Below are 72,089 nucleotides of genomic sequence, written 5' to 3'. Positions count from 1 at the left end.
AATTGTGGATTGGATTTGGAAACCCCAATCTAGAAATCCTGCGTTTGCCACTGCCATAGAATCTTTTTCAAGAAACAAAGCAGTAAAACAAAACACAGCTGGAAACAAACAACCCCAAAACAGCATTCTGTATACTCAGTGGTGGAACTTGTGAGTGGTGAGCCCAGGTGCAAAACTATACTTTGGGCCCCCCTCGTCCATCCCACCCCAAGTTAACAATATGCCACAAGACAGTGGGTGAGGTACAAGGTGACGGGGATGAGGCAGAGGATGATGGGAATGAGGCAGAGGATGACAGGGAGAGGGAGAGTTGGTGAAAGGGAGAGACAATGGTTGATAGGAAAAAAGTGAGAGGGAGAAGCAGTGGGTGCCAGGGAGAGGCATTGGAAGATGGAGAGGGTGACTGGGAGAAGGTGAAGAGGAGAAGCAGAGGGTATGAGATGTCTCTGTAGGAGGGATTAAAGGGAGTAAACTGGGCTGAAAGGGTTCACTGGGACATGAAGGGAAAGTGTCAGTGGGGGAGATAGGCAGAAAAAAAAACAAGTGGCTTTAACATGAGAGCTGATGAAAGACAATGCTACTGTAGTGTAAGAATTTACTAAAGGGATAGAATAAGAATTATATTAGGGAAGAGAAGAGATAGGGAGAGGGAGGGACAGGGAAAGAGAGAGGGGTGAAGAGGAAGGAAGAGGTGTACTGAAACAGAGAGAGAGACAGGAGATGGATGGAGGGAGAGAGAGGAGTGGAGATGGAAAGAGAGGGAGACAGAAGGGGGGCTGAGACAGAGGAGCAGAGACGAAGAGAGAGACAGAGAGGGGGAGATGGAGAGAGAGAGAGAGATGGAGAGAATGGGAGAGAGAGGTGAAGAGGAAGGAAGAGAGGTGCAGGGGGACAGAGAGAGAGAGAGATGCAGGGAGAGAGTGGGGGGCGGGCGGAGATGGAAATAGAGAGGGGTGGAGATGGAGAGAGGGAGGTGAAGACAGAGAGAATGGAGAAGACAGAGATAAAGGGGCAGATATGGAGAGAGATGCAGAGAGGGGGGAGACGGGGAGAGGAGATAAAGAGGGGTGATGGAGAGAGAGGGATAGAAGAGGAATTATATTAGGGAAGAGGAGAGAGTGAGGGAGAGATGGAGGGAGAGAGAGTGAGGTGAAGAGGACAGAAGAGAGGGGCTGAGACAGAGAGAGATGGGCGGAGACAGAGAAAGGGGGAGAGAGGGGCAGAGATGGAGTGCGAGACATAGGGCAGAGATGGAGAGAAGGGAGGAGACGGAGAGAGAGAGCGGAGGTGGAGAAAGAGATAGGGAAGGGGGAGATGGAGGGGGGTGGAGTGAGAGAGAGGGTGGGTGGAGAAAGAGACAGATAGAGGGGGGCTGAGGGAGAGAGAGTGTGCAAGAGAGAGGGTAGAGGGAGGGAGATAGAAGGGGCATGAGGGAAAGGGTGCCGAGTGGAGATAGAAAGCGAGAGAGAGGGGGCCGAGGGAGAGAGAGAGAGAGGCTGAGTAGCACTTGCCACTTATAGAACTCTTGGATTGTGTTTCTCCTACCTGGTCTCTGTTGCTTGGACAGTCAGGTGCTGCTGCACTTGGAGATGGCCAGGCCCATTGCTTTCCTCCCATGGATGGACTTTTGGTGCCTGGGATGTTGGGGAACGGGGAGAAGTATAAAAGTGGAGGAGCTGGGAGAGGGGCCGTTCCTCCTCCCTCCAGTCAGCAGCTCCTCCCCCCTCCAGTAGGGAAGTCCCACACAGGCAGGCAGTAGCATCACAGAGTATGGGGAGAGGAGCTGAGAGAGGGGGACTCTTTCCCCTTCTAGTCAGCAGCTCCTCCCCCCTCCAGTAGGGTAGTCCCACACAGGCAGGCAGCAGCGTCACGGAGTATGGGGGGAGGAGCTGAGAGAGGGGGCCTCTCCTCCCCCTTCCAGTCAGCAGCTCCTCCCCCCTCCAGTAGGGCAGTCCCACACAGGCAGGCAGAAGCGTCACGGAGTATGGAGGGAGGAGCTGAGAGTGACACTCTCCTCCCCCTTCCAGTCGGAAGCTACTCCCCCCTCCAGTAGGGCAGGTCCACACAGGCAGGCAGCAGCATTACAGAGTATGGAGGGAGGAGCTGAGATAGGGGTCCCTCCTCCCCTTTCCAGTCAGCAGCTCCTCCTCCTCCAGTAGGGCAGTCCCACACAGGCAGACAGCAGCATTTCGGAGTATGGGGGGAGGACCTGAGAGAGGGGCCTCTCCTACCCCCTCTGGCCTCTGTCCAGCCAGTCCCACACAGGAAGAATTATTGACTCTGGGGGGTAGGAGCTGAGACGCGGCTTCTCCTCCCCCTCCCGGCCGGGATCCCAACACTGCAGTGGCCGCCGCCGCATTACCGCAGACTCTGGTGCACTAGCAGCGAACAGTGCAGCGCTGGCAGCGGCATAACATGAGTCAGTGTGACTAATTTTAATGATGGCGCTGTGGGACCCTTTACTACAGTGGGCCCCGGTGCTATGCACCAGCTGCACTGCTGCTAGTTCCGCCACTGTGTATACTGTATATACACACATACTCATAAATCATAAACATACTGTACTTACAATTATTACAGTATTAGACAGTGGGGTAAACAGGACACACTTCCTCACCTTACCAGAACAGAAATGCATTTAACAAAAATATATATTATAGATTCTATTTAATGTAGTATTGTTTTAAAATACATATAGTTATTTGTATATAAAAAGGAGAGTTACACCAGCATTGCACACAGCTTTTTTAACTTCAACAGCTGTTTACAAAAACATGGCTCACTTACTGAAATCAGTAAATAAATTCTAGGCAACATACGTAAGATTGGAAAACAGCAGAAGAGGAAGCAGAAGTAACAGAGAAGTACTGTCAGTTTCCATGTAATAAAAAGAAAATGTAAAATGCATTTACTTAAGTTTAATTTGAGCATTAAAAAATAAATACAAAAATACAAAAATAAAATACATTTTATATGTGATATATGATATACAGTATATTCTAAATATTCTCCATCTGAAAGGATTTTCTTTAATTCTAGAAAGCAATAATATATTTATAATAATATTATACAGAAATACTGTATATGCACTTACCTAACTCAAAAAGTAATATCTTCTGTCTTCTCTCTTTTGAAATTTTGCAATTGGATCTGGTGGCATAATGATGGCAAGTCTCGTTAGGTTCTTTAATACTAACTGAGAATATTTATTAACAATTTTTTTTACTAAAATAGTAAGAAAAAGGGTATGTCCACACACTTTTCACATTATTTTAGTGTCACCTACATGTATTAAAGGGCTTTTGGAGCAGTTTTCATGAAAAACTGCTCCAAACTCTTCAATTGTCATTTTTTATTTGTAATCAGGGGCAAACACTACTAAAGTTCAATTTTGGTGATTTAAGGGATTTTGCATTCTGTTTCAATTAGATTTCCATTAGATTTGGGTTGAACAGATTTACTAAAGCCCAAAGAAAATGTCAAATCGATTCTATGGTCAAATTCAACTCACATCCCAACAGAAATCAAATTTCTGAAAAACATCAATGTTTTCCCATAGACCAACATGAAATCCCCTAATTTACTACAGTTTGATTTGAAATGGACCTTAAAATCGAACTTCAAATCGAACCTCAAATCTCCAAATGTTTAGAATGATCTTAGACATTTGATTTTGGCTTCTATATAGAAAATTGATTGTGATTACTTTTTAAGTACCCCAAAATGCATAGGGAAGTGTGGAAGTAGCAAACATGGATGCCCCAGGCTATGGTATGTTGTGCACCCACCTACACAATGCAAAACATCAGCTGACTGAGAAAAACCTGGAGGACCAATCTGAGCACCATCAACAGCTTCAAGAGTTGAATAGAGCACATATTTATATTTAGAGACATAAAAATAATAATTTTATGCAATAGATTGCACCAGAGCACAATATTGGGCAATGTTGCTGAAAAATACATTGACATTTTCCAAAAACATCAGTGGAGTAACTGCCTATCCTGATTCATCCCATGATGCCTATATTCTCAGCAATTCTTCCCTGTCTGTCAAAAATCTTGTTGGATAAATGACAGAGGGATGGTTGTTGTGTAAGATACCAGTATGTGTTAATAAAGCATCTAATAAAGAGGCACATATAGCTACCCAATCATGACAGAATGCATATTTTTTTTAAAATGTAATCAAAATGCATATTTTTATATAATTTTGCAAAAACGTTTGACGTTGTGCTCTACTGCCGTCAATTGCATAATCGCTAAAAAAAGCACAAAATAATTAAAACAGTGTAAAGAGAGAGCTTCCCCTTTAATATGTGTGCATGTGATACATTTGGACCAATAGGAAGCAATGAGGATTTTGCATTCGATTTTGCTGTGGATTTCAATGGGGATTTGAGGTTCTATTTAGGAAGGGATTTCATACATTCAATTCTAAATGCCCTCCAAACATGAATCCACATTGAATTCAATTGAAAATCTAATGCAAAATAGATTTTTAGTAAATAAGGCAAATTTCAAATAGTTTAATAACACCGAAAGGATTCGATTTCAATTGATTTGGAAGATTTATAAAGTCCTTTTCAAAATCGAATTTTAGTAAATATATTCCCTGATCACATTTCCCATACTTATAATGGGAATTGTAAAGTGGCCGAATTTACAAAAAAAATATGTAAAAAAACACTGCAGTGAGCTATGTTAAAATTACGCAAGCTCAGGCTGGCGTAATCACAGGGCTCACTGCGTATACTGCACTCCTGCACAGTTTTACCTGCCCCAAGCTGATCATAGTAAAAAAAAAATTATACTCGCCTACTCATTTATACACACTACTTATTCTTCTAGATCTCTCTGCTGCTTTTGACACTGTTGACCACTCTCTTCTCATACAAACACTACAATCCCTAGGTCTTCAGGACACAGCCCTTTCTTGGTTCTCATCCTACCTATCTAATCGCTCTTTCAGTGTTCACTTGTCTGATTCTACCTCCTCTTCTCTACCTCTATCAGTTGGAGTGCCGCAAGGCTCAGTCTTAGGTCCTCTGCTTTTCTCAATCTATACCTCCTCTCTTGGTAAACTAATCAGCTCCTTTGGATTTCAGTATCATTTGTACGCTGATGATACTCAAATCTACCTATCCTCCCCAGATTTGTCACCACCAGTATTGGCTCGTGTCACTAGATGCCTGTCTGCCATTTCATCTTGGATGTCATCTCGCCAACTAAAACTCAACATTTCCAAAACCGAATTAATTATTTTCCCACCAGCTAAGAGTAGTTACCAACCTGATATCTCTATAACTGTTGACAATGCAACTATCCACCCCACCCCACAAGCTCGTTGCCTAGGTGTCACCCTTGACTCTGAACTGTCCTTTATTCCACACATTCAATCTGTCTCTAAATCATGTTACATGCACCTTAAAAACATATCCAAAATACGCCCTTATCTTACACAAGACACTGCAAAAACTCTAATCCATGCACTCATCATCTCCCGCATTGATTATTGTAATAGTCTCCTTACTGGTCTTCCCAAACATAGGCTATCACCACTTCAATCCATTTTAAATGCAGCTGCGAGGCTAATCTTCCTCGCCAGACGTTCTTCATCTGCTGATCCGCTCTGTCAGTCCCTCCATTGGTTACCGGTTTTCTACCGTGTCAAATATAAAATACTTTTACTTACATACAAGGCTATTAACCAAACTGCACCATCATACATCTCCTCACTCATCTCAAAATATCTCCCTACCAGACCTCTCCGCTCTGCACAAGATCTGCGTCTCTCATCCACATGTATTACCTGTTCCCACTCAAAATTACAGGACTTTACCCGGGCTTCACCCACTCTGTGGAATGCACTCCCACGCACAATAAGACTCTCCTCTAGTCTCCAAACCTTTAAACGTTCTCTGAAAACTCATCTCTTCAGACAAGCCTACCAAATTTCAGACCCACACACATAACCTTAACAGCTTCCCTATCAAGTTACATCCCCTCTGTACAGTCCACATAAACTCACATTTTGTCTTCCAACATTGCTAGGTGATCATATCATATACAACCCATTAAGAACCTAGCAACCTTGCGAGCAGGGCCTTCCTACCTCTGTCTGTCTGTCTTTGCCCAGTTTTGTTCTATAATTGTTGTTCTAATTGTAAAGCGCAACGGAATATGCTGCGCTATATAAGAAACTGCTAATAAATAAATAAATAAAAATAATACTCAGGGACCAGTGATCGTGCTGCCGGACATAGGGGCTCTCTGCTCTTCTGTGACCCCCGGTACAGTAAAGTGATGCTTCAAAGTGACAGCTCACTTACAGCAGCAGGGAGCCCCAATGACCGGCAGCCCTTCAGGAGCTCTGACCACCGATCCCCAGATGTTAGTGAGTATGATCATGTTGGGGGAGGTCGCGGCATGGGTCATCGTGATGGGGAGGAGGTGTGCTGTCTGCAGTGGCAGCAGCAGCAATGTTGGGCGGCGGAGCATGCGCAGCACTCAATTAGGGTATTTTTGTAAAAAATATCCCTATTTGGCTGTGGAGTGGCTTCGCAGGGACAGAGCTTTCTTGCAAGCTGTTTCCCTGAATGCAATAATTGATACATCCCTGCAATATAATCAATTATTGTGTTGCGGATTGGGTTGATATTATCACAGCACATCCGCATCCTCAGATGCAGATGGTGATAAATTGGCCCTTAAATCTGTTTTTAAGTGTAAGAACATGGAGGGAATGAGATATGACAGTAGTGTCATAAACCTCCAGGCTTGTACAACACTGAGTGGTTAAGGTTTTTGTGAGGCGGCTTTAGTTTTAGATGGCAGGAATTGTTGATTGGTCCATTAGTTGGGAGCTGTCATGGGCATTTGTTGGCTAGTTTGTAAGGGGAAGGCTCTCTTCTATTCTGGACAATTACCCTCCCTGTTGTGTTCATATTGTGGAGTTCAGTTTGTGGTTGCTTTGTTGGGTGGCCAGTGTCAGAACGGCTGTGATAGTTTTGGTATAATTTCTGGTTATTTCCATGGTCCACGGTGAAGGTTTTAGGCTTTCAGTTCGGGCAGGGGCCACCACTGGCTCAGGTGGGGCCCTTTCTTTCGCCGTGGATGGGTGGTCGCCTCAAGTCGATGATGATGTGGGCGCATGGCCTCATCACTTGGTGGTTATGCCCCGCAAGGGTTGGGCAGTAGGTCCTTCTCTTGTGAGTCATTGGGGCAAGGATGGTGGCAGAAGGCATAATTTTGCTGAGGTGGGCAGTTGGCCCTTGTTTCAATGTCAGTTTGAGTTATTTGCTTGCCGCTAGGCCGTTCATTCCCCCCGCCACCATACTTTAGTTCTTTAAATTTAATCAAAAGCTAAAATCGCTCTAAATAAAATGCTGACCCCTTTCACTGCCAATTGAAGTTGTCCATGTCATTATTTTATTTGGTTAAGATCGTGTGAATGGAGTATGAGTGTTTTGGCCGATAAAGAGTTTATAATAGTGATCAGGGGCACTGAGAGGGAGGGTGGGGGTGTTACTGATTACCATAAAAAATAGAGGGATATATAATATAAAGAATTGGAAAATTTAAATATAGTATTAATATGGGACATGGCTGTGTTATGTGGATAATGGTGACTATGGGGTCAGAAAAAGTCTGCAGTCTGATAATTTATATGATTAAGGATAATCATGTATGGCTAATGTTGAATTATGGGAGTGGTTGTGTAATGGTAAAGACGGGGCTTAGGAAAACTGTTTTATATATATATCTGTGGGTAGAAAGGATTGTGTAATGAGGAATCACGGGGCGGGGGTGGGGTAGCTTTGTTATGGCAAATACAGAGTGTAGGGAAAGTCTGGGTGACAGGACAGTGTCTAATGAATTAAATGTATGTCTGGTGGGATAGTAAACTTTAGTAAAGGCTGGACACTGTTACAGATAAGGGAAAGTCAAGGTGAAAGCATGAGTGTTGCTGTACAATGGTGATAATGGTAAATAATGGGGGATAGTAAAGGCCTCTGTTATTTGGGGGGGTGACTGTGTAATGAGGAATCAGGTGCAAGTAGCTGCATAATTGTGAATATACAGTAGGGGTTAGTAAAAGTCTGGAACAAAGGTAAATATGCTAAAGATGTGCACCAACCCGCATGTTTTGGTTTTGGTGTTAGATCTGTATTAATTTCATGTTTTGGTTCTAATTTTAATAAATACCACCCTTACGTGTTTTGGTTTTGGTTTTGTATTTATTTTTTAATGCAAAAATCATAAAATGTGGGCCTGTTTTTCTGTACCTACATTATTATCTACCTCAATAACATGGGGCTGGGTAACAGTGTAATATGTATGGATAGATAGATAGATAGATAGATAGATAGATAGATAGATAGATAGATAGATAGATAGATAGATAGATAGATAGATAGATATGATGTGCTGCAATCTTTGGATCTGGATTCCCGCTCGTGTTTTGGATCTGGATTGGTTTTGCCAAAACCACCCTTTCGGGTTTTGGTTTTGGATCTTGATGATTTTTGGGGAAAAAAAATAAAAACAATTAAAATCCCAGAATTTGTGGGTAATTTTGATCCTGCGGTATTATTACTAGAGATGAGCGGGTTCGGTTCCTCGGAATCCGAACCCGCCCGAACTTCAGCTTTTTTTACACGGATCCGAGCGACTCGGATCTTCCCGCCTTGCTCGGTTAACCCGAGCGCGCCCGAACGTCATCATGACGCTGTCGGATTCTCGCGAGGCTCGGATTCTATCGCGAGACTCGGATTCTATATAAGGAGCCGCGCGCCGCCGCCATTTTCACACGTGCATTGAGATTGATAGGGAGAGGACGTGGCTGGCGTCCTCTCCATTTAGATTAGAAGAGAGAGAGTGAGATTGAGACAGAGACACTTGATTTACTGGAGCTTAGGAGTACTAGAGAGTGCAGAGTTTACTAGTGACTGACCACTGACCAGTGACCACCAGTGCAGTTTTATTTAATATAATCCGTTCTCTGCCTGAAAAAAACGATACACAGTGACTCAGTCACATACCATATCTGTGCTCAGCCCAGTGTGCTGCATCATCTATGTATAATATCTGACTGTGCTCACACAGCTTAATTGTGGGGGAGACTGGGGAGCAGTTATAGGTTATAGCAGGAGCCAGGAGTACATATTATTAAAATTAAACAGTGCACACTTTTGCTGCAGGAGTGCCACTGCCAGTGTGACTGACCAGTGACCTGACCACACTGACCACCAGTATAGTATACTATATTGTGATTGCCTGAAAAAGTTAAACACTCGTCGTGTGACTTGTGTGGTGTTTTTTTATTCTATAAAAAACTCATTCTGCTGACAGACAGTGTCCAGCAGGTCCGTCATTATATAATATATACCTGTCCGGCTGCAGTAGTGATATATATATATTTTTTATATCATTATTTATCATCCAGTCGCAGCAGACACAGTACGGTAGTTCACGGCTGTAGCTACCTCTGTGTCGGCACTCGGCAGTCCATCCATAATTGTATACCACCTACCCGTGTTTTTTCTTTTCTTTCTTCTTTATACATACTACATCTCATTATCAACCAGTCTATATTAGCAGCAGACACAGTACAGTACGGTAGTCCACGGCTATAGCTACCTCTGTGTCGGCACTCGGCAGTCCGTCCATAATTGTATACCACCTACCCGTGGTTTTTTTCTTCTTCTTTATACATACTACATCTCATTATCATCCAGTCTATATTAGCAGCAGACACAGTACAGTACGGTAGTCCATGGCTGTAGCTACCTCTGTGTCGGCACTCGGCAGTCCATCCATAATTGTATACCACCTACCCGTGGTTTTTTTTTCTTTCTTCTTTATACATACTACATCTCATTATCAACCAGTCTATATTAGCAGCAGACACAGTACAGTACGGTAGTCCACGGCTATAGCTACCTCTGTGTCGGCACTCGGCAGTCCGTCCATAATTGTATACCACCTACCCGTGGTTTTTTTTCTTTCTTCTTTATACATACTACATCTCATTATCATCCAGTCTATATTAGCAGCAGACACAGTACAGTACGGTAGTCCACGGCTGTAGCTACCTCTGTGTCGGCACTCGGCAGTCCATCCATAATTGTATACCACCTACCCGTGGTTTTTTTTTCTTCTTTATACATACTACATCTCATTATCATCCAGTCTATATTAGCAGCAGACACAGTACAGTACGGTAGTCCACGGCTGTAGCTACCTCTGTGTCGGCACTCGGCAGTCCGTCCATAATTGTATACCACCTACCCGTGGTTTTTTTTTCTTTCTTCTTTATACATACTACATCTCATTATCATCCAGTCTATATTAGCAGCAGACACAGTACAGTACGGTAGTCCACGGCTGTAGCTACCTCTGTGTCGGCACTCGGCAGTCCATCCATAATTGTATACCACCTACCCGTGGTTTTTTTTTTCTTCTTTATACATACTACATCTCATTATCATCCAGTCTATATTAGCAGCAGACACAGTACAGTACGGTAGTCCACGGCTGTAGCTACCTCTGTGTCGGCACTCGGCAGTCCATCCATAATTGTATACCACCTACCCGTGGTTTTTTCTTCTTCTTTATACATAATACATCTCATTATCATCCAGTCTATATTAGCAGCAGACACAGTACAGTACGGTAGCCCACGGCTGTAGCTACCTCTGTGTCGGCACTCGGCAGTCCGTCCATAATTGTATACCACCTACCCGTGGTTTTTTTTTCTTTCTTCTTTATACATACATACTACATCTCTTTATCAACCAGTCTATATTAGCAGCAGACACAGTACGGTAGTCCACGGCTGTAGCTACCTCTGTGTCGGCACTCGGCAGTCCGTCCATAATTGTATACCACCTACCCGTGGTTTTTTTTTCTTTCTTCTTTATACATACATACTACATCTCTTTATCAACCAGTCTATATTAGCAGCAGACACAGTACGGTAGTCCACGGCTGTAGCTACCTCTGTGTCGGCACTCTGCAGTACGTCCATAATTGTATACCACCTACCCGTGGTTTTTTTTTTCTTTCTTCTTTATACATACATACTACATCTCTTTATCAACCAGTCTATATTAGCAGCAGACACAGTACAGTACGGTAGTCCACGGCTGTAGCTACCTCTGTGTCGGCACTCGGCAGTCCATCCATAATTGTATACTAGTATCCATCCATCTCCATTGTTTACCTGAGGTGCCTTTTAGTTGTGCCTATTAAAATATGGAGAACAAAAATGTTGAGGTTCCAAAATTAGGGAAAGATCAAGATCCACTTCCACCTCGTGCTGAAGCTGCTGCCACTAGTCATGGCCGAGACGATGAAATGCCAGCAACGTCGTCTGCCAAGGCCGATGCCCAATGTCATAGTACAGAGCATGTCAAATCCAAAACACCAAATATCAGTAAAAAAAGGACTCCAAAACCTAAAATAAACTTGTCGGAGGAGAAGCGTAAACTTGCCAATATGCCATTTACCACACGGAGTGGCAAGGAACGGCTGAGGCCCTGGCCTATGTTCATGGCTAGTGGTTCAGCTTCACATGAGGATGGAAGCACTCAGCCTCTCGCTAGAAAAATGAAAAGACTGAAGCTGGAAAAAGCACAGCAAAGAACTGTGCGTTCTTCGAAATCACAAATCCACAAGGAGAGTCCAATTGTGTCGTTTGCAATGCCTGACCTTCCCAACACTGGACGTGAAGAGCATGCGCCTTCCACCATTTGCACGCCCCCTGCAAGTGCTGGAAGGAGCACCCGCAGTCCAGTTCCTGATAGTCAGATTGAAGATGTCAGTGTTGAAGTACACCAGGATGAGGAGGATATGGGTGTTGCTGGCGCTGGGGAGGAAATTGACCAGGAGGATTCTGATGGTGAGGTGGTTTGTTTAAGTCAGGCACCCGGGGAGACACCTGTTGTCCGTGGGAGGAATATGGCCGTTGACATGCCTGGTGAAAATACCAAAAAAATCAGCTCTTCGGTGTGGAAGTATTTCACCAGAAATGCGGACAACATTTGTCAAGCCGTGTGTTCCCTTTGTCAAGCTGTAATAAGTAGGGGTAAGGACGTTAACCACCTCGGAACATCCTCCCTTATACGTCACCTGCAGCGCATTCATAATAAGTCAGTGACAAGTTCAAAAACTTTGGCCGACAGCGGAAGCAGTCCACTGACCAGTAAATCCCTTCCTCTTGTAACCAAGCTCACGCAAACCACCCCACCAACTCCCTCAGTGTCAATTTCCTCCTTCCCCAGGAATGCCAATAGTCCTGCAGGCCATGTCACTGGCAATTCTGATGATTCCTCTCCTGCCTGGGATTCCTCCGATGCATCCTTGCGTGTAACGCCTACTGCTGCTGGCGCTGCTGTTGTTGCTGCTGGGAGTCGATGGTCATCCCAGAGGGGAAGTCGTAAGCCCACTTGTACTACTTCCAGTAAGCAATTGACTGTTCAACAGTCCTTTGCGAGGAAGATGAAATATCACAGCAGTCATCCTGCTGCAAAGCGGATAACTGAGGCCTTGACAACTATGTTGGTGTTAGACGTGCGTCCGGTATCCGCCGTTAGTTCACAGGGAACTAGACAATTTATTGAGGCAGTGTGCCCCCGTTACCAAATACCATCTAGGTTCCACTTCTCTAGGCAGGCGATACCGAGAATGTACACGGACGTCAGAAAAAGACTCACCAGTGTCCTAAAAAATGCAGTTGTACCCAATGTCCACTTAACCACGGACATGTGGACAAGTGGAGCAGGGCAGGGTCAGGACTATATGACTGTGACAGCCCACTGGGTAGATGTATGGACTCCCGCCGCAAGAACAGCAGCGGCGGCACCAGTAGCAGCATCTCGCAAACGCCAACTCTTTCCTAGGCAGGCTACGCTTTGTATCACCGGTTTCCAGAATACGCACACAGCTGAAAACCTCTTACGGCAACTGAGGAAGATCATCGCGGAATGGCTTACCCCAATTGGACTCTCCTGTGGATTTGTGGCATCGGACAACGCCAGCAATATTGTGTGTGCATTAAATATGGGCAAATTCCAGCACGTCCCATGTTTTGCACATACCTTGAATTTGGTGGTGCAGAATTTTTTTAAAAACGACAGGGACGTGCAAGAGATGCTGTCGGTGGCTAGAAGAATTGAGGGACACTTTCGGCGTACAGGCACCATGTACAGAAGACTGGAGCACCACCAAAAACTACTGAACCTGCCCTGCCATCATCTGAAGCAAGAAGTGGTAACGAGGTGGAATTCAACCCTCTATATGCTTCAGAGGTTGGAGGAGCAGCAAAAGGCCATTCAAGCCTATACAATTGAGCACGATATAGGAGGTGGAATGCACCTGTCTCAAGCGCAGTGGAGAATGATTTCAACGTTGTGCAAGGTTCTGATGCCCTTTGAACTTGCCACACGTGAAGTCAGTTCAGACACTGCCAGCCTGAGTCAGGTCATTCCCCTCATCAGGCTTTTGCAGAAGAAGCTGGAGACATTGAAGGAGGAGCTAACACGGAGCGATTCCGCTAGGCATGTGGGACTTGTGGATGGAGCCCTTAATTCGCTTAACAAGGATTCACGGGTGGTCAATCTGTTGAAATCAGAGCACTACATTTTGGCCACCATGCTCGATCCTAGATTTAAAGCCTACCTTGGATCTCTCTTTCCGGCAGACACAAGTCTGCTGGGGTTGAAAGACCTGCTGGTGAGAAAATTGTCAAGTCAAGCGGAACGCGACCTGTCAACATCTCCTCCTTCACATTCTCCCGCAACTGGGGGTGCGAGGAAAAGGCTCAGAATTCCGAGCCCACCCGCTGGCGGTGATGCAGGGCAGTCTGGAGCGACTGCTGATGCTGACATCTGGTCCGGACTGAAGGACCTGACAACGATTACGGACATGTCGTCTACTGTCACTGCATATGATTCTCTCAACATTGAAAGAATGGTGGAGGATTATATGAGTGACCGCATCCAAGTAGGCACGTCACACAGTCCGTACTTATACTGGCAGGATAAAGAGGCAATTTGGAGGCCCTTGCACAAACTGGCTTTATTCTACCTAAGTTGCCCTCCCACAAGTGTGTACTCCGAAAGAGTGTTTAGTGCCGCCGCTCACCTTGTCAGCAATCGGCGTACGAGGTTACATCCAGAAAATGTGGAGAAGATGATGTTCATTAAAATGAATTATAATCAATTCCTCCGCGGAGACATTGACCAGCAGCAATTGCCTCCACAAAGTACACAGGGAGCTGAGATGGTGGATTCCAGTGGGGACGAATTGATAATCTGTGAGGAGGGGGATGTACACGGTGATATATCGGAGGATGATGATGAGGTGGACATCTTGCCTCTGTAGAGCCAGTTTGTGCAAGGAGAGATTAATTGCTTCTTTTTTGGGGGGGGTCCAAACCAACCCGTCATATCAGTCACAGTCGTGTGGCAGACCCTGTCACTGAAATGATGGGTTGGTTAAAGTGTGCATGTCCTGTTTTGTTTATACAACATAAGGGTGGGTGGGAGGGCCCAAGGACAATTCCATCTTGCACCTCATTTTTCTTTTATTTTTCTTTGCGTCATGTGCTGTTTGGGGAGGGTTTTTTGGAAGGGCCATCCTGCGTGACACTGCAGTGCCACTCCTAGATGGGCCCGGTGTTTGTGTCGGCCACTAGGGTCGCTTATCTTACTCACACAGTCAGCTACCTCATTGCGCCTCTTTTTTTCTTTGCGTCATGTGCTGTTTGGGGAGGGTTTTTTGGAAGGGACATCCTGCGTGACACTGCAGTGCCACTCCTAGAATGGCCCGGTGTTTGTGTCGGCCACTAGGGTCGCTTATCTTACTCACACAGTCAGCTACCTCATTGCGCCTCTTTTTTTCTTTGCGTCATGTGCTGTTTGGGGAGGGTTTTTTGGAAGGGACATCCTGCGTGACACTGCAGTGCCACTCCTAGATGGGCCCGGTGTTTGTGTCGGCCACTAGGGTCGCTTATCTTACTCACACAGCTACCTCATTGCGCCTCTTTTTTTCTTTGCGTCATGTGCTGTTTGGGGAGGGTTTTTTGGAAGGGACATCCTGCGTGACACTGCAGTGCCACTCCTAGATGGGCCCGGTGTTTGTGTCGGCCACTAGGGTCGCTTATCTTACTCACACAGCGACCTCGGTGCAAATTTTAGGACTAAAAATAATATTGTGAGGTGTGAGGTATTCAGAATAGACTGAAAATGAGTGGAAATTATGGTTTTTGAGGTTAATAATACTTTGGGATCAAAATGACCCCCAAATTCTATGATTTAAGCTGTTTTTTAGGGTTTTTTGAAAAAAACACCCGAATCCAAAACACACCCGAATCCGACAAAAAAAATTCGGTGAGGTTTTGCCAAAACGCGGTCGAACCCAAAACACGGCCGCGGAACCGAACCCAAAACCAAAACACAAAACCCGAAAAATTTCCGGCGCTCATCTCTAATTATTACCCTCAAAAACATTCATTTCCAGTCTATTCTGAACACCTCAAACCTCACAATATTGTTTTTAGCCCAAAAGGTTGCACCGAGGTCGCTGGATGACTAAGCTAAGCGACACAAGTGGGCAGTACAAATACCTGGCCCATCTAGGAGTGGCACTGCAGTGTCAGCTAGGATGGCACTTTTAAAAACTAGGACCCAAAGAGCACATAATGCAAAGAAGAAAAAGAGGGGCAATGAGGTAGCTGGACGACTAAGCCAAGTGACCCAAGTGGGCGGCACAACACAAACACCTGGCCCATCTAGGAGTGGCACTGCAGTGCCAGACAGGATGGCACTTTTAAAAACTTAGCCCCTAAAGAGCACATAATGCAAAAAGAAAATGAGGTGCAAGATGGAATTGTCCTTGGGCCCTCCCACCTACCCTTATGTTGTATAAACAGGACATGCACACTTTAGCAAACCAATCATTTCAGCGAGAGGGTCTGCCACACGACTGAGGCAAAAATTATTGGTTTGTTTGGGCCCCCACCAAAAAAGAAGCAAATAATCTCTCCTTGCACAAACTGGCTCTACAGTGGCAAGATGTCGTCCTCATCCTCAGATCTTCCCCCTTCCCCCCTACCCCTTCAGTGTTTACAACCTCATCCTCACAGAAATAATATTCAAACAAACAAAACCACATCATTTAGGTGTCAGTGGACTGCTTATGCTATTACCCAAAGTTTCTGAACTTGACAATGACTTATGATGAATACGCTGCAGGTGACGTATAAGGGATGATGTTCCAAGGTGGTTAACGTACTTACCCCTACATATTATGGATTGACAAAGGCAACAGATTGCTTGACACCTGTTGTCCGGATTTGTGGAGAAATAATTCCACACCGAAGAGGTGGCTTTTTTGTTTTTTTTGTCCAGGCATGACAATGGGCTTTTTCATCCCATGGCCAACAACTGTTCCCACTGGTGCCTTATTCAAACAAACCATATCACCATCAGGATCCTCATCGTCAACTTCCTCCACAGCGCCAGCTACCTACATATCCTCCCCATCCTGGTGTACTCCTCAATATCAATATCAGCAACTGGACTGGCAGTGCTCCTCCCAGTACTTGCAGGGGGCATGCAAATGGTGGTAGGAGCCTCCTCTTCCCATACAGTGTTGTGAAGGTCAGGTCTAGACCGCAACCTCAGAAAGTGCCAGTACTCCTGTATTTTCACAACTCCCCTGTAATTTTACAGCACACAACACAGGGCCAGTGTACATTGATTTTCACTGTACGCTAGAATTATTACAGCATACAAGACATGGTCAGTGTACATTGATTTTCACTGCACCCTAGAATTATTACAGCATACAAGAGAGGGCCAGTGTACATTGATTATCACTGCACCCTAGAATAATTACAGCATACAAGAGAGGGGCAGAGTACATTGATTATCACTGCACCCTAGAATAATTACAGCATACAAGACAGGGCCTGTGTAAATTGATTTTCACTGCACCCTAGACTAATGACAGCATACAAGACAGGGCCAGTGTACATTGATTTTCACTGTACCCTAGAATTATTACAGCATACGAGACATTGCCAGTGCACATTGATTTTCACTGCACCCCTGAATTTTTATAGCATACAGGGCCAGTGTAATGTTATTTGAACAGCAACACCCCTATATTTTACAGCATACAGCAGTGTGCTTTTAATTTTTAACAACCGCGCCTCTGAATTTCTACAACATACAGGGCCAGTGTAATGTTATTTGAACAGCAGCAGCACCCCTATATTTTACTGCATACAGCAGTGTGCTTTTAATGTTTAACAACTGTACCTCTGACTTTTTACAACATACAGGGCCAGCAGCACCCCTATATTTTACAGCCAGGACAGCACCCCTAACACAGCACAGGTACACCACAGTGACTGCAGCAGCACACCTACTGAGCACACACTGAGCCCACACGACGCCACTATCCACAGAGAGAGACAGAGGTCTGTCTCCCTCACTCTCCAAGTCCAGAGGGAAATGGCGGCGACACGCGGCTGTTTACATGGGATCCAAATCCCGCGAAAATCCGACAGTGGGATGATGACGTTTTGCCTCGTTCTGGTTTCCGAGTCTGGCGGGAAGTCCCGAGCCGGACTTGGATCCAGGCTCGGAGCATGAAGTTCGGGGGGTTTGGTTCTCAGGGAACCGAACCTGCTCATCTCTAATATATATATGTACAGTATATGTATGTATATATATATATATATACATATATACTGTATATATATATATATATATATATATATACACATACATACATACATACACGCACTAACCTATAGTGGAATGGTGCTAAATCCCAATAAATTACTCGCAGCATGGATATTAAGAAAACATGTACTGCTGCATAGATTCTAGGTAAAAATATACTGAAGCATGGGATATGAAAGTTGTATATTACCTGTATCAGGTTGTATATTACCTGTATCAGGTGGTGTAAACATGCACCACCTGATCGAAAATGAATGTATACATGTATAACTAAAGTCTCATAGGTGCAACTAAGAGAAAACTATACATAACCAGTGTCATAGATATACCCCTAACAAAAACGAAATATAACAAAAACTAAATATAAAACTGGTATACAGTAGTTATAAAGAAGGCATACTGCAAGTATATAGTAGGTATACAGTACAGTCAGGGCCGGTGCTAGGGTGTTCAGTGCCCTCCTGCAAACTATAAATTTGCGCCCTCCCATACTTTACAAAGCAGTGACACATATACACATAATGCTCCCTGTAGTAGTGCCGCTTACACACGTAACGCCCCCTGTACCAGTAACGCTTACACACATAACGCCCCCCTGTACCAGTAATGCTTACATATGTAATGCCCACTTTACCCATGACGTAACGCCTACACATGTAATGCCACCCTGTACCAGTGACGCATACACACGTAACACCCCTGTACCAGAGACGCATACACACGTAACGCCCCGTACCAGTGTTGCTTACACACGTAACGCCCCCTGTACCAGAGACGCTTACACGCGTAACGCCCCCTGTACCAGTGACGCTTACACACATAACGCCCCCTATAGTAGTGTTGCTTACACACGTAACGCCCCCTGTATTAGTTACGCTTACACACGTAACACAGCATACACGCCCCCTTTACCAGTGACGCTTACACATGTAACGCCCCATTGTACCAGTGACGCTTACACACGTAATGCCCCCTGTAGTAGTGATGCTTACACACGCAAAGCCCCCCGTATTAGTGAGGCTTAAACATGTAACGCAGTGTACACACGTAATGCCCCCTGTAGCAGTGGCGCTTACACACGCAACACCCCCTTTACCAGTGACGCTACACGTAACACCCCCCTGTACCAGTGATGCTTACACACGTAACTCCCCCTGTAGCAGTGACGCTTACACACATAATGCCCCCTGTAGCAGTGATGCTTACACACATAACGTCCCCTGTAGCAGTGACGCTTACACACGCAACACCCCCTGTAGCAGTGACGCCTACAAACACGCAACGCCTCCTCTCTCTGCTCCAGAATATGGTGGTGTTTCAAATGGGGAGGGAGTCATGGTCGGGGGGCATAGCTTCCGACTGCTGTATCTAGAACAGCACAACCCGTCGCCTTGGGACCTGGCTGCTCGTAAACTGGTGGTGTTTGAACGCTGGGAATCTCCTCCGCTTCCCACAGGTGCCGCCAGCGGGCCTGGGAGAGCGGGTAGAAGACAGGAGGGGGAGCCGCAGCTAGGCTGCCTCCAGTGTGGCTGCGGGAGGCGGGGTAACATTGCGGCAGTTCCCTCATCATTTTGCGTTCGAGGCAGCCATGTACCCTGCATATGCGTCGGGTGGACCTGCGCTATCTCCATCACTACTGCTGTTTTTTTTTTAAAAAGGCAGAAACAACAGGGGGAGCACAGTCTCGCGTGACCTCTCCCATCCCTGGATCCACTAGTGCACACATTCATAGATTGTATAGGGAACACTGACACACACACACGGACCAGGAGCACAATGACACACTAACAAATTGTACATAGGCACACTGACACACACTATATAGGTCCCAGTGGCACACTTACAAACATTGTTCATAGGTACACTGACACACACACACAGACACACACACACACACACACACACACATACACACACACACACACACACACACGTTGTAGAGCTGGCAGCCATGCAGAGACACATACCTCCCAACTTTGTCACAGTGCAGCTCCAGCTCCCCATCCTCACCTGATACTGCACGCAGATTGTCTCCTTCCCATTTTCCCTGGCATCGCGGGAGGGCTAGGAGCCAGGAGGATGCACAGCTGCGCTATCAAGGTGCAGCCTGAGCGGCCGCGGCGCCCGCAGTATAGACAGTGACAGTCTCTCACTGTCTGAGCAGCGTCATGTAGCCGCCCGCGTCGGTCCGGCCCTGACTGCACGGCAGCATGTGGGAGCCGGGAGGGTAGGCAGCAGAGCAGCGGCAGCGCTCCTTCAGAGCGGCAAGAGCCGTTCCTGCAGGAGCCGCAGCAGCAACAGGGGGACATCAGCTCAGCACAGGAATGCAGAGCAGGGAGAGCGCCTCTCCATTCCTGGCGCCTCCCTGCACTGCATCCCTTTGCTGAGTGGCTTGCACCGGCTCTGAGTACAATACAGGTATAATTATTTATAGAGTAGTGAGAGCACAGTACACAGATATATAAGGCTTAGGGCACAGTATATACCGTATATACTCGAGTATAAGCCGACTTTTTCAGCACTTTTTTTGTGCTGAAAAACCACCTCGGCTTATACTCGAGTCAGCTTTAAGAGGGACACGGAGAGGGTAGCGCGCGGCTCTCCTGTGTCCCTCCTGCATCTCCGGTGGCAGCGGCGTCTGTGTGGTAAAGGAAGTGCACCAACCGGCACTTCCTTTAACACAAGCCGCTGCCGCCGGAGACGCAGGAGGGACACAGGAGAGCCACGCGCTGCGCTCTCCGTGTCCCTCCTTCAGAAGACAGCGCGGGAGCGACGGAGGGTAAGTATCTAGCACTGTGGGGCATATCTGGCACACCTGGCATTGTGGGGCATATCTGGCACACCTGACACTGTGGGGCATATCTGGCACACCTGGCACTGTGGGGCATATCTGGCACACCTGGCACTGTGGGGCACACCTGGCACTGTGGGGCATATCTGGCACTGTGGAGCATATCTGGCACTGTAGGGCATATCTGGCATATCTGGCACTGTGGGGCATATCTGGCATATCTGGCACTGTGGGGGCATATCTGGCACTGTGGAGCATATCTGGCACTATGAGTTCTGTGTACGGCTAGAGCTGCATTTCCCACCCTAGGCTTATACTCGAGTCAATAAGTTTTCCCAGGTTGTTGTGGTAAAATTAGGTGCCTCGGCTTATATTCGGGTCGACTTATACTCGAGTATATACGGTAGTATATACTGTATAAAGATAAAGTAGTGAGGCCACCATAAATAGATATATAGCATAGTGCTAAGGGCACAGTATAAAGGTATATATGCATCAGAGTGACACTCCAGTGCCAGGGAGAGCGGAAGCCACATATTACAGAGCCTGGGATCCATAGAGTCGGATATCACACAGAGGGGAAGCCAGGCACTGTAATTCTGCAGCTGGAACCGGGGCTGACTTGCAGGGAGCTGGGGGGGGGGGGGGGGGCAGACAGAAGAGATGGATGCCAGAGATGGGGGGCCTGGGAGGGAGAGAGGGGGCAGTGAGGGCCGGAAGCCCAGCATAGTAAACCCATAGCTGCAGGCAAAGGGGAGATGGAGACTGGGGGGACAGACAGAAGAGGGAGCTGCAAGGGGAGCCCAGGAGGTGGAATAGGGGAAGCAGGAAATACAGATGGAGATCTGTGCAATAGTGAATCTGTGCGAGAGGGGAGACACTGGAAGAGGCAATTGGCCTTTTCATGATGAATGCTGAATATTTCTTACTTTGAACACAATGGGCCGGATGTAATACAGTGCAAGACGGCCAGAACGCAGAGATTCCAGCCGAACTCACACTTTTTTTTAAAGCGGCAATCATTTACAAGGCAAAACCTTGTAAATGATTGGCTGTCTTGCACTGCATTACATCCGGCCATTGGGTTCAATCCAATTAAGTCTGTGAATGCGAGTTTATTTCAAGAAACTCGTAGACTTCACATGAATGTGCATACATACCCAAGAAATGCGAGATCCAATTAGAAATGCCAATTTGAATGCAGAAAGGATGTGCACATTTTCTACAAGCACCTGCTACTGATGAAATGGTTCTTCTTGAAGCTGTTGCAGCTGCACAGGATGCAGTCTTCACTTCCCTTCAGATCGAATGCTGACCAAAGATATTTAAAGATTGTCCAGCCTAGGGGGAGGAATGCATACGCACTGTTTCTAGCCAAGCTAAGCCCTGATAAAAATAACTATTATGAGTTTACTAATCAAATGTTTCCATCTGGATGCCAAAATCCAAGATAGAGGAACAAAGTCTTATAATTTGTCTGACCTTAGGGAATAGTCTTGCTAAAGATTAGAGATGAGCGGGTACCGTTCTCAGAGAACCGAACCCTCCCGGACTTCACTACCCGAGCACAGATCCGAGTCAGACTCGGGTTTTCCCGCCTGACTCGGAAACCAGACCGAGGCAACACGTCATCATCATGCTGTGGGATTCTCGTGGGGATTGGATTCCATATAAGTCGCTGCGCGTTGCTGCCATTTTCACTCCAGCATTGGAGAGTGTAGAGAGAGGACATGTCTCTGTTCTCAGTGTCTTGCATCAGTTCAGTGTAGTGTCTTATGCTGCATCAGTCCAGTCACAGTGGTGGTGTCCTCTGCTGCTATATGTCCAGTGCTGCTGTATAAGTCCTTTCCAGTGGTGCTGTGTTGTGCTGCATTAGTCCAGTGATGATGTCTTGTGCTGCATCAGTTCAGTCACAGTGGTGGTGTCCTCTGCTGCCATATGTCCAGTGCTGCTTTATAAATCCAGTCCAGTGGTGCTGTGTTGTGCTGCATCAGTCCAGTGGTGGTTTCCCTGTGCTGCTGTACTGCCATATAATTCCAGTGATACTGTTATATATATATATATATATATATATATATATATATACCCTGTTGCAAAGCGGATTACTGATTCCATAACAACTATGCTGGTGCTAGACGTGTGTCCGGTATCTGCCATTAGTGCAGTGGGACTGCAGTGCCAACGCTAGATGGGCCAGGTGTTTGTGCCGCACACTTGTGTCACTTAGCTTAGTCATACAGCTACCTCATTGCACCTCTTTTTCTTCTTTTGCATGATGTGCTGTTTGGGTACTATTTTTTTTTAAGTGCCATCCTGTCTGACACTGCAATGCCACTCCTAGATGGGCCAGGTGATCGTGCCGCACACTTGTGTCGCTTACTGTAGCTTAGCCATACAGCAACCTAGGTGCACCTGTTTTTCATCTTTGCATGAGGTGCTGTTTGGGGCATGGTTTTTTAAAGTGCCATTCTGTCTGACACTGCCGTATAAGTCCAGGGGTACTGCTGTATTAGTCCAGGGGTACTGCCGTATAAGTCCACCAATTGCAGAATTTTTGAAAAATGACAGGGGCGTGCAGGAGATGATGTCAGTGGACTGAAAAATTGTGGGCCACTTTCGACATTCAGCCACTGCATGCCACTACTAGATGGGCCAGGTGGATGTGTCGCTTAGCTTAGTCATACAGCAACCTCGGTGCTCCTCTTTTTCTTCTTTGCATCATGTGCTGTTTGGGGCCTATTTTTTAAATCTGCCATCCTGTCTGACACTGTAGGGCACTCCTAGATGGGCCAGGTGTTTGTGCCGCACACTTGTGTCGCTTAGCATAGTCATACAGCCACCTCGGTGCAACCTTTTGGCCTAAATACAATATTGTGATGTGTTCAGAATAGACTGGAAACGAGAGGAAATTAATGTTATTGAGGTTAATAATACCGTAGGATCAAAATGACCCCCAAATTCTGTTATTTTAGCCGTTTTTATGTTTTTTTCAAAAATCATCCAGATCCAAAACCAAAACACGAAAGGGTGGTTTTGGCAAAGCCAATCCAAAACCAAAACACGAGCGGGGAATTAGAACCAAAACCAAAACACTAAAAGTGCCCGCCGCACATCTCTACTAAATATTATGGTTGAAATCTAGAGAATGATTGCATGTAAAGTTTGATGTGTACACAGTGTCACGATCCGGGTATCTGGACGCCATTTCTTACCCATCAGATGCCTCCTAAGGCTGGCTCAGCGCTCCAGGACCGGATCCCATCTGTTATCCTAATGTTCACATTCCTGCATCCTCTCCTGTCTCTCTGAGACGCTGTCACAGTAACGCCTTATTACATCTGGCATGGCGTCTCCCGCGGCCTCCGCCGCCGTCCCTGAGCTTCTGCATGCAGAGTGTCAGAGTGGCGATTACGTCAGCCGCGGCCTCCGCTGTGTCCGCGTGGTTGGATGTGCACTTGTCAGCCTGGCGTCTCCTGTCTCCAGTGGCCGGCGCCGCCATTACTGTTTTCATTACCACATGGATTACAAACCAAACTTCCCTCCAAGTGTCTGCATGGGCGCAGCCATCTTGGATTCTGTCAGCTGATCATTTCCTCCAATCTGTTGTCAGTATTGTTAATCTGCATAATTGCCTAGCCAATCCCTTCCTTGCTGCAGGTATAAATACACTGTGCCTGAGCAAGGAAGGCGTCAGTGCTTTGGTTGTCAAACCTAGTTCCTGTTTGTCTCTCTCCTGTGATTGTCTTCCAGGTTCCAGCTCCTGTCTCAAGACTTCCACCATAGAGACCCGCACCAGCATTCCACCTGCGGTGTAGCCTGACTCTCCAATCCATTGTGGATTCATCTGTTTCCAGCTACAACATTACCTGCTTCCAGCTCAGCTTCCAGCAGAGTACAGCTTCCCTTAAAGGGCCGGTGTCCTTTCTACACTTTACCACTCTCCACCGGTATTATTATTTCTCCGCTCTCAAGTTCTACATTTCAGTTCATATTTCATCGCTCCCAAGTTCATTTATTATTTAACTGGTTCCAGCCAGTATCCACTCCGTGCTAACAACAGTCTGGTTCCAGCCAGTATCCACAGCAGCTGTTTTACCTTCAGCAACCCAGCTTTTCCTGGAACACCAGCTGGCACAATCCTGGGTTATCTCCATTGCTACAGTCGGGCCTGGTAAGGACTTTCCATCTAGAAGATCATAAGAACTATCTCACACTACCAGTGCCCTGTGGCTCCTGCCATCCTGTAGTACCCAGGAACTGTATTTATTATTTGCTGACTTTTACGTTTTCTTTTACTGCTGCTGTGTTGCGGAGTTGTCATAATAAACATCATTGACTTTTATCTAAGTTGTCGTGGTCACGCCTTCGGGCAGTTATTATTCATGTTACTTACATGTCCAGGGGTCTGATACAACCTCCCAGGTTCCGGTACATCTCAGCCCCTACAACTGAGGCTGCCTCCCGTCAGCTCAGGCCCTCAGTTGTGACAGTAAGCACTGACCTAATGAATCCAGCCGGAGACCAGGATCAAGCGGCCAGGCCGATGCAAGAACTGGCAGCCCGACTAGAACATCAGGAGGCTGCACAGGGCCACATCATCCGCTGTCTCCAGGATCTCTCTACTCGGCTGGATGGGATTCAGACAACTCTCCGTGGATCAGGCGCATCTGGTGCGTCAACCACAGTGACTCCAGCTATAACCCCACCCACCTTACCCATTTCTGCTCCACGACTTCATTTTCCAACGCCAGCAAAATTTGACGGATCTCCAAGATTCTGCAGGGGATTTCTCAACCAGTGTGAGATTCAGTTTGAGCTACAACCTGGCAATTTTCCCAGTGACCGTACAAAAATTGCCTACATCATCTCTCTTCTCAGTGGCTCCGCCCTTGACTGGGCATCACCGTTATGGGAGAGGTCCGACACCCTGCTATCTTCTTACACTGCATTCGTGTCAACATTCAGGCGCATCTTCGACGAGCCAGGCCGGGTAACCTCAGCTTCATCCGAGATTCTCCGTTTACGCCAGGGGTCACGTACTGTAGGACAATATCTGATACAGTTCCAGATCCTGGCATCCGAACTGGCATGGAACGACGAGGCCCTGTATGCTGCATTCTGGCATGGCTTATCTGAGCTTATTAAAGATGAGTTAGCTACCAGAGACTTACCTTCTAAGTTAGATGAGCTAATCTCACTCTGCACGAAAGTTGATTTACGTTTCAGAGAGAGAGCAACTGAGCGTGGAAGATCATCTGCTCCAAAATCTTCTGCTCCTCCTCCTCGTCAACTGTCACCATCTAAAGATGAGCCCATGCAAATTGGCCGTTCCCGTTTAACTCCTGCTGAGCGCCGAAGACGTCTCTCTGAGTCTCTTTGTCTTTACTGTGCAGCTCCGTCTCACACCATCAATGCCTGTCCCGAACGTCCGGGAAAACTCCAAACCCTAGCTCGCCCAGGAGAGGGCCGGCTAGGAGTAATGATCTCCTCTCCATCTCCTCATGATTGTAATCTCCCAGTCTCGCTTCAAGTTGCTCAACGTTATCGGAACGTCATTGCTCTCCTTGATTCCGGAGCAGCTGGGAACTTTATTACTGAAGCCTATGTTAAACGGTGGTCCCTACCCACCGAGAGACTTCCTTCCTCCTTTTCCTTAACTGCCGTGGATGGCAGTAAAATTTTTGATACTGTTATTGCTCTAAGGACTCTACCAGTTCGTCTGAGAGTGGGAGTTCTTCATTCCGAACTTATTTCACTTTTAGTGATTCCAAGAGCCACACATCCTGTGGTCCTGGGCCTTCCATGGCTCCGTCTTCACAATCCTACAATTGATTGGACGACTACGCAAATCCTGGCATGGGGTTCCTCCTGTGCAGAGACATGTTTGTTTAAAGTATTGCCTGTCTGTTCTTCCTCCCCCAGGTCGTCTGATGTTCCACCTCCTCCATATCAAGATTTCACGGATGTGTTCAGTAAAGCTTCTGCTGATATCCTTCCTCCTCATAGAGAATGGGACTGCCCGATTGATCTCGTTCCAGGGAAGGTTCCACCTCGAGGCCGAACTTATCCGTTGTCTCTGCCTGAGACGCATTCTATGGAGGAATACATTAAAGAGAACCTAGCAAAGGGGTTCATTCGACCTTCTTCTTCCCCAGCCGGCGCAGGCTTCTTTTTTGTAAAAAAGAAAGATGGTGGTCTGCGGCCGTGCATCGACTACAGAGGTTTGAACGACATTACCATCAAGAACCGTTATCCTTTACCCCTGATTACTGAGCTCTTTGACAGAGTTAGCGGAGCTACCATCTTTACAAAGCTGGACTTGCGAGGTGCATACAATCTCATCCGGATCCGTGAGGGTGACGAGTGGAAGACCGCCTTTAACACCCGTGACGGACATTATGAGTACCTCGTCATGCCCTTCGGATTGAGCAATGCTCCAGCTGTCTTCCAGCATTTTGTCAATGAGATTTTCAGAGACATTCTATACCGTCATGTCGTGGTCTATCTAGACGATATCCTCATTTTTGCCAACGATTTAGAGGAACATCGTTTTTGGGTTAAAGAGGTTCTGTCCCGTCTCCGTGTCAATCATCTCTATTGCAAATTAGAAAAATGCGTCTTTGAAGTCAAGTCCATTCCGTTTCTAGGGTACATTGTGTCCGGTTCCGGACTAGAGATGGATCCTGAGAAACTACAAGCAATTCAGAATTGGCCGGTACCCTTAACCCTCAAAGGGGTCCAGAGGTTCTTAGGGTTCGCCAATTATTACCGAAAGTTTATACGAGACTTTTCCACCATTGTGGCGCCTATTACTGCTTTCACCAAGAAGGGTGCTAACCCGTCCAAGTGGTCTGAAGAAGCCATGCAAGCTTTTCATCTTTTAAAACAGAGGTTCATCTCTGCGCCTGTACTGAAACAGCCTGACATCGACTCTCCTTTCATCCTAGAGGTGGATGCCTCCTCCGTTGGAGTAGGAGCGGTGTTATCTCAGAGGGCTAAAGATGGCCATTTACATCCTTGCAGTTTCTTCTCCCGGAAGTTCTCCCCAGCTGAGCGCAACTATGCCATTGGCGACCAGGAGTTGCTAGCCATCAAGCTCGCTCTAGAAGAGTGGAGGTATCTGTTGGAGGGAGCTTCTCATTTAATCACCATACTTACAGACCACAAGAACCTTTTATACCTGAAGGGCGCACAATGTCTCAACCCTCGTCAGGCCAGATGGGCACTTTTCTTTTCCAGGTTCGACTTTAAACTCCAGTTCTGTCCGGGCTCTCAGAATCGCAAGGCCGATGCCCTTTCCCGCTCATGGGAGCAAGAAAATGAGTCAGAGTCTTCAGACAAGCATCCTATTATAAATCCGTTGGCATTCTCCACGGTAGGGATGGACTCTATGCCCCCATCAGGGAAAAGTTTTGTGAAGCCGATGCTAAGGAAGAAGCTCATGCATTGGGCCCATGCTTCCCGTTTTGCCGGACATACAGGTATCCAAAAAACCCTGGAGTTTATCTCTAGGTCCTATTGGTGGCCAACTCTGAAAAAGGACGTCTTGGAGTTTATTGCATCTTGCCCAAAGTGTGCCCAACATAAAGTATCCCGCCAGTCGCCTGCGGGGCAACTGGTTCCACTATCCGTTCCCCGTCGACCATGGACCCACTTGTCGATGGATTTCATTACAGACTTACCCATGTGCAACAAGTTCAATACCATCTGGGTGGTAGTTGACCGGTTCACCAAGATGGCACACTTCATTCCTCTCACCGGTCTTCCGTCAGCTTCCAAGTTGGCTCAAGTATTCATACAAGAGATCTTCCGACTCCACGGTCTTCCTGAAGAAATTATCTCAGATCGAGGAGTTCAATTCACAGCCAAATTCTGGCGAAGTTTATGTCAAGTCCTCCAAGTCAAGCTAAAGTTTTCCACGGCTTACCATCCTCAGACCAATGGTCAAACCGAGAGGGTGAATCAGGACTTGGAGGCCTTCCTCCGCATCTATGTGTCCTCCTCTCAAGATGACTGGGTTCAATTACTTCCCTGGGCCGAGTTCTGTCATAACAACCAGTATCATTCTTCATCTGCTTCAACACCATTCTTCACTAACTTTGGATTCCACCCTAAAGTTCCTGAGTTCCAACCGCTTCCAGCAACTTCTGTTCCCGCAGTGGATATCACCTTGCATCAGTTTGCCAATATCTGGAAGAGCGTACGATCAGCTCTGCTCAAGGCATCGTTCAGGTACAAGAAGTTTGCGGATAAGAAGCGTCGAGCAGTTCCTGCTCTCAAGGTGGGTGATCGGGTATGGTTATCCACGAAGAATTTGAGCTTAAGAGTTCCCAGTATGAAGTTTGCACCTCGCTATATCGGTCCTTTCAAGATTGAACAAGTCATCAATCCTGTTGCTTACAGACTCCAGTTGCCTCCCTTCTTAAAAAAAATACCCAGGACATTCCATGTTTCCCTGTTGAAACCGCTGATCTTGAATCGGTTTCATTCCTCACTTCCTCCAACTCCGAAAGTCCAAACTCAACGAGGCGTTGAGTATGAAGTGGCCAAGATCCTGGACTCACGTCACCGTTACGGTCAACTACAATATCTTATTGACTGGAAGGGTTATGGTCCTGAGGAACGTTCATGGACCAATGCTTCTGATGTCCATGCTCCTGCCTTGGTCCGGAGATTCCATTCCAAGTTTCCTCAAAAGCCAAAGAAGTGTCCTGGGGCCACTCCTAAAGGGGGGGTGCTGTCACGATCCGGGTATCTGGACGCCATTTCTTACCCATCAGATGCCTCCTAAGGCTGGCTCAGCGCTCCAGGACCGGATCCCATCTGTTATCCTAATGTTCACATTCCTGCATCCTCTCCTGTCTCTCTGAGACGCTGTCACAGTAACGCCTTATTACATCTGGCATGGCGTCTCCCGCGGCCTCCGCCGCCGTCCCTGAGCTTCTGCATGCAGAGTGTCAGAGTGGCGATTACGTCAGCCGCGGCCTCCGCTGTGTCCGCGTGGTTGGATGTGCACTTGTCAGCCTGGCATCTCCTGTCTCCAGTGGCCGGCGCCGCCATTACTGTTTTCATTACCACATGGATTACAAACCAAACTTCCCTCCAAGTGTCTGCATGGGCGCAGCCATCTTGGATTCTGTCAGCTGATCATTTCCTCCAATCTGTTGTCAGTATTGTTAATCTGCATAATTGCCTAGCCAATCCCTTCCTTGCTGCAGGTATAAATACACTGTGCCTGAGCAAGGAAGGCGTCAGTGCTTTGGTTGTCAAACCTAGTTCCTGTTTGTCTCTCTCCTGTGATTGTCTTCCAGGTTCCAGCTCCTGTCTCAAGACTTCCACCATAGAGACCCGCACCAGCATTCCACCTGCGGTGTAGCCTGACTCTCCAATCCATTGTGGATTCATCTGTTTCCAGCTACAACATTACCTGCTTCCAGCTCAGCTTCCAGCAGAGTACAGCTTCCCTTAAAGGGCCGGTGTCCTTTCTACACTTTACCACTCTCCACCGGTATTATTATTTCTCCGCTCTCAAGTTCTACATTTCAGTTCATATTTCATCGCTCCCAAGTTCATTTATTATTTAACTGGTTCCAGCCAGTATCCACTCCGTGCTAACAACAGTCTGGTTCCAGCCAGTATCCACAGCAGCTGTTTTACCTTCAGCAACCCAGCTTTTCCTGGAACACCAGCTGGCACAATCCTTGGTTATCTCCATTGCTACAGTCGGGCCTGGTAAGGACTTTCCATCTAGAAGATCATAAGAACTATCTCACACTACCAGTGCCCTGTGGCTCCTGCCATCCTGTAGTACCCAGGAACTGTATTTATTATTTGCTGACTTTTACGTTTTCTTTTACTGCTGCTGTGTTGCGGAGTTGTCATAATAAACATCATTGACTTTTATCTAAGTTGTCGTGGTCACGCCTTCGGGCAGTTATTATTCATGTTACTTACATGTCCAGGGGTCTGATACAACCTCCCAGGTTCCGGTACATCTCAGCCCCTACAACTGAGGCTGCCTCCCGTCAGCTCAGGCCCTCAGTTGTGACACACAGATATTGGCGGATATTTAATAAAACATAATTATCTCATAAAAGCTGGAAAATGTGATATATATGTTTATTGGAGATGGAGATAAATATCTCATCTCCAGTCACAGTTGTAGCACAGTCCAAAATTCAAACAGGAGAGCCACACCAACTGCCAGTAAGTCCCAAAGCAATGTCTGGCAATGTTTGGGTTGCAGTTGGTGTGGCCCCCCTATTTGAATTGTGGTCTGCGCTACAACTGCCACTGGAGAGGAGATATTTATCTCCAGAGAACATAAATATAACATTTTCCAGCTATGCGATAATTATGTTTTAATAAATATCCCCCATTGTACTTAAATAAATTGTGTCTAATGGATGTACAGTATACCGAGATTGGAAGTCTCTGCTGATCTTCTAGTACCTGGGTTTTTAGATAGTCTCACCTACATATAAATGATTAGTAGTATCCATCAACTAAGATGCCAAGGTGTTGGTAATGGGTTGCAAGTAAAAATAGGCAAGCTGGCAGAGGCTAGTGAGAAATTCTATTCCTGAAATGTTTGGTGTCCAAGGGGGATTAGGAAACAGAGCAGATGACAGCACAGTGTAACACAGAGAGGAGAGAAATCTAAAATGTGTATTGCTCTTTAGTGATAGCGCTCAAGTTAGAGGTTGCAGTAGAATAATTCTCAGTTTTTCCTGAAGCTGCTTTGTGGGGTCCTTTGGGATCTTCTGATAATAATCCGGGACACCAACAGTAAAGTCTTTTGGCCTTTGTAATAGTAAAAGTCTTCTGGCCTTTGTAAAAGTAATTCCTCTATCTTGGAGTACAATACTGCCTCATTTATCTGACAGTTTTACAGGACAAATGTCATATATAAAAAAATTAAAAATATAAAATACAGAAATGTGAAGTAAAAATGATTGATATATTTGATCTCTATATGTAATGCAAACCACTAGAAAAATAGTATGTGAGATAACATGTAATGATATCAATGCTCAATAAAGAATATATTATGTGCATACTATGATTATCATATACCAGCTCATGAAGGAGAAACCAAAGGTTGTAAGAGACTGTAAGGTCAAGGAGGTCAATGAAAATACATAAGACAGAAAGATCCAAAGCTCCATTCAGCCCCCAGGGGGCATCGTTTGCATCCTGAAAACCCAATAGGCCTCTGGCATAATCATTTTAGACAAGAATAAGTGTCCAGTTTTGAGCTATGTTATTGTACAGTACATTCTCAATTGTCTATGAACCTTACATGTCATTTTTTATTAAGATATTCTAAACCCGCATCTATCTAGCAATTGATCTATTTATATACAGTGCCTTTTTCTATTATTTTCTTTTATAAACACACAGGTACAAGTGTAATCAGTTAAAGTCACAAGATAGAATATAAAAATAGTAGTGCTCATGGAATCATATAACGTGCCATAAACTGTATCATGAGAGCCGGAATAACCATTAATATTTTAATATAGTTGCATCAGTATATAAAACACAGGTCTTATAAATATAAAACAATACATTCAAAACATTTAGGATCAAACCTAAGAATAGTTGCACGGTACTATTGACATAAATTGGTACTATTGACATAAATTCAGACAGCAAAAAGAGGGATAAGATAATTATAGAGCTGTTGTTGGCAGTGCACTTTTTACTGTTAGAAAAAATAGAATGGTGAATTTTTGCTGTCTGCATTTATGTCAATAGTATCTAGGTTTCATCCTAAATATTTTGAATATATTGTTTTATATTTGTGTAAGACCTGTGTTTTATATACTGATGCAACTATATTACAATTTTAATGGTTATTCCGGCTCTCTTAATACAATTTATGGCACGCTATACGATTCCATGAGCGCTGCTATATTTATATTCTATCTTGTATAAGTATAATACCTGCTTCCATACTCTGGACAAGATTCAGATGCCAGGTCTAGTAATACAAATTACAATAAGGCGCTCATAACTTTATTGTGATTACATAAACCTTTTCTTTAAGCTAGCTTATCACTAAAATAACAACACCACACACTGAAATAAAGACACGGACACGGTAGCTGGAGTTAAAGGTCAGACGATGTTTATTGATCGCTGACCAACTCTTTAAACTATAATTGTAATCGAATTAGAATTGATTTAGAATATTAATTTAAATTTAGCTTGGAGGATGGCAACAGAAAGTCGCTACCAAACACCAGCACCAGTCACCTAGATGAAAACCACACCAAGGAGGGGAGTACCCAGCCCCCGCCTCCTTCCCGCATAACCCGCAATGTGCTGGCCTCACCCCTCTTTTCTCTGGCAAACATTCGGTTCCCGCAGGGGAACGTCTAAATGTCCAACCGCAAGAAAAGGACACACCTGCCGTCCTTCTAAAGAGGGAGCCCCACAATGACCACTTATGCCTGTGTGACAGCTGGTTGGTAGCGACTTCCCACCACCAAGGTTTACAAAACCGCCACCGCCATCCGCAACCAGCAACAGTAACCAACTAAGAACAACTAAATAGCCCTACCGAAAAACCCCCAAAATATCCTCCAGGAAAATCTGCACTCCTTCCGGAGAAAGATGAACCCCATCCTCCTTGTAGAACTGCCTATTCCTTAGTACAAGTAGAGGATGCCTGATCGCCACTCCGCCTATGGCCCTGACAAAAAGAGACACCGCCGAATTTACCTTCTTGCGTGCCTTCTCCAGCGCCGAGAAACGCACCGCACCACGCCAGTGGAAACGTGGCACCATTTCCGACCAAACAATGCAGACTCCTGGCCAGTGACAATGGATCGCCACCAAATCCGCCTTAACCGACAAAATTAAATCTATGCCCTTTACTCGACCTAGATCATTACCACCTAAATGAAGGATGATACAACTAGGGCGACCCCAGCGGCGCTCCAGCGAAAAAAGGAGCCGCAACAAATCACCCCACAACATACCTCGAACACCTAACCATCGCAATTGCCTGGGCCCAAAAACATCAGCTGCCCTAAGCGCCATGGGGTGCCTTGCCGCCCAAAAAATATAGGAATGGCCAACCAGCCATACATGCTCCCCAAAATTGTCGATAGCTGCAAAAGAAAAATCCTAACCTCAGAATTGTGAACATAACACATACATACAGCACAATGTAACAAGAAAACCCAAGTGAAGGAGAAAACTCAAAAAACCTCCCGTGGACCTTGATCGAACAGCCAATTGAAATTAGGCTCCCTCGGAGGAAAAATTTTAAAAATTTACTTCACACCCTCGATTCCTGAACGGTAAGCGTTCAAAAACCGACGAGTAAACACGTTTTTGGGTTAGCGCAACAGGCGCACCTATAACTTATCCAAACGGACATAGGACCTATAGGAGGCCGACTTCCAACGGCCCAGCTCCCGAATAGCCGCAGGTGATGAACCTGTAGCCGCTGCATGGGTAGCCGCCCCAATCCGAAAGGAATGGGTACCGAAGTCCGCCTCCTGCAAGCCCAACGCCGCCAAACATTTATTGAACACAGCAGCAAATTGAAACTTTGTCAGAGGGTCAACCTGCGCGTGCACCAGCAGCTGGTCGCCCCCCGGAGGCCTCAACCGTACATACTCCTGCGTCAACCGCAGCGGGCAAACACCCGGTTCCACCTGAGCCTCCAAGGACAACCAGCGACCCCGACCTGTTTGATCTGTCTTGGATCGCACAATCCTACAGAGCAACTGGCCCTCCTGCAAGCGCACATTTTCGTAAAGCAAACCCGACTCCCGAGACGCCTTGCTGCATGCCACCAACTCGCTCACTCGGAAAGCCCCGAAAAAGGCCAGGGCATACGCACAACTAAACAACGCCACCTCAAATTCCGAGGACGCAATTTGAGGCAGCACCCGCAGTAACTCTGCTAGAAGCTGCAACGTTATGGGCCTACGTGAGTCCGCAGGCGCCGGGCGCAACCTAGCCCAACCTTTCATCGCTCTGGAAAGGACAAAAGACCCCGTGGGGTCCGTCATCCCGTGGAGCCGTGAGTGAAAAGAAATGCCCGCAAGGGCAACTGCCATGGCCGCTTTTGACCTACCGTTTTGGTAATGTTCCCAAACAAAGGTCATCAGGGCGTCGGCCGAGGACTCACCTGCTACCCCGTACCTACGCTGAAAGACCGACCAATCCCGCCAGGCTGCATCATACGCTCGGAGAGTGGAGGGAGCCAGAGCACACCTGGCTAAAGCAGTTAACCCGACTCGACCATCTGCCAGACAGAAGGCGGGCACTGTAACCCCTCTGCCGCCGCTCCCGGAACCAACGCCCTGAATTTGTCAAACTGGAACCGAGACAATGCATCCGCAATTCCATTGTCAACTCCGGGAACGTGGCGGGCCCTGAAATTAACACTAGATGCCGTAGCAGCCTCAGAGCCTGCGGCGAGGAGGAACGCTGATTATTAATCGCATGTACCACCCCCAAGTTGTCGCAACGAAACGAGATGTCCCTATTCGCGAACTGGCAGGCCCATAATTCCAGCGCCACTATGATCGGGAACAATTCCAGCAAAAGGAGGTTCTTGGTAAACCCACGCGTTACCCAAGAGGCCGGCCAAGCCGCAGCGCACCATGCACCAGCAAAAAATGCGCCAAAACCTCGACTGCCTGAGGCATCCGTGAACAATTGCAGCTGCTTACTGGAACAACAAGGCGCCGGCCACAAAACCTCCCTGTTGAAGGACACCAGGAAAGAGACCCAAATCCGCAAATCATCTCTGATCTCGCGGGAAAGGTACACGGTGTGATTCTGCCGGACCGTCCCCGCCGTGGCCCGCTCAAGTTTGCGACAGAAAATCCTACCCATGGGGATAATCCGGCACGCAAAATTGAAAGAACCCAGCAAAGACTGCACCTGCTTAAGCCGAACCCTGCGGTTGCCTAAACAGTCAGTAATTAAACCCAAAAGCATACTCACTCTATCCTCGGGCAGGCGACAGCAACCCCCCACCGTGTCAATTTCGATACCTAGATAGCTAAGACAAGTGCAAGGGCCCTCGCACTTGTCCTGCGCGACAGGCACCCCTAAATTGTCGAATAATGATTTGGCCACCGACAGAATATCCCCACAGATCGAACTGTCCCCCGGCCCCACAAAGAGAAAGTCGTCCAGGTAGTGAGCCACCCCCCGTTGACCGGAGGCGGTCTGGACGCACCAGTGCAAAAATGTGCTAAAACTCTCAAAGTAGGCGCAGGAGACCGAACAACCCATGGGGAGACACCGATCTACGTAAAATTCACCCCCTAGTTTGAAGCCCAGAAATCGTAGGGAATCCGGGTGCAGCGGGAGTAGCCGAAAGGCCGACTCCACGTCCAATTTTGCCAACAGACCCCCCGGACCACAATCTCGCACCAAGCGCAGAGCGTCATCAAAAGACTGATAACGTACCCTGCACTCTGCCTTCGGAATAGCGTCGTTGACCGACAAACCCGGAGGGTGCGACAAGTGCTGTATCAAGCGAAACTTGCCCACGGCCTTCTTGGGCACCACCCCGACTGGGGAAATGCACAAGGAGGGCAGCGGGGGAAAGGCGTAGGGCCCCGCCATGCGCCCCAGGCCGATCTCCCCATCGACTTTCCGACGGACCTCCTGCGGGAAATCGCGAGCCGATTTCAAATTCTGGCGTGCCACCACGTGCACCGAATCCGAAATGGGCAAACGAAAACCGTGCTGAAAACCCTCCAAGAGGAACGACGCAGCCGACTCGTCGGGGTATAAGCTAAGCCAGCGCCGCAACTCGGGAACTCGAATCGGGGAGAAGGCTTTACTTGCCAACTCCCCCGGCCTCGGCAGGAGCGGAGGGCTTACTGTTTGCCGCCGAGGTGCAATCCTTGGCAGGGTGACTTGCCCCGCACAACTTACACGAGTGGCGAAAACGACAACTCGCCCCTTTGACGCATTTGCCGTCGTTGTAGGCAAAACACTTCCCTTTTCCTATCAAACGGGACCCCGGAGCCCCGGCCGCCCCGGGCTTCTTGACCGTGACGTCCGGGGTGGGCTTAACCTGCTGCGTGACCTCCAACCACACCTCAACATCCTTAAAACCCGCGGGCAGGACGGGGTTGCCATCCTGATTGCGGCGGAATTTCTCATCGTAATCCCGCCAAGCGGAACCCTTGGATTTTAAGTACATGTCATGTACCAAAAACAAATACTTAACTAAGTTGGGATACTCCGCGGGACGCGATTCCGTGTAGCAAGCAGTAAAAACAAAAAAACCTCGCAACCACTGGTGAAAATTGCGGAAAGCATTTTCACCAATGCCACCCGGCTTCTTTGCTGCCTCAAAACCCTGTTGCATCTCATCCGTAAGGGTGAAAATGTCAACGTACTTCCCCTTGCGGATTTTTTCCCGCATACGCTTACGAACCCCCCGCGCCACCGCTGTGTTGGCGCAATGCACCATCTCCGCATAACGGGGGGGGGGGTCCAGGGGAACTGCTGACGCTGGCGCTGTCACTTTCTGCGCTTCCTTCGCCATGCGCCACGCAATAAGTCTAGCTAATTTACGCGGGCGCCGCGGCGAACCTGACGAAACAAAAGAAACTTCCTGGCGCTATGATTTAACAGGTGTGTGAGCAGCTCTCTCAGGGGCAATTTGGTATTTTACCCCTAAAATGGAACAGGGAAATCAAAAAAATGAGAAAGCGCTATTCACATCTGATGTGGATTTTATTTTTCATTGATTATCAATTTTTACTAAAAGCACATTAAATATGTTTAATGCCGGCCGGCAATACACAGAGAAAACAATAAAATATTACAATAAAATGAATAATTTTCTAAACGTGACTTTACATCTGCATACTGTCTAATTTATAGTGTGTCAGAATTATGACAATTATTTATATGCACATGGTGTATCAACCATATGGATCCTCTTCTTATCCTCAGATATTTTTAGGCAGATGGTAGTCGTGTATCTTTATCACAATATTACACCATACTTATGTCCATATGTTCCAAATTTAGTTGAAGTGCATGTGATAAAAGTAACGGTCCTGTTATTAGTGAGTAACAGATATTAATTGCAGTTTGTAAAGGACACTGAGGAAGCCGCCGATATTTTGCAATTAGGCGGAGAAACGCGTCTGTCAGCATCTCCGGTCGCTGCTTACTGCAGACCGAGTTCATCAGTCGGCCAGCTGGGCACAAGTCTTGGGGAGGTGAGAAAAACCCTTCCTCTAACCGCTCACGGACTCCGGACAAGGCCGAGGGTGTTGCACACCGGCCGGGAGGAATTAAAGAATATACCGTGGACACGAGCGGACACCTGTTCTACTCCAACCAAAGGCAATTTGCTTAGCCAGGAGAAGCATTTCCACCAGTGCGTCTGAACAGAAGCCTCATCACGGTATTTAAATTATACACTGTGGCACAGTGACTATATTCATACCAGCTTTCCTTTACAAACTGCAATTAATATCTGTTACTCACTAATAACAGGACTGTTACTTTTATCACATGCACTTCAACTAAATTTGGAACATATGGACATAAGTATGGTGTAATATTGTGATAAAGATACACGACTACCATCTGCCTAAAAATATCTGAGGATAAGAAGAGGATCCATATGGTTGATACACCATGTGCATATAAATAATTGTCATAATTCTGACACACTATAAATTAGACAGTATGCAGATGTAAAGTCACGTTTAGAAAATTATTCATTTTATTGTAATATTTTATTGTTTTCTCTGTGTATTGCCGGCCGGCATTAAACATATTTAATGTGCTTTTAGTAAAAATTGATAATCAATGAAAAATAAAATCCACATCAGATGTGAATAGCGCTTTCTCATTTTTTTGATTTCCCTGAACCTGACGAAACACTGCTAGATGAGGAAGAACTACAGGATGAACTGTGTAAAGGAAGGGCATGCTCACCAGCGTTAGAAGGCCCAGGAACAGCGTCGTCCGGTGTACCCGACTCTGTTGGCGGCCTAACTTCTCCCGTCGATGCCGCAGCCGCGGCCCCCTGCGGCCTTCCTCCCCGACGTGACGTAGTCCCGGAAGTAGCCTGCACCTGTGAGGGAGAAACAGGCGCGGGGGAAACCAGCGCATCATTCGCAATGGGGTGAACTTGCGGGGGAGGAGGCCAAGCCCATACGCCCTGTGGCGGAGGGCCAGCGGGAAGCTGCAGGGGAGGACCCCGCCTGAGGGGTACGTAATGGCGTGGGGAAAAACAGCCCCGAATCGACCCCCATGGAGTAAGCAGGCCACCATGCCGTATGCGGCGTGTAATCGCCCGCCCCCGAAAGTACGGACGATACCGGGAGGGACCCCGGAGGGGCAGGGAGGGGCAGCAAAATGTGCGCCAACTGATTCGCTCCAGACAGGGACGGCCAGTGCTGCGAGCCCGCAAAAGCAGGGAGGGGAACCGTAACCCGGGGGCCACCGACCAACCTTGTGGTCTGGACGCCTGCGCCCGAGCCGGCAAAGTACGGACAAAAATTGCGTAGCGGGCGCCACGGTTAGGCCCATGGAGGACGCCCCGGCAGCTGCCGGGAACGCCGTCGCCAAGGGCCAAGGAAGGCCACCGGAGACAAACTGGCCCCCGGCGAATCCCTGCGGTGTGGCAAACGAGGGAGCAGGGCCGGGTAGGTGGTAAGTCGCCGCAATGGACGACTAAGTTGCCACCATCTGCAATGACCCCGCCGGGCCGGGGGGGGCGCCTGAAACCCGACGTACGGGGACGCCGCCACGGGCAGCCGAACAAAGGGCGACCAAGGGCCCAGCCAAAATGCCCCCGCTGCGAGATTCCCTTCCGGGCAAGCCTGCCATGGAACTGTAGGAGGAACGGACGCTGCAACAGCCCCAGCTCCGCCCTCCGCCGCGGGAACCCCCGACATCGCCCCTGTCACCCCATGCACTATTCTATACCTGGGCGCCACCGGCCCCTCCGCAGGGAGGGGTACATGCCCAATAAAAGCCGTACTGGGGACAGCGGGCACCTCACCCTGCTGCCCCAGAACCATATCACCCCCTGGTGAGCCAGCCCCCCCATCCCCCTCCGCACCCTCGCCGCGGCCGCCCGGCACCACGTGGGCGCTCGAGCTGCTGCCGAGAGCCGCTGGCGGGGAAGGTGGGGAAGAGCCGCCGCTGCCTAAAGCGCCGGGCAAGGGAGCCGCAGGAGCAACCGAGGGCGCAGGGGGCGCCGGCGACCGGGGCCCGGCCGAGCCGCGCGTCCCGACGCCACGTGCCGGGAGGCCGCCGGCCGCTGGTCTCCCGCTGGCAGGGTAGCGGGCCGTCGCGGCCCGACCCCGCAGCATGCCAGCCGCCGTTGTAGGCAACCTCTGGGGGGGAGCACTGCGGGAGCGGGAGCGGGGGGTGCCCACAGCCTCCATGAGGCGGCGGGGTGGATGGGCAGAGCGGCGTGGACGCGGCATCATAGGGGTGGGGTGAACCGCGGATAAATATAAAAATTATGCAGCAGTGGGAAACAAATTATGCAGCAGTGGGAAACAATGGAGGGGGGAGAGGGTGCAGAATTAACAAGGAGAATATAACAGGAATTAAAGCAATGCTGTGACAGGTACTTATCCTTCCTTGGCCATACAATGAATGGCAAGAGGAAGTCTGAGGAAAATGGCCCTACCCTATATACTATCCTAAGACTAGTGATGAGCGCCTGAAATTTTTCGGGTTTTGTGTTTTGGTTTTGGGTTCGGTTCCGCGGCCGTGTTTTGGGTTCGACCGCGTTTTGGCAAAACCTCACCGAATTTTTTTTGTCGGATTCGGGTGTGTTTTGGATTCGGGTGTTTTTTTCAAAAAACCCTAAAAAACAGCTTAAATCATAGAATTTGGGGGTCATTTTGATCCCATATTATTATTAACCTCAAAAACCATAATTTCCACTCATTTTCAGTCTATTCTGAATACCTCACACCTCACAATATTATTTTTAGTCCTAAAATTTGCACCGAGGTCGCTGGATGACTAAGCTAAGCGACCCTAGTGGCCGACACAAACACCTGGCCCATCTAGGAGTGGCACTGCAGTGTCACGCAGGATGTCCCTTCCAAAAAACCCTCCCCAATCAGCACATGACGCAAAGAAAAAAAGAGGCGCAATGAGGTAGCTGTGTGAGTAAGATTAGCGACCCTAGTGGCCGACACAAACACCGGGCCCATCTAGGAGTGGCACTGCAGTGTCACGCAGGATGGCCCTTCCAAAAAACCCTCCCCAAACAGCACATGACGCAAAGAAAAAAAGAGGCGCAATGAGGTAGCTGACTGTGTGAGTAAGATAAGCGACCCTAGTGGCCGACACAAACACCGGGCCCATTTAGGAGTGGCACTGCAGTGTCACGCAGGATGTCCCTTCCAAAAAACCCTCCCCAAACAGCACATGACGCAAAGAAAAAGAAAAGAAAAAAGAGGTGCAAGATGGAATTGTCCTTGGGCCCTCCCACCCACCCTTATGTTGTATAAACAAAACAGGACATGCACACTTTAACCAACCCATCATTTCAGTGACAGGGTCTGCCACACGACTGTGACTGATATGACGGGTTGGTTTGGACCCCCCCCCAAAAAAGAAGCAATTAATCTCTCCTTGCACAAACTGGCTCTACAGAGGCAAGATGTCCACCTCATCATCATCCTCCGATATATCACCCTCCTCACAGATTATCAATTCGTCCCCACTGGAATCCACCATCTCAGCTCCCTGTGTACTTTGTGGAGGCAATTGCTGCTGGTCAATGTCTCCGCGGAGGAATTGATTATAATTCATTTTAATGAACATCATCTTCTCCACATTTTCTGGATGTAACCTCGTACGCCGATTGCTGACAAGGTGAGCGGCGGCACTAAACACTCTTTCGGAGTACACACTTGTGGGAGGGCAACTTAGGTAGAATAAAGCCAGTTTGTGCAAGGGCCTCCAAATTGCCTCTTTTTCCTGCCAGTATAAGTATGGACTGTGTGACGTGCCTACTTGGATGCGGTCACTCATATAATCCTCCACCATTCTTTCAATGGTGAGAGAATCATATGCAGTGACAGTAGACGACATGTCCGTAATCGTTGTCAGGTCCTTCAGTCCGGACCAGATGTCAGCATCAGCAGTCGCTCCAGACTGCCCTGCATCACCGCCAGCGGGTGGGCTCGGAATTCTGAGCCTTTTCCTCGCACCCCCAGTTGCGGGAGAATGTGAAGGAGGAGATGTTGACAGGTCGCGTTCCGCTTGACTTGACAATTTTCTCACCAGCAGGTCTTTCAACCCCAGCAGACTTGTGTCTGCCGGAAAGAGAGATCCAAGGTAGGCTTTAAATCTAGGATCGAGCATGGTGGCCAAAATGTAGTGCTCTGATTTCAACAGATTGACCACCCGTGAATCCTTGTTAAGCGAATTAAGGGCTCCATCCACAAGTCCCACATGCCTAGCGGAATCGCTCCGTGTTAGCTCCTCCTTCAATGTCTCCAGCTTCTTCTGCAAAAGCCTGATGAGGGGAATGACCTGACTCAGGCTGGCAGTGTCTGAACTGACTTCACGTGTGGCAAGTTCAAAGGGCAGCAGAACCTTGCACAACGTTGAAATCATTCTCCACTGCGCTTGAGACAGGTGCATTCCACCTCCTATATCGTGCTCAATTGTATAGGCTTGAATGGCCTTTTGCTGCTCCTCCAACCTCTGAAGCATATAGAGGGTTGAATTCCACCTCGTTACCACTTCTTGCTTCAGATGATGGCAGGGCAGGTTCAGTAGTTTTTGGTGGTGCTCCAGTCTTCTGTACGTGGTGCCTGTACGCCGAAAGTGTCCCGCAATTCTTCTGGCCACCGACAGCATCTCTTGCACGCCCCTGTCGTTTTTTAAATAATTCTGCACCACCAAATTCAAGGTATGTGCAAAACATGGGACGTGCTGGAATTTGCCCATATTTAATGCACACACAATATTGCTGGCGTTGTCTGATGCCACAAATCCACAGGAGAGTCCAATTGGGGTAAGCCATTCCGCGATGATCTTCCTCAGTTGCCGTAAGAGGTTTTCAGCTGTGTGCGTATTCTGGAAAGCGGTGATACAAAGCGTAGCCTGCCTAGGAAAGAGTTGGCGTTTGCGAGATGCTGCTACTGGTGCCGCCGCTGCTGTTCTTGCGGCGGGAGTCCATACATCTACCCAGTGGGCTGTCACAGTCATATAGTCCTGACCCTGCCCTGCTCCACTTGTCCACATGTCCGTGGTTAAGTGGACATTGGGTACAGCTGCATTTTTTAGGACACTGGTGACTCTTTTTCTGAGGTCTGTGTACATTTTCGGTATCGCCTGCCTAGAGAAATGGAACCTAGATGGTATTTGGTACCGGGGACACAGTACCTCCAACAAGTCTCTAGTTGGCTCTGCAGTAATGATGGATACCGGAACCACGTTTCTCACCACCCAGGATGCCAAGGCCTCAGTTATCCGCTTTGCAGTAGGATGACTGCTGTGATATTTCATCTTCCTCGCAAAGGACTGTTGGACAGTCAATTGCTTGGTGGAAGTAGTAAAAGTGGTCTTACGACTTCCCCTCTGGGATGACCATCGACTCCCAGCAGCAACAACAGCAGCGCCAGCAGCAGTAGGCGTTACACGCAAGGATGCATCGGAGGAATCCCAGGCGGACTGCCGAGTGCCGACACAGAGGTAGCTACAGCCGTGAACTACCGTACTGTACTGTGTCTGCTGCTAATATAGACTGGTTGATAAAGAGATGTAGTAGTATGTATGTATAAAGAAGAAAGAAAAAAAAACCACGGGTAGGTGGTATACAATTATGGACGGACTGCCGAGTGCCGACACAGAGGTAGCTACAGCCGTGGACTACCGTACTGTACTGTGTCTGCTGCTAATATAGACTGGTTGATAAAGAGATGTAGTAGTATGTATGTATAAAGAAGAAAGAAAAAAAAACCTCGGGTAGGTGGTATACAATTATGGACGGACTGCCGAGTGCCGTCACAGAGGTAGCTACAGCCGTGAACTACCGTACTGTACTGTGTCTGCTGCTAATATAGACTGGTTGATAAAGACATGTAGTAGTATGAATGTATAAAGAAGAAAAAAAAAAACCACGGGTAGGTGGTATACAATTATGGACGGACTGCCGAGTGCCGACACAGAGGTAGCTACAGCCGTGGACTACCGTACTGTACTGTGTCTGCTGCTAATATAGACTGGTTGATAAAGAGATGTAGTAGTATGTATGTATAAAGAAGAAAGAAAAAAAACCACGGGTAGGTGGTATACAATTATGGACGGACTGCCGAGTGCCGACACAGAGGTATCTACAGCCGTGAACTACCGTACTGTACTGTGTCTGCTGCTAATATAGACTGGTTGATAAAGAGATGTAGTAGTATGTATGTATAAAGAAGAAAGAAAAAAAAACCACGGGTAGGTGGTATACAATTATGGACGGACTGCCGAGTGCCGACACAGAGGTAGCTACAGCCGTGGACTACCGTACTGTGTCTGCTGCGACTGGATGATAAATAATGATATAAAAAATATATATATATCACTACTGCAGCCGGACAGGTATATATTATATAATGACGGACCTGCTGGACACTGTCTGTCAGCAGAATGAGTTTTTTATAGAATAAAAAAAAAAACACCACACAAGTGAAGTCACACGACGAGTGTTTAACTTTTTCAGGCAATCACAATATAGTATACTACTAACTATACTGGTGGTCAGTGTGGTCAGGTCACTGGTCAGTCACACTGGCAGTGGCACTCCTGCAGCAAAAGTGTGCACTGTTTAATTTTAATATAATATGTACTCCTGGCTCCTGCTATAACCTATAACTGGCACTGCAGTGCTCCCCAGTCTCCCCCACAATTATAAGCTGTGTGAGCTGAGCACAGTCAGATATATATACATAGATGATGCAGCACACTGGGCTGAGCAGTGCACACAGATATGGTATGTGACTGAGTCACTGTGTGTATCGTTTTTTTCAGGCAGAGAACGGATATATTAAATAAAACTGCACTGTCTGGTGGTCACTGTGGTCAGTCACTAGTAAACTATGCACTCTCTACACTTCTACAGTACTCCTAAGCTCCAGTAAATCAGGTCAATCTCTCTCTCTCTCTCTCTCTCTTCTAATTTAAATGGAGAGGACGCCAGCCACGTCCTCTCCCTATCAATCTCAATGCACGTGTGAAAATGGCTGCGACGCGCGGCTCCTTATATAGAATCCGAGTCTCTCGAGAATCCGACAGCGTCATGATGACGTTCGGGCGCGCTCGGGTTAACCGAGCAAGGCGGGAGGATCCGAGTCTGCTCGGACCCGTGAAAAAAACCATGAAGTTCGGGCGGGTTCGGATTCAGAGAAACCGAACCCGCTCATCTCTACCTAAGACCCACCTATTCATCTTGATGTACAACTTTCTAAACCAATAGGAAAAACCACAGGGAAAACTGATCTGCCTAGCAACTGCTTAGTCATTAAACAACCAATCACAAAAAGTTGAGCTCTTATATGGCCTCAGGCTTATGCAGCCTTCAGCTTATCAAAAATAAAACACAAATGTTGGTTGGTTCTCCTTAGTACCAGCAGTCAAAAACAGCTGGGCTGGTTTGCACTGCTCCTCTTCTCTATTTAGACTTTTACGTTTGTGCACAGAACTTACAGTACAAAGGAAAAGATGTGCGTAAAATTGTGTATTTTGAGTTTAACATACATCAAAATGCATCCAAGTTACAGCCAGTAATATTTTCACAAGGTGTACATCAGGCATACAAGTGTGTATATGTGCGTGAGACAGTTTTCTACACAATAAGAAAGAATAATGGGGCCAATTCAGTTATGATTGAAAAAAAATAAAAATTTTCAAAAATTGCGAAAGCACGCCCAAACGGAAAAACTGCAACACTAATTTAATGTTACAAAAAGAAGCTGGGCTTGTGAAATGTGCAAATATTGCGAAGACCTAAAAAAATATGCATTATTTGCGTACAAATTTAAAATTTTACGCATTTTTTACTTACAAGTTTCTGATGTTGCAATTTTTGCAAACAGCTGTGTTTTAACCTCAAATATTGCACTACCTACTTTCCGGGCCAAAAAAAAAATGGTGTTGCTGTTCTTAAACATATGTTTGTGTGTGTAGCGATATAAGAAAAAATAAATAAATAAATAACCGTACTGTATGTGGGTATGTTTTGTTAACAAAAAACGTGTTGGTAGCTTAAAAAGCATTATAAAACTGTTCGGAAGCTAAAAGACATTGGGGGTCATTCCGAGTTGTTCGGTCGTTATTTTTTTCTCGCAACGGAGCGATTAGTCGCTAATGCGCATGCGCAATGTCCGCAGTGCGACTGCGCCAAGTAAATTTGCTATGCAGTTAGGTATTTTACTCATGGCATTACAAGGTTTTTTCTTCGTTCTGGTGATCGTAATGTGATTGACAGGAAGTGGGTGTTTCTGGGCGGAAACTGGCCGTTTTATGGGTGTGTGCGAAAAAACGCTACCGTTTCTGGGAAAAACGCGGGAGTGGCTGGAGGAATGGAGGAGTGTCTGGGCGAACGCTGGGTGTGTTTGTGACGTCAAACCAGGAACGAAACTGACTGAACTGATCGCAGATGCCGAGTAAGTCTGGAGCTACTCAGAAACTGCTAAGAAATGTCTATTCGCAATTTTGCTAATCTTTTGTTCGCAATTTTGATAAGCTAAGATTCACTCCCAGTAGGCGGCGGCTTAGCGTGTGCAAAGCTGCTAAAAGCAGCTTGCGAGCGAACAACTTGGAATGACCCCCATTAAGCAGATCCTACAAAACAAAATGCTTGGAAATGTTAATTAACGTTTGCTTTTAAAAAATAGTGTGGTTGTCAAACCTCAATTGTTAGTAAGTGTAAAAACAATTAGGTTACTAACATATATTTTATAAATAAACGTGTTACAGAGTTTAAATCTCCCTTACATATGTAGAAGTTTCAATACAGCTGAATGAAGTGATTTGTGGTCTGAGGAGTGAACTTCTTCTGCTGGGTGTAATGCATACTTGCCTACTTTTCAAAAGTGGTTTCAGGGAGATCAGCGCGGCGCCCTGTTGAGGGGGCGTGTCACATTCTGACAAAGGGGCGTGTATATCTCCACCTATGGGCATATCTATTGTCCCTCAGGGGTGTGTCCTGCAGTGGCAGATGAAACCCAACGTACAAAGCGCAATACTGACTACACACCGACATCACAGCTACATTACATGGCAGGGCTACACACTAACATCACATCTACATTACACGGCAGGGCTACACACTAACATCACATCTACATTACACGGCAGGGCTACACACCAACACCACAGCTACATTACACGACAGGGCTACACACCGACATCGTACCTACATTACATAGCACGGCTACATAGTGCATACTGACATCACATAGTATAGTGAGGTGATACGTGTGCGTAGATCGATTTAAAGAAGAACATCCAGCTAGCATTGCAGCGGGGTATAATGATGACTGAGTGAAAACCTCTCCATGTCGCTGCCTCACCCCTCCGCCCATAGCAGTGTTGTCAGCCCCCCTCTTCATGTCTCTGCCTCCACTTCCCCCCATAGCAGTATTTTCAGCCCCTTTCTTGATGTCTCTGGCTCACCCCTCCCCCTATTGCAGTGTTATCATCCCTCCTCTCCATGTCTCTTCCTCCCCCCTCCCCCATAGCAGTTTTATCAGCCCTTCCCTTCTCCATGCCTCTGCCTCCCCCCATAGTAATGTTATAATTCCCCCCTTCTCCATGTCTCTGCCTCACCCTTTTGCAGTGTTATCATCCCCCATATCTCTGCCCCCCCCCCCCTGTAGTGTTGTCAGCACTCCTCTCCATGTCTCTACCTCCATCCGCATCCAGTTCTTACCTCGTGTGTCCCTCCCATGCTGTCAGTGAGTGGTGGTGCTGAATGGGCAGGTCCTTCTACTACTTCTCCCTTCGGGCTCTCTGGCAGTTCAGCTCAGCAGCCTCGACAGGAAGTGAAAGTAAGCACACTTCCTGTCTAGGCAGAGCGCGGAGGTTAGTGGGGGCGGTCACTCCTTCTTCATGGCTGCAGGTCCTGACCCGTCGCACATGTGCAGCTTGGATAGCTGGCGGGGCATTGAGGAATCCGGGGTTTGGGTTAAGGTTTGCGGGGCAGCAGGAGACTCCAGCGTGAATCGGGAGTCTCCCACGGGATGCAGGAGGGTAGGCAACTATGGTGTAATGAAGCAATGATTGCAGTATACATCGAACAGTCTACAACTGAGGTCAGCTTGTGCAGATTTTAAGGTAGACCTGTAGTCACTCAGAAACTGCACACCATAAATGTGCGATCAGTTGTAAAAATTGCGTATGCACCGCCCACCGAATATCAGCATACACCCACAACACGCCCCACAAGACACCCCTGATCGTAGTTTTTGCGAGTCCAGCCCTTTAGTACGCCCCCTACATGCCTACTTTTTGTACTTCATACGAAGTTTTTGCTTCGTCTCAGAAGTTGCATTTTTTTCTCAGTTTTTGTGGTATATGGTGCAGATTTTGCGATTTTCCGCATTTTCTGCGATATTTGTTGCTTTTCAATCCTTGCTGAATTAGGCCCAATGTTTTTCCCTGTAAGTTGGAATAAGCTAAAAATACATAGTATCACTAGAGATGAGCGCCTGAAATTTTTCGGGTTTTGTGTTTTGGTTTTGGGTTCGGTTCCGCGGCCGTGTTTTGGGTTCGAACGCGTTTTGGCAAAACCTCACCGAATTTTTTTTGTCGGATTCGGGTGTGTTTTGGATTCGGGTGTTTTTTTCAAAAAACACTAAAAAACAGCTTAAATCATAGAATTTGGGGGTCATTTTGATCCCAAAGTATTATTAACCTCAAAAACCATAATTTACACTCATTTTCAGTCTATTCTGAATACCTCACACCTCACAATATTATTTTTAGTCCTAAAATTTGCACCGAGGTCGCTGTGTGAGTAAGATAAGCGACCCTAGTGGCCGACACAAACACCGGGCCCATCTAGGAGTGGCACTGCAGTGTCACGCAGGATGTCCCTTCCAAAAAACCCTCCCCAAACAGCACATGACGCAAAGAAAAAAAGAGGCGCAATGAGGTAGCTGTGTGAGTAAGATTAGCGACCCTAGTGGCCGACACAAACACCGGGCCCATCTAGGAGTGGCACTGCAGTGTCACGCAGGATGGCCCTTCCAAAAAACCCTCCCCAAACAGCACATGACGCAAAGAAAAAAAGAGGCGCAATGAGGTAGCTGTGTGAGTAAGATTAGCGACCCTAGTGGCTGACACAAACACCGGGCCCATCTAGGAGTGGCACTGCAGTGTCACGCAGGATGTCCCTTCCAAAAAACCCTCCCCAAACAGCACATGACGCAAAGAAAAAAAGAGGCGCAATGAGGTAGCTGTGTGAGTAAGATTAGCGACCCTAGTGGCCGACACAAACACCGGGCCCATCTAGGAGTGGCACTGCAGTGTCACGCAGGATGTCCCTTCCAAAAAACCCTCCCCAAACAGCACATGACGCAAAGAAAAAAAGAGGCGCAATGAGGTAGCTGACTGTGTGAGTAAGATTAGCGACCCTAGTGGCCGACACAAACACCGGGCCCATTTAGGAGTGGCACTGCAGTGTCACGCAGGATGTCCCTTCCAAAAAACCCTCCCCAATCAGCACATGATGCAAAGAAAAAGAAAAGAAAAAAGAGGTGCAAGATGGAATTGTCCTTGGGCCCTCCCACCCACCCTTATGTTGTATAAACAAAACAGGACATGCACACTTTAACCAACCCATCATTTCAGTGACAGGGACTGCCACACGACTGTGACTGATATGACGGGTTGGTTTGGACCCCCCCCAAAAAAGAAGCAATTAATCTCTCCTTGCACAAACTGGCTCTACAGAGGCAAGATGTCCACCTCATCATCACCCTCCGATATATCACCGTGTACATCCCCCTCTTCACAGATTATCAATTCGTCCCCACTGGAATCCACCATCTCAGCTCCCTGTGTACTTTGTGGAGGCAATTGCTGCTGGTCAATGTCTCCGCGGAGGAATTGATTATAATTCATTTTAATGAACATCATCTTCTCCACATTTTCTGGATGTAACCTCGTACGCCGATTGCTGACAAGGTGAGCGGCGGCACTAAACACTCTTTCGGAGTACACACTTGTGGGAGGGCAACTTAGGTAGAATAAAGCCAGTTTGTGCAAGGGCCTCCAAATTGCCTCTTTTTCCTGCCAGTATAAGTACGGACTGTGTGACGTGCCTACTTGGATGCGGTCACTCATATAATCCTCCACCATTCTATCAATGTTGAGAGAATCATATGCAGTGACAGTAGACGACATGTCCGTAATCGTTGTCAGGTCCTTCAGTCCGGACCAGATGTCAGCATCAGCAGTCGCTCCAGACTGCCCTGCATCACCGCCAGCGGGTGGGCTCGGAATTCTGAGCCTTTTCCTCGCACCCCCAGTTGCGGGAGAATGTGAAGGAGGAGATGTTGACAGGTCGCGTTCCGCTTGACTTGACAATTTTGTCACCAGCAGGTCTTTCAACCCCAGCAGACTTGTGTCTGCCGGAAAGAGAGATCCAAGGTAGGCTTTAAATCTAGGATCGAGCACGGTGGCCAAAATGTAGTGCTCTGATTTCAACAGATTGACCACCCGTGAATCCTTGTTAAGCGAATTAAGGGCTCCATCCACAAGTCCCACATGCCTAGCGGAATCGCTCCGTGTTAGCTCCTCCTTCAATGTCTCCAGCTTCTTCTGCAAAAGCCTGATGAGGGGAATGACCTGACTCAGGCTGGCAGTGTCTGAACTGACTTCACGTGTGGCAAGTTCAAAGGGCATCAGAACCTTGCACAACGTTGAAATCATTCTCCACTGCGCTTGAGACAGGTGCATTCCACCTACTATATCGTGCTCAATTGTATAGGCTTGAATGGCCTTTTGCTGCTCCTCCAACCTCTGAAGCATATAGAGGGTTGAATTCCACCTCGTTACCACTTCTTGCTTCAGATGATGGCAGGGCAGGTTCAGTAGTTTTTGGTGGTGCTCCAGTCTTCTGTACGTGGTGCCTGTACGCCGAAAGTGTCCCGCAATTCTTCTGGCCACCGACAGCATCTCTTGCACGCCCCTGTCGTTTTTTAAATAATTCTGCACCACCAAATTCAAGGTATGTGCAAAACATGGGACGTGCTGGAATTTGCCCATATTTAATGCACACACAATATTGCTGGCGTTGTCCGATGCCACAAATCCACAGGAGAGTCCAATTGGGGTAAGCCATTCCGCGATGATCTTCCTCAGTTGCCGTAAGAGGTTTTCAGCTGTGTGCGTATTCTGGAAAGCGGTGATACAAAGCGTAGCCTGCCTAGGAAAGAGTTGGCGTTTGCGAGATGCTGCTACTGGTGCCGCCGCTGCTGTTCTTGCGGCGGGAGTCCATACATCTACCCAGTGGGCTGTCACAGTCATATAGTCCTGACCCTGCCCTGCTCCACTTGTCCACATGTCCGTGGTTAAGTGGACATTGGGTACAACTGCATTTTTTAGGACACTGGTGAGTCTTTTTCTGACGTCCGTGTACATTCTCGGTATCGCCTGCCTAGAGAAGTGGAACCTAGATGGTATTTGGTAACGGGGGCACACTGCCTCAATAAATTGTCTAGTTCCCTGTGAACTAACGGCGGATACCGGACGCACGTCTAACACCAACATAGTTGTCAAGGCCTCAGTTATCCGCTTTGCAGCAGGATGACTGCTGTGATATTTCATCTTCCTCGCAAAGGACTGTTGAACAGTCAATTGCTTACTGGAAGTAGTACAAGTGGGCTTACGACTTCCCCTCTGGGATGACCATCGACTCCCAGCAGCAACAACAGCAGCGCCAGCAGCAGTAGGCGTTACACGCAAGGATGCATCGGAGGAATCCCAGGCAGGAGAGGAATCGTCAGAATTGCCAGTGACATGGCCTGCAGGACTATTGGCATTCCTGGGGAAGGAGGAAATTGACACTGAGGGAGTTGGTGGGGTGGTTTGCGTGAGCTTGGTTACAAGAGGAAGGGATTTACTGGTCAGTGGACTGCTTCCGCTGTCACCCAAAGTTTTTGAACTTGTCACTGACTTATTATGAATGCGCTGCAGGTGACGTATAAGGGAGGATGTTCCGAGGTGGTTAACGTCCTTACCCCTACTTATTACAGCTTGACAAAGGGAACACACGGCTTGACACCTGTTGTCCGCATTTCTGGTGAAATACCTCCACACCGAAGAGTTGATTTTTTTGGTATTTTCACCTGGCATGTCAACGGCCATATTCCTCCCACGGACAACAGGTGTCTCCCCGGGTGCCTGACTTAAACAAACCACCTCACCATCAGAATCCTCCTGGTCAATTTCCTCCCCAGCGCCAGCAACACCCATATCCTCCTCATCCTGGTGTACTTCAACACTGACATCTTCAATCTGACTATCAGGAACTGGACTGCGGGTGCTCCTTCCAGCACTTGCAGGGGGCGTGCAAATGGTGGAAGGCGCATGCTCTTCACGTCCAGTGTTGGGAAGGTCAGGCATCGCAACCGACACAATTGGACTCTCCTTGTGGATTTGGGATTTCGAAGAATGCACAGTTCTTTGCTGTGCTGCTTTTGCCAGCTTGAGTCTTTTCATTTTTCTAGCGAGAGGCTGAGTGCTTCCATCCTCATGTGAAGCTGAACCACTAGCCATGAACATAGGCCAGGGCCTCAGCCGTTCCTTGCCACTCCGTGTCGTAAATGGCATATTGGCAAGTTTACGCTTCTCCTCCGACAATTTTATTTTAGGTTTTGGAGTCCTTTTTTTTCTGATATTTGGTGTTTTGGATTTGACATGCTCTGTACTATGACATTGGGCATCGGCCTTGGCAGACGACGTTGCTGGCATTTCATCGTCTCGGCCATGACTAGTGGCAGCAGCTTCAGCACGAGGTGGAAGTGGATCTTGATCTTTCCCTAATTTTGGAACCTCAACATTTTTGTTCTCCATATTTTAATAGGCACAACTAAAAGGCACCTCAGGTAAACAATGGAGATGGATACTAGTATACAATTATGGACTGCCTGCCGAGTGCAGACACAGAGGTAGCCACAGCCGTGAACTACCGTACTGTACTGTGTCTGCTGCTAATATAGACTGGTTGATAAAGAGATGTCTATGTAACTATGTATGTATAAAGAAGAAAGAAAAAAAAACCACGGTTAGGTGGTATACAATTATGGACGGACTGCCTGCCGAGTGCAGACACAGAGGTAGCCACAGCCGTGAACTACCGTACTGTACTGTGTCTGCTGCTAATAATATAGACTGGTTGATAAAGAGATGTCGTAGTAGTATGTATGTATAAAGAAGAAAGAAAAAAAAACCACGGTTAGGTGGTATACAATTATGGACGGACTGCCTGCCGAGTGCAGACACAGAGGTAGCCACAGCCGTGAACTACCGTACTGTACTGTGTCTGCTGCTAATATAGACTGGTTGATAAAGAGATGTCTATGTAACTATGTATGTATAAAGAAGAAAGAAAAAAAAACCACGGTTAGGTGGTATACAATTATGGACGGACTGCCTGCCGAGTGCAGACACAGAGGTAGCCACAGCCGTGAACTACCGTACTGTACTGTGTCTGCTGCTAATATAGACTGGTTGATAAAGAGATGTCTATGTAACTATGTATATATAAAGAAGAAAGAAAAAAAAACCACGGTTAGGTGGTATACAATTATGGACGGACTGCCTGCCGAGTGCAGACACAGAGGTAGCCACAGCCGTGAACTACCGTACTGTACTGTGTCTGCTGCTAATATAGACTGGTTGATAAAGAGATGTCGTAGTAGTATGTATGTATAAAGAAGAAAAAAAAACCACGGTTAGGTGGTATACAATTATGGACGGACTGCCTGCCGAGTGCAGACACAGAGGTAGCCACAGCCGTGAACTACCGTACTGTGTCTGCTGCGACTGGATGATAAATGATATAAAAAATATATATATATCACTACTGCAGCCGGACAGGTATATATTATATATTATATAATGACCGACCTGCTGGACACTGTCTGTCAGCAGAATGAGTTTTATTTTTATAGAATAAAAAAAACAACAACACACAAGTGAAGTCACACGACGAGTGTTTAACTTTTTCAGGCAATCACAATATAAGTATACTACTAACTATACTGGTGGTCAGTGTGGTCAGGTCACTGGTCAGTCACACTGGCAGTGGCACTCCTGCAGCAAAAGTGTGCACTGTTTAATTTTAATATAATATTATGTACTCCTGGCTCCTGCTATAACCTATAACTGGCACTGCAGTGCTCCCCAGTCTCCCCCACAATTATAAGCTGTGTGAGCTGAGCAGTCAGACAGATATATAATATATATAGATGATGCAGCACACTGGGCTGAGCCTGAGCAGTGCACACAGATATGGTATGTGACTGAGTCACTGTGTGTATCGCTTTTTTCAGGCAGAGAACGGATATATTAAATAAACTGCACTGTCTGGTGGTCACTCACTATATAATATTATGTACTCCTGGCTCCTGCTATAACCTATAACTGGCACTGCAGTGCTCCCCAGTCTCCCCCACAATTATAAGCTGTGTGAGCTGAGCAGTCAGACAGATATATAATATATATAGATGATGCAGCACACTGGGCTGAGCCTGAGCAGTGCACACAGATATGGTATGTGACTGAGTCACTGTGTGTATCGCTTTTTTCAGGCAGAGAACGGATATATTAAATAAACTGCACTGTCTGGTGGTCACTCACTAGTAAACTCTCTGCACTCTCTACACTTCTACAGTACTCCTCCTAGTCCTAAGCTCCAGTAAATCTCTCTCTCTTATAATCTAAATGGAGAGGACGCCAGCCACGTCCTCTCACTATCAATCTCAATGCACGTGTGAAAATGGCGGCGACGCGCGGCTCCTTATATAGAATCCGAGTCTCGCGAGAATCCGACAGCGTCATGATGACGTTCGGGCGCGCTCGGGTTAACCGAGCAAGGCGGGAGGATCCGAGTCTGCTCGGACCCGTGAAAAAAACCATGAAGTTCGGGCGGGTTCGGATTCAGAGAAACCGAACCCGCTCATCTCTAAGTATCACATCAGTTATTTACATCTTTAAAAATAAAATGGGACTACTTTCTGGGTACTACCAGCAGGAGAATTGGCTAGATGTAGGGCCTGTCCTTTGGTGCCTTAGGTAAGATTTTGTCTGATGCCCCCCACGTGGGACCCTTTGTGCACCTGAAAAGGAGGCGTGGCCATACAGAAATGTTTGGTCTTGTGATGCTGTGCTATCCTTCCCTCAGTCCCACACTGTGCTGTGCTATGCCCCTACATCCCACACTGTTCTGTGCTGTGCCCCCATCTAACACTGTACTGTGCTGTGCTCCTCCCCATCCCACACTGTACTGTGCTGTGCTGCCCCCATACCACACTGTGCTGTGCTCCCCCTCATCCCACACTGTACTGTGCTGTGCTCCCCCCATCCCACACTATACTCTGCTGTGCTGCCCCCCATCCCACACTGTACTGTGCTGTGCTCCCCACATTTCAATCTGTACTGTGCTGTGCTCTCCCATCCCACACTGTGCTGTGCCCCCCATCCTACACTGTGCTGTGCTCCCCTCCCACCATCCCACACTGTACTGTGCAGTGCTCCCCCATCCCACACTGTACTGCTGTGTTCCTCCCACCCAGAGCCGGCTCTAACCAATATGATGCCCTAGGCAAGGTTTTGTGCCCCCTTGTACAGATGCTCTGCCTCTGACCCTGTACCCCTTTCCCAGCACCATCACCCTTCACCCAGTCCTCATTTTGGTGCTCCTACCCCCTATATTTTAAATAGGAATAGTGTGCACATTCGGTGCGCAGCCCAAAATGGGCGTGTTCTTGCTGGGAAAGGGCATGGCCACACAATAATACCCCCAGTTGAAATTACGCCACACACTACAGCAACTTTCTTCACATTATATCATGCAATAGTGTCTCTTATTCAAGTTACATCACATAGTAGTACCACGTTACTCCTCACAGTAGTGCCCCTTATTCACATTACTGTTAGGTTCCTGGTGCTCAGAACAAGGGAGATGATGCGTAGTGAGTCCTGAGCACCAGAACGTGACGCTGAAACGAGGTGTGGTGTGGAAATAGCCCCTAGCACCCTACCTCCGTTGTTTCACCCGTGTGGTCCGTTCACGCCTGAGTGACTATGGTTTCTTGGGCCCACGGCAGCCGCGTTTGAAGGGCGGATTAGGTCTGCCCAACTCCGATGCCCCCAGGTCTTAGATTGAGACAAGGCGTGAACCGAGACAGGATAATTACAAGAGGACCTCTAGCTAAAACAAACAGAAGGCTAGGGGCTACTAACAACCCTGAACCTAAATATATGTGCGGCACGCCGCCAAAGGAAAAGAACAACAAAGGAAATGCTGTCCACTCGCCGACACAATACCGTTGTGTACCGGCAGTGACAGCACAAGCAGAACCCTCTGCAAAACACCAGAAACAAATTATAACCAAAGAATACTGCGGCCTGAGCCGACGGACGCGGCAAAGCCGCTACTCACGGAACCGGTACAAATACTGGCAAATGGACAGGAACCCCCAATGTAGCCAACACAGACTCTCAGAACTGGAGGACAGGCAGATTCCCAAACGACAGACCGGTGGACACCAAGAAGCCAGATATTCGACCAGGCACAGACAAAGCCACAGGACTCCTGGACAGGAACGCTTCACGGCAGGACACAGGATCAGACACTGGAATCGACACTGGAATCGACACAGGAACCGACACTCAAAGCAGCTAGACAGACACTGCTAGACAGGAGCTCAGGAACTGGCAGGGACTAGCTCAGAGCTCAAGAACTCTGGAACCCAGGAAACCTGGAAATCTGGAAATATCACCAGCGTCATAACATTACCCCCCCCCTTGAGGAGGGGTCAAAGGACCCCAAAATTCAGACTTTCCAATACAAGGGATAAAAAAAAAACCTGACACACTAGTCTAACAGAAACAAGCTGTGACAACAGCTTGTAACGGTACCCCCCTTGACGATGGCCACTGGACACAAGACAAGGAAAGAAAAAAAAATCTTTTTTTTTTTTTTTTAACAAGGCAAGAGTCAATAATCATTTCTTTTTCTTCTTATTATTTTTACAAAGTTCTTGAGGTCTGACCAAGGTAATTCCCCAAACAATGTCTGAACTGATGGTACCTCCCAGCAAGGCTGGGTTCAAATCAGAGATTGGTTTCTTAACCTTGGGAGCTGAACTTTCATGCAAAGTACTACTATTAGAAGAAGAGAGAAAAGCACATCCTGCAGTCAAAACAACGGGCTGAGACTCTTGTGCCGAATTTACAGAATACGGTGAACTCTCTGCAGATAAGACGGGTGACCTAGAGGAACCTGAACCAATTTCTTTGGAACCATATCTCTTAATAACTGCATCACTGAATGCCGGGGGATCCTGAAGAATGGGATCTTCAGCTTTCATTAGGCTGGTCGCCCACTCAAAAGGCTCTCCTCTAAAGGAATATATCAGATAGAGCACAAGGTTCTCTGAAGTGATGACCAGAAATGATCTAGACAACAAAATGGTGTAATAGTGTTTGTAAAGCGCCAGAAATTGGACTAAGTCCCCATCAAAGATTATAGATGTTGAGATATCAACAGAGTCAGGATCTGCTTCCTTCCCATCTGACTGACTAGAGTGCTTTGCTAGGACCTGGTCACTATTGACCTTACTCGAGGCTGAGACTTTCTGAACCCCACCTGGGGCAGTGACTTTCTGAACCCCACCTGGGGCAGTGGCCCTCGGAACCCCACCCGGGGCAGTGACTTTCTGAACCCCACCCGGGGCAGTGACTTTCTGAACCCCACCCGGGGCAGTGACTTTCTGAACCCCACCCGGGGCAGTGGCCTTCGGGAACCCCGCTGGGGCAGTGGCCTTCGGGAACCCCGCTGGGGCAGTGGTCTTCGGGAACCCCGCTGGGGCAGTGGCCTTCGGGAACCCCGCTGGGGTCAGCACCTCGGATTCTTTTACTGGGACCGGGCCGTCGGCCTCCCTTTCTGGGGCCGGGCCATCGGCCTCCCTCTCTGGGTCGATAATTATCGAAACTTCTCCCGGGACTATGACTTCCGGGACTTTTGCTGAAGTTTTAACCTTCAGAACCTCCACTAACGCTATGCCTCTTAAGTTCTTTCCTGGGGAAGCGACCTCTAGACCCTTCTTTGGGGCTGCGTCTCTCGAGACCCCACTTGGGGATATTACTACATAGATCCCTTCTGGGGTTTTGCTTCAAGAGTTCCCTTCTAGAACTATGGTTTTAGATTCCCTTTCTGGGGTTGCGCTTTTCAAGTCCCTACCTGGGGTAACAGCTTCTGAGACCCCTTCTGGTATTGACACCTGAGCTATAATATTCGATGTCCCTCTATAACCTAGAGCATCGGGTACCGCTCCAGGACTCTGGGCATCGGGCACCGCTCCAGGACTCTGGGCATCGGGCACCGCTCCAGGACTCTGGGCATCGGGCACCGCTCCAGGACTCTGGGCATCGGGCACCGCTCCAGGACTCTGGGCATCGGGCACCGCTCCAGGACTCTGGGCATCGGGCACCGCTCCAGGACTCTGGGCATCGGGCACCGCTCCAGGACTCTGGGCATCGGGCACCGCTCCAGGACCCTGGGCATCGAGCACCGCTCCAGGACCCTGGGCATCGGGCACCGCTCCAGGACCCTGGGCATCGGGCACCGCTCCAGGGGTTTGCAACTCTGCTTCAACAGGAAAATCAAGAGAGGAGAGAAACAGTCTCCTTTGGTTCCCGAATCTATAATGGGGCTCCCTAGCCCAAGGACCCCAATTATAGGACAGAGTGCTTTTTAGTGTGGGTTGTGTGACAAGTACCTCTGCCACAGTAGAGACAGGAGTAGGTCTTGTATCCTGACTAAACTTGGCCAGAGGGCAGGACTTGTCGCCACACTTTGGCTTGCGCAACTCACAGGTCTGCAGATAGTGGCCTACACCCCCACAATATAGGCATAAAGCTAAGTTTCTGCGACGCAGACGCTCCTCTTCTGAGAGCCTGGGCCGCAGAAAACTTTCAAACTTTTTCTCTCTAATTAAACCTGAGGATTCACTTGTCACCATACTGTGAACAAGAGTCTCTTTAGAGAATGAACTCTCAAGAACTTCTGGCAAAATAAGCAAAATTTTGGTCAAAAGGTTTTGCAGTTGCTTTAAGGATTGCTTTCCAGCCGCTCAGGTTTCAAAGCACTGAAAGCAGAGTTCAGGGCTGAGAGAGACGCCTGCAGGGCTTGCATAGTAGGCATAGGAGGATTTCAAACTAGACAAGACAAGACTAGACACGATTCTAGACACGATTCTAAGACACGATTCTAAGACAAGATTCTAGACACGATTCTAAGACACGATTCTATCATTCTAGACAAGATTCTTAGACAAGATTCTAGACAAGACAAGACTGGACTGGATTTTTAAACTAGACAAGACAAGACTTGACTGGATTTTTAAACACCGGACTGGATTCTGCACACTGAATTCTAGACAGGACTGGATTCTAAACACCGGACTGGATTCTGCACACTGAGTTCTAGACAGGACTGGATTCTTGACAGGACTGGATTCTGCACACTGAATTCTAGACAGGACTGGATTCTAAACACCGGACTGGATTCTGCACACTGAGTTCTAGACAGGACTGGATTCTTGACAGGACTCTGGACTGGGCCAAAAAAGAAAAAGCTTTATTTCTTTTTTGTTGTATGGCTGGTGATAATGTTAGGTTCCTGGTGCTCAGAACAAGGGAGATGTTGCGTAGTGAGTCCTGAGCACCAGAACGTGACGCTGAAATGAGGTGTGGTGTGGAAATAGCCCCTAGCACCCTACCTCCGTTGTATCACCCGTGTGGTCCGTTCACGCCTGAGTGACTATGGTTTCTTGGGCCCACAGCAGCCGCGTTTGAAGGGCGGATTAGGTCTGCCCAACTCCGATGCCCCCTGGTCTTAGATTGAGACAAGGCGTGAACCGAGACAGGATAATTACAAGGGGACCTCTAGCTAAAACAAACAGAAGGCTAGGGGCTACTAACAACCCTAAACCTAAATATATGTGCGGCACGCCGCCAAAGGAAAAGAACAACAAAGGAAATGCTGTCCACTCGCCGACACAATACCGTTGTGTACCGGCGGTGACAGCACAAGCAGAACCCTCTGCAAAACACCAGAAACAAATTATAACCAAAGAATATTGCGGCCTGAGCCGACGGACGCGGCAAAGGCGCTACTCACGGAAAAGGTACAAATACTGGCAAACGGACAGGAACCCCCAATGTAGCCGACACAGACTTTTAGAACTGGAGGACAGGCAGAATCCCAAACGACAGACCGGTGGACACCAAGAAGCCAGATATTCGACCAGGCACAGACAAAGCCACAGGACTCCTGGACAGGAACGCTTCACGGCAGGACACAGGATCAGACACTGGAATCGACACTGGAATCGACACAGGAACCGACACTCAAAGCAGCTAGACAGACACTGCTAGACAGGAGCTCAGGAACTGGCAGGGACTAGCTCAGAACTCAAGAACTCTGGAACCCAGGAAACCTGGAAATCTGGAAATATCACCAGCGTCTGTGAATTGTACTGAGCCAGCATATAGCAGAGAGTCTTAATTAATTATGTCGTGCAGCTGCCCTGCTGCACAACTGAGAGGTGCAATCAACAGACAGGTGAGGCTGACCACATGGGAACAAGCTGCAATCACACAGACTCACCACTGGCAGCAAACAAGAATCTTCTTAAACCAGAGCAACGGGAAATCCTGGCCTGCAAGACTACTTATAAACATAAAATAGGAATGAACCACTACCTGTGGTTCATAACAGTACCCTCTCTTTAAGGGTGGGCTCCGAACACCCCATGACACCCACGGGGAACAGAAACAGAAGTATAACATAAAATACATAACCAAAAATGCAAAACAGCCGTGGCTCATAACAATTACACCACACCATATTTCTCTTTATTCACATTAGACCACACAGTAGTGTCCTTTCTATACGTTACGCCACAAAGTACTGTAGTACACCTTATACACATAATGCTGCACATTAGTAATGCATTTCGTATGCAGATAGAGCCGCAGTCACAAACAGAATATAGGCATGCTGCATATCCTTTTAATCAGCAGAAGATGCACATGACCCTAGGCATTTGCCTTGTTTGCCTATGCCTAGTGCTGGCTCTTCTCTCACACCACACTGTATGTGCCCCCGTCCTGCACTGTGCTGTGCTCCCCTCCCACCATCTCACACTGTGCAGGGTCTTCTATAATAAGCCCTATACAGCACAGTTATAAGCAATAATTACTATACTGATGAAGTACTTCAATTTTGCCAGGGGTGCCTAGATCCCTAGATATGGCACTGAATGCATGCACATTTAAATATGTCACCCCGACATTGGGGAGGGTTTTGTGAAATCACAACAAATAGCTGCAGATGTATGGACCCCTTTACATGAACACATTGTCACTGTTCTCAGCTTATGCTGGCCTGACTCTGTTCCAGCTCCAGGTGAATGGGATGCAAGTCTAGGATATGTATTTTTTAGGTGTAGCAGCAGTATGGAAATGCGTACATTAAAATTATGCACATCCAATCAGTGTGACCCAAAATGTATTATCCAGTGCAGGGATGGCCAACCCGCGGCTCTCGAGCCACATGCGGCTCTCCCCTTCATTTGATGCGGCTCCCGCTCCCGCACCCGCACTTGTCACTGGTCCCAGATCTGCCTCCTTCACAGGAAGCTTGGGATGCACCGGCACCGCTTCGCTTTGTGCGTGATGTGACGTCATGATGTCACCTCGCATAATGAGAGGCAGAGCCGCTGCCACGAGGAGAAGAGAGACGCGGTCGCGGGACTTGTGGATGCCGTGGTATGTATTTATCCCTAGGCCTAATAGCCCACAGAGAATATGCTGGGGGCCCTGGAGCCTACCTGGGTCGACAGGAGCCTGCCTGTGGGGCGAGCCTGGGGAGACTTGAGCATGCAGCCTGGAGCCTCTGTGCCTGCCGTAATGTGTAAAATAGGGACTCTTGCCTGCCGTAATGTGTAAGATGGGGACACTTGCCTGCTGTAATGTGTAAAATGGGGACACTTGCCTGCCGTCATGTGTAAAATGGGGACATTTGCCTGCCGTAATGTGTAAAATGGGGACTCTTGCCTGCCGGAATGTGTAAAATAGGGACTCTTGCCTGCCATAATGTGTAAAATAGGGACTCTTGCCTGCTGTAATGTGTAAAATGGGGACTCTTGCCTGCCGTAATGTGTAAAATGGGGACTCTTACCTGCTGTAATGTGTAAAATGGGGACTTTTGCCTGCCATAATGTGTAAAATGGGGACTCTTGCCTGCCGTAATGTGTAAAATGGGGACTCTGCCTGCCGTAATGTGTAAAATGTTTGTGTTTCTCGCCCCCAGTGTAACTAAAAATGGGGGTGTGACACACGGTCATGCTCCTACGAACGTCATACTGAAGGCCGGCGCACAAAAATTGGCCGTGGCCTTGTGCCAGTTAGGCCACGCCCCAGTTTTGGGCGCGCCGCATGATACCAGCTCTTTGGCTTGACTACAGATTTTTTGGGGCTCTTTGCCTCTGATTGGTTGGCTGCCCCTGATCCAGTGGAATATTCTCCATGGAAACTATCCAATTAATTTTGTATTGATGATCTAAATGTAGATCTTTATCATTTCTGTGGTGTTTTCTTTCTGTACATTGAGGCTGGTTTACTGTTAAACATGAATTTATTTATATAACTTTACTGTGTACTGTATATTTTTTTTACATTAATATATTGGCCGTATAATCACACTTTTTCTCCTCTTTTCTTATACTGGGTGTTCGGAAAGTCACAGTGCACTTATGTATATTTATTAACACACATGGGGGGTAATTCCAAGTTGATCGCAGCAGGAAATTTTTTATCACTTGGGCAAAACCATGTGCACTGCAGGGGGGGCAGATATAACGTTTGCAGAGAGAGTTAGATTTGGGTGGGTTATTTTGTTTCTGTCCAGGGTAAATACTGGCTGCTTTATTTTTACACTGCAATTTAGATTGCAGATTGAACTCACCACACCCAAATCTATCTCTCTCTGCACATGTTATATCTGCCTCCCCTGCAGTGCACATGGTTTTGCCCAACTGCTAACAAAGTTCCTGCTGCGATCAACTCAGAATTACCCCCCTGTTTCAATATATAATACATGATGCAAACACAAATGCTAATTATAAACAATGTTGAAAATGACCACCGTTAGCATCAAGACAGGCTTGGATACTTTTTAATTTGTTTCTAAACACCTCTATATACATAAGTGTACAGTGACTTGCCGAACAAAATATGGGGTCTATTCATAAAGCAGTGAAAACAGTGGAGAAGTTAAGCAGTGGAGAAGTTGCCCATGACAACCAATCAGCTGCTCCGCATAATTTTATAATGTGCAAATTGAAAATGTTACCTCAATGTTTATTGGTTGCCATGGGCAACTTCTCCACTGCTTCACTTCTCCACTGTTTTCACTGCTTTCTGAAATGTGCACAGTGACTTTCTGAACACCCTGTATATTTCACAAGGTTTTCATATAATCTATTCATCACTTTTAGATACTAGATTTTTATATATTTTTAACACACAGGATGCCCCTTATTAAACTTTCATCACTTTATAATTCATATCTGAAAATTTCTGTTCATTTTAAATAGATTTTATAATATACTTCCTGCTGTGTGTGTGTTTTTTTTAATCTTATTAATTTAAATCAGAGACAACTGTAAAAGATGATATGGTAATGCTGTGCCAATAACTGCCACCTCTGAGGTTCTTCCTGCTTCTTGTGTCTTCTTTGTAGTTTAAACTCTGCATGCTCAGTACCTTCTATTTAAAATAAACATTAACTAATGACTTTAGCACATATGGTGGTAAAACTGTGCTTTTTTTGTGTGCATATACAGTATTTCCCTTTTTAAGCATGCCAGGATTTTTTTTTTAGTCATTGTACAAGCTGCCAGACCGTGAGTGCAGTCATTCCTGCTTTATTCTTGAAAGCTTATATAATGGTTTTATTTAAGTATTAAATTAAAAATGTAATAAATTAATATTTATTAATTTATGCAAAAAACATATTTTTTTATATTGATTAATAAAATAAAATAAATAAAATAATGGAGGTCATTCCGAGTTGTTCGCTCGCTGCCGATTTTCGCAGTGCAGCGATCAAGTGAAAAAACAGCAAAAATGTGCATGCGCATGGTACGCAGCGCGCATGCGCTAAGTACTTTCACACAAAACGTTGTAGATTTACACAAGCTCGAGCGACGTTTTTTCATCGCTCGAGTGATCGTAGTGTGATTGACAGGAAGTGGGTGTTTCTGGGCGGAAACTGGCCGTTTTCAGGGAGTGTGCTAAAAAACGCAGGCATGCCAGGTAAAAACACAGGAGTGGCTGGAGAAACGGGGGAGTGGCTGGCAGGACGTAGGGCGTGTTTGTGACGTCAAACCAGGAACTAAACGGACTGAGCTGATCGCAATCTGTGAGTAGGTCTGGAGCTACTCAGAAACTGCAGGGAATTATTTAGTAGCAGTTCTGATAATGTTTCGTTCGCTATTCTGCTAAGCTAAGATACACTCCCAGAGGGTGGCGGCCTAGCGTTTGCAATGCTGCTAAAAGCAGCTAGCGAGCGATCAACTCGGAATGACCACCAATGTTTATTAATTTATGTAAAAAAAATAAAAAAAATCTGCACAGACTTGAGCTTTAATCTGGTATATGTTGATCCAGATCTGTGGACACAGAAACAAGATGTATATTTACCTACGCTGAGATGTTCATATTTTGCAGTCGGCACTTTCCCTATCTAGAGTTTTAAAATACAGTATGGCCTTTTTACTTAATTTAAAGGTGATCATGTGAAAACTGCTGTTTCCTTATTACTAGGACCAAAGATGTTTTGGCCCATATGTTTTAGTATTTTTATCTTTAAAATACATGCATGTCAAATTAGCAAAATCCACTTGGCTTTGTTTCCTGAGTTTGTACCTGGGTACTTAAATTAAACATACATAATAATTTTAGTGATGAGCGGATTCGGTTTTACTCGGTTTTACTGGGTTCTCAAAACGGCATCTTATTGGCTCACGGATGTCACGTGTTTTGGATAGCCAATAAGATGCCGTATTGAGAACCGAGTAAAATCGAATCCGCTCATCACTAAATAATTTGTACTTTGCTATGCCGTCTTTCCATGTGAAATAATATTTGGATGTATTTACTCTCTTATACTTTGTGACATAACAAATCCAAAACAGTAATTCAATTGAGGTTTGTTTGTATGTATTTATACAATCAGACTTAGCACTTTATTCAAGCAAGAGTTTAATGCAGAGCCGTCGTTTGCTGGTTACATGCTGGAGCTGTCCACTGTTCTAATTAGAAATGAGCGGGACCCACCCAAACTTTGCATTCCGAGTCCGTATCCGAGTCCAGGTCGGGGCTTCCCGTCAGACTCGGATACCAAAACGAAGTAAAACATCATCAATCCGCTGTCGGATTCTCGCAGGGTTTTGGATTCTTTAAAGGTCCCGGTGATTGGCGCTATTTTTACTCCAGCTGTGGAGAGTGCACTGAAACGACGTGTTCATCTGAGTGCTGGGGTTGTGTATCGTGGGGCTGCTGTAGGGCTGTGGTATCAGTCCAGGGGTGCTCTGACTGTCTCCTGGTGGTGTATCTGACAACAAGGGGTGATCTGTCCATACACATCCAGGGGCTCTGTCCCAGTGTTAAAAAAAACTCCCAGTAGACTGTGTGTGTACATTCAGGGGCTGGTGTGTCCTATGTGTCCAGGGGTGCTCTGTCTGTCATCTGGTGGTGTACAGTATCTGACAACAAGGGGTAATCTGTCCATCCTAGGGATGATCTGTCCATCCATCCATCCATCCATCCATCCATCCATCTAGGGGCTCTGTCCTAGCATAAAATGAAAATAATAAAAGCTAAAAAGCCTAAAATAAAATGTATTGTCCGACACTGTTGGTGAAATTAACCCGCAGTGTTTGATTACTATTTCTGACTATTAAATTTTTTGTACAAATTGTGTGTGCTGTAATCCACTTCATTTGTGTTTGTGGATAGATATAGAGGACAAACAATTGAGAGGCAAGCAGAAAGCACATACTGTACTAGTGGTGCAGGTGCTGCAGCCAGTTATGATGATACAAATCCGTTAACGTCATCTACTAAGGCTAATGCCCAGGGGCATAGAGGGCTTACGTTAGAGCATTTAAAATCAGTTCAGTTTACAGTGGTAAAGAAAAAACACATCAAAACGAAAGTTAGCTGCAGAGGCAGTGAGGCAAAATATGCATTCAGAACCATCAGAAATTCTTGAGGAACGTTTAGGGGTGTCCATGTCAGCTATGTGTGAGTTTGACATTTCTCATACTGTCCTCATAGAGAAGCCTCTTTGACTTCCTTCCACCATTTCTGCACAATCTGTACATGTGGGGAGAAGTGCAAGTAAAGATGCTGATGATAAGGAGGACATAATAGAAATTGAGGATTCAATTGTGTAGAAGTGGGACAGGATGAGGGGATATGTGTGTACTATCTGACAGTGAGGATGTTGATGATGATGATGAAGATGTCATTTGTGTTAGTCAGCCACCAGTGGCTGCAGTTGTTGACCGTGATAAAAAAAAAGTTATTCTGATGCCTGGGCAGAAGACCTAAAAAAACACCTCTTGGGTGTGGGATTATTTTTACCCTAATCCTGATAAGATTGTGAAGGGATGTTCTCCATTTATGAGACCAAAGTTAGTAGAGGTAGAAACATTAGCCATCTAGGCACCTCCTCCATGTTATGTCATTCATGAAGACATGAAATTTATTGTACAAGATTATAATGTAATTAAAACCCTCATCATCAACATCCTGATCATTAGTGATCCTACCTAGTCCTTCTAAAAAAAATTTGTTGGGGCCCAAACAAAGCAAGCACTTCAGCCACAAAAGTGTATGTCCCTGTCACTGAAGTGTTTGCTTTATTAAATGCATGTCCTTTTTAATATCCAACATAAGGATGGGAGGGAGGGCCCAAGGACAATTCCAGCTTGCACCACTCTTCATTTCTGCACAGCCGCCCGTGTGGCAATGTTTCATAGATGTGCTATAAACTGCTGCGTGTTTGTGCCTCTGCTGTGTCGGTTAGTGACCAGCTGGCTCGCTGCACCCTTTGGCCGAAAATGGATGAAAACAATGATGTGAACTATGAGGTGGTCAAAATTCATTGGAAATGACTGGAAATAAATGTTATTGAGGTAATCTTAGTTGTTTATTATTTTTTCAGAAAAATATAGAACCAAAACAAATATAGATCCAAGACCCACAAGGGAGATTTTGTAAAAACAAATACAGATCTGAAACATGAAGGAGATACAGATCCAAAACAAGGTTGGAGGAGATTTTAAACTAGGAGCCTGGGGGGAGGGTTTAGCTAGAAACTACGGGTCATGCAGTGAGAATAGTGGGGATGGCAGTAGTAAACGAAATGGGGGAGAAGTTGGGGGGAGGGTAAGAGCAGGCGGTAAGGTTACTAACATGGGTACTAAAAGAGATTTTACCAAAGCACTAACCAATGACGATTACAGGTCATCCTTGCTACATAAGGTGAAAGATGTCCCTAACGCAAGGGAAAATACTTATCTTAGTTGTATGTATGTAAACGCCAGAAGCATTACTGGTAAAATGGGTGAACTAGAAATACTTGCAGCAAGCAAACAGTATGATATTATAGGCATTACTGAAACTTGGTGGGATGAATCTCATGATTGGACAGTCAATCTAGAGGGCTATACACTGTTTAGGAGAGACAGACTAAATAAAAAGGGTGGAGGGGTGTGTCTTTACGTAAAGCCGTTTTTAAAACCTAATATATGGGAAGATATTCAGGAGGGGACTGTAGACACTGTCGAGACATTATGGGTAGAAATTGCATGCGGGGAAAAGGAATAAAAAAGTTAGTATTGGGTGTATGCTATAGGCCGCCTGGTATCAACGCATCTGATGATGAATTGTTACTAAAGCAAATTGAAAGAGCAGCAGGAGTAGGAGACATAGTAGTGATGGGAGATTTTAACTATCCAGAGATAAACTGGAAAAATAACTTATGTGATGCTGCTAGGGGCAATATGTTTTTAAACACACTTAATGATAACTACTTAGTCCAACTAATTGAGGAACCAACTAGGTACAATGCAATCTTAGACCAGGTATTAACAAACAATGGGGATTTGGTATCAGGTATTATAGTAGGGGAACCCATAGGAAACAGCGACCACAATATGGTCACATTCAATATCAGTTTCTATAAACAGCCCTATACTGGCTCAACTAGGACTTTAAACTTTAGCAAAGCAAATTTTGAAAAGATGAGAGTATTTTTCAGGGATATTGAATGGGAAGGTTTGTTTTTAGGAAAAAATACTACGGAGAAATGGGAGGTACTAAAATTCCTGCTAGCTAAAAATACACTCAAATGTATTCCTATGAGTAGCAAAAAAAGGAATAAAAATCATAAACCGATGTGGCTTAACAAAAAGATTAAGGAACTTATGGGCAAGAAAAGGCGAGCATTTAAAAAATACAAATCTGACGGGGAAGCAGAGTCATTTCAGCACTATAAGGAATGTAACAAAATTTGCAAAAAGGAAATAAGAGCGGCTAAAGTAGAAACTGAAAAACTAGTAGCAAAGGAAAGCAAAGCGAATCCCAAAAAATTATTTAAATACAGTACATTAATAGCAAGAGATTAAAGAAGGAGAGTATAGGCCCTTTAAAAGACAAGTTGGGAGTCTTAAGCAAAAATGATAATGACATAGCGGACACACTAAATGAGTTTTTTTCAACAGTATTCACTAGAGAGGACCCAATTCAGGGACTGACACACAATCTCAATAATGAGAATATGACACTGATAGGTACTTATTTAAGCGAGGAAGTAGTCTGTGACCGATTAAAACATTTAAAGATTAATAAATCACCAGGGCCCGATGGCATTCATCCAAGGGTTCTAATGGAGCTTCACTCTGAACTGGCAAAACCGCTATCTTTGATCTTTAAGGATTCAGTTATATCAGGTATGGTTCCCAAAGACTGGCGTATAGCGGAAGTAGTGCCTATATTCAAAAAGGGAAGTAAAGCTGAACCAGGTAATTATAGACCAGTTAGTCTTACATCTATAGTGGGGAAAGTATTGGAAGGTATTCTAAGAGATAGTATTCAGAAGTTCCTTGAAACCAATAAGGTCATTAAAAGGAATCAACATGGGTTTATGAAGGACAGATCCTGTCAAACCAACTTACTTGGCTTTTATGAAACAGTAAGCGCAAACCTAGATCAGGGTAAAGACGTGGATGTAATCTTTTTAGACTTTGCCAAAGCGTTCGATACTGTACCACACATGAGACTTATCTACAAGCTACAAGAATCAGGGCTAGGAAGCACACTATGCACTTGGGTCAAAAACTGGTTAGATAATAGGGAGCAGCGCGTTGTGGTTAATGGATCTTTTTCAACTTGGACTGAAGTGCTAAGTGGTGTGCCGCAAGGCTCAGTATTAGGACCGCTATTGTTCAATATTTTCATTAACGACCTAACAGAAGGTCTAGAGAGCATGGTGTCAATTTTTGCAGATGATACCAAATTGTGTAAGGCTATAAATACAGAGGAGGATGCCGAGTCTCTTCAGAACGACTTAGTTAAATTAGAAGCATGGGCAGCCAAATGGAGAATGCGCTTCAACACAGACAAGTGTAAGGTAATGCACTGTGGTAACAAGAACAAAAATTACACCTACCTACTAAATGGGGTAAAATTAGGGGATTCTGTACTGGAAAAGGACTTAGGTGTCCTCATAGATAGCAAGCTAAGCAGTAGTACCCAAAGTAGGACTGCAGCAAAGAAGGCTAATAAGATATTAGCATGCATAAAACGGGGTATTGATGCTAGGGACGAGAGTATTATACTCCCGTTATATAAATCACTAGTGAGGCCACACCTTGAATACTGTGTACAATTCTGGGCACCGTACTACAAAAAGGATATCCTGGAGCTTGAAAAGGTACAGAGGAGGGCGACCAAACTAATTAAGGGCATGGAGACGATGGAATACAAGGAAAGGCTTGAAAGACTAGGCATGTTTACATTGGAAAAGCGGAGACTAAGAGGGGATATGATCAACATCTACAAATATATAAGGGGACAATACACAGAGCTTGCGCGGGACCTGTTTTTGGTTAGATCAACACAGAGGACTCGTGGACACTCGCTCAGGTTAGAGGAGAGGAGATTCTGCACAATACGGCGTAAAGGCTTTTTCACGGTAAGGACAATACGTGTTTGGAATTCCCTGCCCGAGGGAGTTGTAATGGCGGAATCTGTCAACACCTTTAAGAATGGGTTAGATAAATTCCTAATGGATAAGGATATCCAGGGGTATGGTACATAGTCATGCATTATAGTTACTATAAATAGGGATAAAATGCAACGGCTGACAGCAGCATCAGTCAGAAATTTTAGTCAAATCATCATGCATAGGAGACCACAAATAGGTTGAACTTGATGGACAATTGTCTTTTTTCAACCTCAGATACTATGTTACTATGTTACTATGTTACTAACCCAAAACCCAAGAATTGGACTGGTGCACATCTCTAGTCCTAATACAGAAAAAGATACATTAGAAGTATTTATGCTGCACTCTTAGCTCAGCACTGACGTATTTATAATGGGTGCAGTGTGTGCAGTGCACACAGGCGCATGGGGATCCAGTGGGTCCCTCACCATACATCCATTATTAATACTTACCTTTTAGAGTCCCATGGTGCAGGAGCAGTGCCGCACAGTGCCATTTTCTCAATGTTTCATGCATGCGCAGTAAGGAATATCACTAGGAAATGGCCACCGCGCCATTTTCCCAGAGATCTGCGCATGCACTGTAGACTCTGGGACAGCCCTAGGGTCCTACACTGCTGTTAAGATGGCCCTGGTGCCAACCATTCAAATTCACAGTTCTATTGCGTATATATCATACAGCAACAATCTTTAAAAGTTAGTAAATATACCCCTAGGTGTGTGTGGTCCAGTGCATTTAATCACATGTGGGACTTTCTCAGGGGGTGTGGCTATGATATCACATTCAGGGGCAGATGTACTAAGCCTTGTAAAATATTAAAGTGGAGAGAGCTAAAGTACCAGCCAATCAGCTCCATATTGCCATGTTACACGCTGTATTTGAAAAATTACATTTAAGAGCTGATTGGTTGGTAGTTTTCTCTCTCAACTTTATCACTCTCTAAAGCTCAGTATATCTGCCCCTTTTATGTACAGTACCCTCCTCTTTAGTTGTTATTGCAGGGGGATGAAGTCCAAGGCTTAACTACGTGCAGTACTCTGATATATTATTTTTGAAATTAAGTTTGCTTGATGTCCGATTAAGGAATCCTGGAAGAACATTCCCTGTGTTTGGGACAAAGCACTCCAGATAAGCCTTATTTATTTAATTTTTGGTATGAATCTAATTCAGTGAAATTTTCATAGTCTTTTATCTGGAGGACTTCTAAACTTGACAAAGGGCAACATACTTCATGGAATATTGCTGTTATCATTTCCTAAACACTTTCTTGTGTTTTAAATTATCTATGTAGTACTGGACTCAGTGGCGTCACAAGGGGGGTGCGGAGGGTGTGACATCTGGAAGGGGTGACACCAAAATGTGGGCTCCTCCGCAGTGACAGAACTAGAGATGAGCGGGTTCAGTTCCTCGGGATCCGAACCCCCCCGAACTTCACCCATTTTACACGGTTCCGAGGCAGCCTCGGATGTTCCCGCTTTGCTCGGTTAACCAGAACGTGCCCGAACGTCATCATCCCACTGTCGGATTCTCGCGAGATTCATATTCTATATAAGGAGACGCGTGTCGCCGCCATTTTCACTCGTGCTTTGGAGATTGAACGGAGAGGACGTGGCAGCGTTCTCTCCTTGAAAAGCTCCGTAATCTGTGCTCAGTGTGCTGAAAATATCTGTGCTCAGTGTGCTGCAAATAATCTGTGCTCAGTGTGCTGAAAATATCTACGTTCTCTGCCTGAAAACGCTCCATATCTGTGCTCAGTGTGCTGCGAATATCTGATCAGTGTGCTGCATTGTGGGGACTGGGGACCACCAGTATATAATATAGAGATGAGCGCCGGAAATTTTTCGGGTTTTGTGTTTTGGTTTTGGGTTCGGTTCCGCGGCCGTGTTTTGGGTTCGACCGTGTTTTGGCAAAACCTAACCGAATTTTTTTTGTCGGATTCGGGTGTGTTT

Source organism: Pseudophryne corroboree, chromosome 4 (assembly GCF_028390025.1).
Source record: "Pseudophryne corroboree isolate aPseCor3 chromosome 4, aPseCor3.hap2, whole genome shotgun sequence".
Taxonomy (NCBI): domain Eukaryota; kingdom Metazoa; phylum Chordata; class Amphibia; order Anura; family Myobatrachidae; genus Pseudophryne; species Pseudophryne corroboree.
The sequence above is the reverse complement of the archived record's forward strand: the minus strand, read 5'-3'. Positions refer to the sequence as shown.